The following is a 72,089-nucleotide window of genomic DNA, read 5'->3' as shown; positions in this document are numbered from 1 at the left end:
CATTCAGTAAAATGGCTGATCAAGTACATCAAGATCCACCGGTTGCTGATCAAGGGCAACCGGAACAACCACAACAGGAATAACCACCACAGGAACAACCACCACAAGAACAACCTCCTCAAGAATAACATGACGATGTTATCTTATTGACGTATGATAAAAAACATAACATATGTGCCTACGTTGACCAAGATGTTGCTGATGTTGCTACATTTGGAGATATGTTGACTTTTCTACGACGATCAGTGATACTTTACGCCATCACTGCTCGACCTAAGGTGTATCTGAGTATTATCAGGCAGTTTTGGGATACTGCTGAGTATGTTGAGGAGGAAAAGCATATTCGAGCCACGATTAATGAAACTCCTATTACAATTGATGTTGAAGTAATTCGGCATGTGCTTCGATTTGCTGATACTGAGGACAACCCGAGTGAATTTGATAGGCAACTGGTCACGGTTTTGTTTACTCGTGTGCGTTATGGTGGAGACGTTAATAAATCTATGTTGAACAAGAATGGATTATGCCCACCATACAAGTATCTTCTCCATGTTCTTATTCACTGTATGAGGGGTCGTCGTGGTGGCTTTGATGAATGTCGACTCAGTTTGCAATCAGCCTTTGTGGCTTTAATCCTCAACAAGCCATTCAACTACTCTGAGCTTGTATTCGATCATTTGGCAGAACAAGTTCAGCAGACGGACCAGAAGAAGAAATTTTTAATGTATCCTCGGTTTTTACAGTTTATTATTCAAGATTTATACCTAATTTAGCTATTGATCAATGCTTAGTGAATGATAAGCTTCATATGGAACACATGACGGCCGATACAGTACGTAGAATGGCGATTTATCGAAAGGCAAGGCCAGCGGATAAACGAATGATTGGTCATATCGTTAATCCTAATTATGTATGTCCTTCCGAGGATCGCTGGATTCACGATGATTCAGATTCCGAGTGTGAGGAAGGAGAAGGTGGGAACCATGGTGATGATGGGAATGATGGTGATGGAGGTAATGAAGGTGGAAATGATAATACCGGTGATGCAGCTCTTAGAGAGCAACAGGCCGCAGTTGATGCTGCATTAGCTGCCACCATTGCTGCTCAACTAGAAAGAAAGAGAAAAGGGAAAGGTGTGGCAACTAGTGAGCCATCTAAGAAGAGACGTGTATCTGCTGGGGCTGGTGTAATCATTGGTGTGCTATCACCTCGTCAACCAACACCTCCACGCCCAGTAGTGGCAATTACAACTAGCACTCCGGCGATGACCTTGACGACGACGATGATACCACATGAACAGTTGGGTATGATACCTCAGTCAGCATTAACTGAAATACCTTTGCCAACTGATACTGTGGCTACAACTCCTCCAACAACATCTATGAGGCCTCCTCCTCCTAGTGATCTCTCATTTATGATAATTACAAGGCTTCAAGGTCCAATCCAACCTGTTCATCCATCCTTGTATGCTTTGCCACCAAATCGTCAGACAGAAATGCTTTTAAATCTTCTGCATTTGTATGAGAACCAGATGTCTGCTGATCGGTTAAATCAAGAACGTCTAATGGAGAATCAGAAGAAACTAGTCAGCTATGTTTCTTTCTGTCAAAAGGAAACAAAGGCCCTACGTGAGATTGTTGAGTCTCAGGGGGTGAAGATTAAAGAGCAAGAGGATCTGATCCTGCAATTGACTTGCAAAGATGATGCTTTGAAGAAGATCAAGAATAATGAGGAAGATCCTGATGATGATGAGTCTGGTGCTGGTGGTGAGCCTAAATAAGCTTAAGACCCTGCGTCTGGTGTGGGTACGAGCTCTGTTGACGATTCTGAAAAACAGATTGTTGTTTATCATGATTATTCGGCTGCTAAACCAATTGAGATGATTGAAGCTGACACGGTAATATTTATGGATGGAACGGGGGTGATTAGAAGTATGGTGAACAAGGATGAGATAGAGGTGGGTGAGTTTGTTGACAGGTCTCTGACACGAGAGCAGATTTCTATATTGCTTTGGTTGAATGACGAACAGCTGACCGTGTTAAAAACTGAGCCTGATGTCGAAGTGGTGAATGAGGAAGGTATAGAGGATGATCTGTCTAGTCAAATGAATACAGATTTTATTTATGAAGATGAGGATGTTGAGATGGAAGATGTCACTGCTGAGGAGTATCCTGACTTGTATCAACACACGAACGTTGATCAAGGTGCTCCGGTTTTTAATGAACAGACTTTTAAAGAAGCTGAGGATGATTTGGAGAAGATGACTAAAGGAAAGAAGGTTATGGATACTCGGTTTGACTCAATTGTGGACCCAACTGATGAGGATATTGCTAAATGGTTCAGATTTAAAGTTGCGGGTAAGATTATCAAGGCGTATCGATTTTTTGATCAAGAACGGAAAGACACAGCAGCTGCATGGGTCAAAGAGAATCAAGTAACTACCTTCAAGACTGTACCCAAGGTCCATGGTGATATTGTCTCAAGGCTATACGATTCCGAGGTTAAGGTATGTATAGTTAAATGGGAGAAGGGAGTTCAGTACTACGAGAGGATAATGGATGTTCTTACACAACCGCGTTGGGATGTTCGTACCCCCGCGAGGCGTCCATTTATCAATCGTGGTGGCATCCGGAGAGCTGAGTGGTTTCATCAACACTTGCTGTTCGAAATTAATCATGGGTTCAAGTTCTTCAAGCCCCAGGTCCCGAGACGTAAACGCATTGATGAGATTGATCCAAAGACTGGGTGGAAGAAGCTTGTTCTTAAAGTAAAGCCGCCGAAGACGATGAAACGAGTGCCGGTGAAGACGATGCCCCAACAAATGCATCTCTCATTCAACCGATGGTACTATGACAACCGTACGGGCGAGGCCGTCATTGTTCTTGGTCGAGGACTAGAGACTGAACTTATCAAGATAATTGACCCGATGTGGTTGGTTAATTTATCTGAAATAGACAATGATGTGCTACACAGGAAGCAGATTCTGATCAAGCGCCATGAAAATTACGACCTGGCTATGCAATTCCAACGCGTTGTGCGTGTTTGTCATGAAAATGGAATTCATAGTTGCAAAGACTGGCGGTCCAAGCGCTTCAAGTAACTTAAAGACAAAGAGCTCAAGACGAGGGGGTGTCTGTTAGTGCACGGTTTTGCTTCTTGAGTCTTTGTATTTATCGTTAACGTATTTGTCGTTTGTTTAATGTAATAAATTATTATTATTTCATGTAGTCCGTTAAAGTATGAGACTAGTTCGCTAAGGATGTTTAGCGAACTAGTACTTAAGTTAAGTTTCCCCTGATTCGTTAGGGGATGTTAACGAATCAGGGGGTGTTTCGCCTATTTAATGTATGTAACGAAGTAGGATCTGGTTCGCTAGGGGATGTTAGCGAACCAGACCTATCTTTAATAAATTGTGAACCCTGTTCACACATAATTTAAGTTTTGAGAGTTTAATTAACGATACTCTGTCCAAATCCTCTCTCGATCTTCAACCTTAATATTATTACATATACTGATAATATATAAACATACACAACACCTAATCATACGTAATTATGAGTTAGATCTATTGTTAAAGTATTAATCGATTACGTTCAGATCTGAGATCTGTTATTGTTATTGTTACTGAGATTGATACACGTACGGGATCCAACATGAACCGATCAACTCTAGTAAAGGCTGTTTGGTTCATTCAGTTCTGAATGAGTCAGATCTTAATGAGCATATGTCCCATTCAGCAACAATAGGAAGTCTGAATGATTCAGACCTAATTTTAACCATTCAGATCTTTTTCTGTTTGGAACCAAACAGTCTGAAGTCTGAATGAATCATATGTTTGCATCTGAATGGTTCAATTCAGATGTAAACAAATAGCCAAGTAACTCCGGATATCGAACCCACGAGACTCTTTAAATTACGTATATTAACTAATTAATTAGACTCGACTAACTAACATGACTATTTATTTATTATTATTAAAGGGGGCGTTTTAAACTATATTATGTTAAACTAATTAATAAAAGATAACTAATGAAACACAAGACAAACAAGTTTGAATGATTCAGATGATGATGAAAAAACACCTAGGCTAGAATCCCCAAAGTTTCAGTTATCAAATAAATGGAAAATAATAGTTATGGAACTGGGATCGTAAAATAGACAATTAAAAGAAAACCCGAACATGACCCCCGACCCTTCAAAAAGACACCTATGAGTTTCTAACAAGTTTTAAGACACACCAGTTATATGTATTAAACTTCCTTACGATTATCTAATTAATTTATGAAAGAGTACCTTTATTGTGAAATCCTACGTTACAGTGTGGAGATCAAAGGTAATTTAATAAACTCAGTTGACTCTCAAGACAAGGTTAATTAATCAAATCTAGACGGACTCCTTACGATGAACTAAATCTAGCAATCTTAATCAACAAGACCTAACAATAACCTATCACCTTACAGCTTTCTAGGGAAGCAGCACACTTTTAATTGTTTGACTAGTAATATTATTCCTATGGTTTTATTGCAAATCAACCATAAACTAGTCAAGAACACACTAAAAATGATCTAACAAAATCCTATTATATGACAAACAATCACCAAGGATAATGTGGAATAATAAAACTAGAACAACCAAAACCAAGTACGCATATGCATCAATCAAGTAAAATCAAATAGTTTACTGAATCATAAAACCATAACGAAAAGACACAGTCCAACTACAATCAAAACATCAACGATGGTTAGTCATATTCCTAGGCAGTCTATAAAGTTTAGCCCAGCATCTTAAAATCAAACAAAATAATAATATAAGAAATCATGGTGAAAATATGAGAAACAAAATATTAAAGGCGATAAAACCCGTAGTCTTCGATCTTGAACGTAAAGCTTTTCACAGGGTGATTCCTTGCATTCAAAACCGCCAAATAACTCCAAAATATGCTCCAAAAAACTCCAAATTTAGCTCTGGTTCGTAGGTTATTTTTCAGGATAAGGTTAAGGGTGTATTTATACTGAAACAGGGCCCAAAACTAACAAAATTCGGAAACTTTCTGGAAAAAAAGGGTCTAGGCGCCGCGCGGCCAAGAATGGCCCCCATGGTCGCGCGGCGCGGCTTGCAAAAGTAGGGGGTGGTCTGGCTGGTTCTCCTCCGGTTCATTTCCTGACTCATTTCGGCTTCTTATTTAGGCTCGTTTTGGTCGTTTTTCTCCCTTTTCGTTCACGATCAACTCCTGGAATCTACAAAATATAATAATATTAGTAGTATACAAATCTTGACTAAAATGAACAAAAAGTAAATAAATATTAAATAAAATATACAAGGGATACATATATATTTAGCATTATATCAAGGAGTGTACCCATTTTCCATTCGCAAAGAAAGTATGGTCAGGTTGACGACTTAAAGACGTGGTTCGTATAGCGCTTGGTGAAATATGCTTTGGCCTAATAGGTACCATACCCATTATGAACCCCAGGTAAGCAACCAGGTCTCACGGCTGATAGGGAGTTTAATGAGTTCGGTTCATTTCCAAACTGAATATTATATAAGAAAAACAAGTTAAATGAGTTGTTTGTTTTTGTTCAGACATGAACTCGGTTTTGAGTCGGGTTTATGTCTAACATGTTTGAATTGATAAGATGAAGTGTCATATTGGAAAAGGTTAGTTTGGTTAATTGGTTTTGCCAAAGTTAGTTTTTGACATAAAACTTTTATAACCGAACATTGGACATGCCGACAAGCAGTAGTGAAACATAACCATGGTTGTCAGAATAAGTGACAACATGGTGATGATCACACGATAATTTGTATATAAAATAAAACAATAATTACCCGAGGATGGAATATTGAAGGAAAAGAATAACATGGACGATTTGACTTTCTTGGTCAAACTTGGACTTAACACAAATTGGGATGCTAGAACACAATTGGGAGTGAGATAGACTTTGAGTGGTAAATGAGTTGGGCAAGGGAAATGACAGATGGAGGTGTGGTTTATATAGCCATAAAATCATTAATAACTATGCAAAAAGAATTAATTTCAAGAATTAGTCAAAAGCCTAGTTTTAAACAATAATAATGAAGAATTAAATTGTTTTGATTCAAATGATGAAAATTAAAGATATTATAATACTTGAATATGGTATAGGCACATGAGGATGAAATATTTTTAAAAATAATAAGTTTAGATAAATAAATAATTAAAAATGACTATATCAACTTATATATATTAGTAGTACACGTTTCATGTGATAAACTATATATTATTTATCTAAGCTTACAAATTGACATGATGTGAATGTTGTTTCATTAATCCGAGCATCAAAATATTAGTGAACTCACAAACATATAAGACTTAAAGTTACTATGAAAATATTAATAAACATACATGAGAAGTAAATAAATTAATGACGAAACCCTAGTCAAATATTGTATGAGTATCTAGATAATAAATATAATAATAATAATCATAATAATAATAATAACAAAAACAGTAATAAACTATAAAAAATGAATCAAATGACATGAAATCAATACCTTTATTAATAAATGCGGAACCGAATTATATCATAGTTAAAAAATGGGTTGGGTTTCGGATTTGAAAATTGACGACTGTCATACTGTTAGAGTTTTGTTACAGCTACAAAGTTAAAAGGCATTGTAATTTTTTTTTAAAAAGATTGTTAAAAAGTTTACGGTAATTTGTGATAAACATGAATTTGGAAGTAATGGCTTTTGACTCATAAAAGTCAACGTTGACATTAATTTATGTAACAGATTCATGATTTTGGGCATATGGTTCCTATGAATCAACCTAAGCAGCTCTATGCATGTTAAATACGTTGATGAGGGAATCACTTTCTGAAAGTGTAGCTGAGCCCAAACCAATTATTTCCCCCATGTGATGTAGTAACCAAATCAATCGTGCGTCTAGGTTCTAACCGCTTGTAAAGTTTATGTGGTATTAACCAGTTCAAACAATAAAAGAATCGATTGCTAGCATTGTTGGGTTTTTTTTATGTTCAAATGAGCAATACTTCATTTATGTAAATTGTACTATTATTGTTATTCATGTAATTATGTTGGGTTGCTTCATTTGTTTACAAAATTGGCAAAATGCTTGTATGCGTAGGATATAGGGTGTTCCATTTGAGGTTAAAAAAATACCCACATTGGATCATTTATACATAAACAAATAAATATTGTCTTCTCAGATTTTTAGTTTTATTTAGTCTTTACGGTGTTTAAAGAGTGACAAAGTTTATGTTCGGTTTTCATAACACTAGGAATGTTGAGAGGGAAATAATTGTTGAGGTATCAGCTTAAAACTACTTAAGCCTTGGGTAAAATTAAAGGCAAAAAGACTTGGCTAACACTTAACATTTGGAAGCCTAAACTTAAATACTTGATGAATTATTAATTAAACGATTATAGTTAATCGCTCTTAATGAGATGAACATTTTCATCTCCACATGAGCGCATACTACAACAATAATCAATTTAAAACCAACTGCTAATCACAAGTACTCCCCAATATTCTCCAAATCTAACCAAGCCGATCCCACATTAAAATATTATGTAGTGTGGTTTATGTACCAATACTACCACCACAATGCATTAAAATAGGACCACATAAAATACTTAGTATTTACATCAGCTTTAACTAACAGTCATTTCTGAATGACTATAAACATTGACATGAGACTTATTTTCAGCATGATATGCCGACTGTCAAATTTGATACGAGAGTATAACCAGTCTTAGGTAGAGATTATATAAAGAAAGACTGGTAATATAATATATAACGTAGAATTCATCTATCATATTTTGATCCCGGAAGTGGTCAAAAAAAATCTGAAGTCCAAATGAGCGAATACACTTGCTAAGAATAGCAAATGAATTACTAGATGCATTCACATACACAAACATAGTGACAAAGTCACATATACCTTCATCAAATTAACTGCTCAAACAGAAGTAATCAAAAAAAGATTACCATACATAGAAAACATGGAAGACAAATCAGTTCCAAGATGATACCGACCAAGAACTCATGAGTAGAATAATGCATTAGATGTAACCCTAGAAATGGTTATATAAACATCCATTGATAAGACCTCAGAAGAGGTTAATGTCTTAGAAAAAACTAATTCATTTCTAGAATATAAAGACAAGACCCAGAAGAGGTAACTGTCTCATAAGTGACTAATACGATTTCAGAAGGAACACCGGTATTAAATTAAAACGATATCTCTAAAAATTATGTACAAAATAGTACAACATAGAACCAAAACAAAACACGTGTTGATAAAATATTTACATATGCTATGGCAACAAATGTAATCGATAAATAGATTACTCCAATAAAAGTGTGCAAAAGTACATACACATATATGACTAGCCAAAATGTCTAGATGCCAAAAAGGGCTTAATTCGCTCGATAAGCAAAACATTTTCAGAACTGTGTCTAAACAACCATAAACGTCAAACCAGTTGGTTATAAATGAGTGTGTTTAATATTAAAAAAAACTAAAAGAGTAATATTATGCGAATAAGGCACAACTTTTAAAACAAGGGCTTTTCTCAAATCATACTAGTTAAATATGAGGAAACTTATATTCGATCCCCTGTAGTGGATACGTAACCCATTGATATTTAATAAGTTTCTCTTTCTCAAAAACACTTTCAGATAAAACATATGAATGTCGTTACCATGAAATCGTACAGGACACTAGGAATGGCATTCACATAGTGTGTGTACATGTTTTATCGTCTCGGTCTTTGTTTATTTTATTTGGTCTTTGTATTAAAGTATAAGGGTATTTTAGTAAATGTATTTGATACATTCTTCGTGTAAATGACACATTCATTAGAGTAGTCAATAACGAATGTGTCCATTCGTATATATTTTGGCTCATTCGTTAAATCTGTAAAAAAATGAGAAAACGAATGTGTTATTCGTTAGTCTAAAGTATTAATGCTTAACTTATGATGACGAATGAAGCTCATTCGTTATGACTTGTATAGTGAATGACTTCATTGTCTATATATACCTGTAATGTATTCAGTAAATCATGCAGTTATCATTATTATTCATTTGACCCTCATTATGCTGCCAAATTGTTCTCTCATCATTTAGTTAATATATTTCAAGTGTGAACTAATCGTAAATCATATCAGTGACTAGATCTTAATCGTATATTGATCATAATCAATCAGATAGCAATGGTTCCTCGAGTGGTATCAGAGACACTATCATATTGATTATCGATTAGGTATAGTATATACATCAATTGAAGCTGTAATTAATTGTTAAAGGTATTGAACTGATTTCGTAACTGTGTGCACTGATATTTCTTCTATTATCTACCGAAGACATGATAATTGATCTTAATATGTGTTTCAGATTGTTCGTAATCAACTCCTGATCATTTGTAAGAGTTTAATTGTATTAGTTTGATTCAGTTCAAGTGAATTGAGGATTTGTGTAATTTGGCGGGAACAAAGTACGTTTTGGGCTATTTTTTGGTTAAATTGAACATGTTTGGATTAGAGTTTGAGGTTTGAAATGGTTTGATGAGGTTCAGATTGATTGGAAGAGTTGTTTGAGTGGTTGATTGTGGATTTGGGTTGTGATTTTGAAGAGTTTTACAAGTGTGTATGTTGTCTGGATTTTGGTTTAATTCTGGAAATCATATGAAGATTTAAATGCACATTCATTTCCTGATGAAGGAACATTCATTAGAAGTAACAAATTCTTCATGTAAATAGTGATAACCGCTTTGCTAGCTGTCATACTGTTATAATAACCAATTCGTCAACACGGTGTCACATTCGTACAGTTTTAAACCACATTCGTGATATACTTCATTCGTTTGCTTATTCATTTGATCATTCATTATCATTCATTCACTACAAAAGTATCATTCGTCAACTTATCCATACAGAACTCATTCGTTGCCAAAACACAGTTTCATTTGTTAAAGTATTTTCCTCGGTCGTTATTCGAAACTTTGATCTTCTGACAGATTTCACCCTAAACTTTGCATATTGACAGTTTTAACTCTATAATTCCAAAAATGGCTAAATTCTATGCCTTAGCTTCTCAAAACATGATCATGCAATAGATGTTACATTTGGATACTGAAATTGGGTCTCACTCAAAATGTCCTAGACTGGTGAAGTTGAGTGATCTTGCTAAGTGGGAAACGAGGTTTAGAGCACACTTGGGATCCGTACACCCTAATTGTACTCGTAGTCTCAACAATTTTATACTCCTCAATTGCTTGGTGATCCCACTAAGAGCTATGAAGAGAAACCTTCGAAACTTACTTAGTGGAAGAGAAGAAAGCTTTGGAAATCGAGACAATGGCTTATTTAACCTTGATGATGGCTTTACCCGAGAATATATTCCATCAAGTTGCTAGTATCAAAATCTGTGTTGCTTTGTTTCAATACTTAACAATGAGAAGTATGGGTAATACTTTGGAGAGTAAGAAATTGATGTTAAAGTTTCAGTTCAGAAACTTTTGTTTACTAAAAGGTGAAATTGTTGAGGAGATGTTGACTAGGCTTTGCCACTTGATTGCTGAAATGGCAAATCTGTCTATGGAACATAGTCAATTTGACCAAATTGACACTGTTAAGAACCCGTTACCAAGTTCATATTCTACTTTCTTGTTGGTTTTGAAAGAGACAAATTTTTCAAGAGTGATTATCTTACTGCATTGGAATTCGTGCAAAAGATTAAAGAAAGGGAGTATGACTTGAGGTGTCAGAATTCATCTAAAGATAATCAAGATCCTACATTGTATGGTGGTTCACTTCCCATGAGTAGTAGTCCAGTTCCTATCACTTCTTTGTATTCATAAAATAATCAAGAAGTTCCACAAGCTGGTGATTCCATGCCTAATGTATGTTTTATGGCTTATGGTTCGAGTAATTCATCTGCTGGGTCAAGTATTCCATTTACTGGTTCAAGTAATTCTATTGCTTTCTCAACCACCACAAGTTAACATAAAAGAAGCAGAACAATACTTTGCTTTCTTGAGTGCATTTATGGTGTCTTATGAACAATTGGTGGGTGAAAAAATTGCTACGAGTGAGTTGACCGATGAAGACTATGACCAATTTGACCCTGATGATTTGGAGCTAATGGATTTAAAGTTGGATATGGCTATGATCGTACGAAAAGTGAATATGTTTATGCTAGAAACTAGGGAAGGATTTGCCTACTTTGAACAAAAGGGTTGGGTTCAATTAATTAAAAGTTTGTTGTTATAAATGTCAAGGCTATGGTCTTTTTGCTAAAAAATGTGACAAGCCAAAGAAAGAGTATTCAGGTCCCAGCAGAAGTTCTGGTAAGAAGTATACTGAGTCAAAATAGAAGACTTCTGGGGTGAACCACCAAAAGTCGGTGGCTCACAAGCTTTGGTTACTGCTGATGGTATTGACTGGAATCAAAGGCTCTTAGGCAACTCACCTAATGGTAATCAAGCGAACTTGGCTATGTTTGAGACGGTTGAACATTTTGAAGATGCAAGTGGGGATGGATTGATTAAAGAAAGTGAAGATTCGGAAGCTAAATATGATTTTGATATTTCTTTCCAAGAGCCACAATATTCTTTCGCTTGTATTTCTAAAAGGTTAATTCTAATATTGCTAATGTTGAATCTGTTAATGTAAAACCCTAAGTTGTGAATGAATTTGTGAGTTCATCATGTTTTCAATGTGATGGATACAAGTCTAAGATTTAATTTATTCGTCATCACAATGAGACGCTGATGAAAGACTTAGCTATAGCTCGTGATAACTATAGACAAGCCTTTAATCTTGAAAAAAGATCTAAAGTAAATATTGAGGGGTTGTTGAATAGTAATCATAATCTGAAAGCTAAAATTTTAGGAAAATTGTTAAGTATCGATCGACAGTTTCAGGAAATCTTGAAATCAAGAACTAAGATTACTGAACTAGAATATGAGGTGCTTGAGTTGAAAAATAAACTTGAAAAGTTTAGAAATTCTTCATTCTTATTAAATAAGAAAATTGAAGTTCTGGTAAACTGAAAGGATCTAAAAATGGTTTAGGATTTGTTGAGGTTCCTTTGCCATTTCATAATGATTATTCCAACAATCTATTTATGGGAGAAAGGACACAGGTTGATATCAATAGTTCTTTGAATGTTGATCCTCATGTAATTGTTGAACTAATAATCATTAAAGAGGAACCCAAACAAATCAAATAAGAAAAACCAGTCTCTCAAGTATCAACTGATGAAACTCATATTCAAAGCAATAAATTTTTCATGAATATGTTGAGGATGTGGTCATTGAAGATGTGTTTGAACCCTAGGTGGTACACAAAGAACAGAACATTCCTCGTTCTAATAACAAGCTTTGTGAACCACGTGAATTTGAAAAAATTGTGTATGGGACAAGCATTTAAAAATTGAAGAGTTTTTAAATTAAAAGGTGTTAATAAGGTTTTCGACGAAAAAGACATTCCTTCGCACTTAATCAAACCTAAGTTGATTGAGAGTGTCTTTCATAATGAGACATCAAGCTTAAACGATATTGAAAAAGCATTTGAAATATTCAAGTTATTGAACAAATTAGATTCTAAACCTAAAGTAAAACCTCAAGTAAAATTTGTGGAACTTGTTATGTTTATTAATTCAACTGGAGCTGATACTTTACAAAGTTTCTCAAATTGTTCCAATCTTGATTTTTATAAGGTATCGGTTGCATCTTTTCAATTTGATGTTTCACATACTAGTGTTAATTCACCACACACCTTTGTAGACATGAGAACTTGTTTCTCATGTGGTGAACGTGGTCATGTTGCACGTCAATGTGGATCTAGAGTAAATAAGTCTGAAAAACCTTTAACCAGGGAACAATCACCTAAGGTTCCTTTGGTTAAACAAATCTTGAAAAGACAAGCGCCACAAGTTAAGATTGATGTTACTCATATCATGTTTCATGATGTGAATCCTCGTAAGGTAGTTCATGTTAATTTAAACAGGCTTGATGTAAAGAACAAACCGTTAGAACCCGTTCAACTGATTTGTAAAAATTAGGATTCAAATAAGATTAAAGATGCTTATCTTCGACGAAAGTCAAAGAAACCAATGACATATACTCAAGTACATCAATCACGAATGAAACCTAATATTACTGAGTCTGAAAAGGAAACAAAAGAGGTGTCCAAGACTAAGGTTCGGGCAGCCTTTTTGAACTAATCATTTACCTTGATTGTGCAGAGTTCATCCAAGACTATTTCTGGTGATAAATGGATAATGGATAGTGGATGTTCTCGAGGTATCACTGGCAACCTTGATATTCTTATGAATGTTAAAGCCATTCACGCAGGGTATGTAGCCTTTGCTGGTAATCAAGGTGGGATGATTACGAAGTAATCAAGGTGGGATATTTACGAAGGTAAGTGAAGTCTCAAATGGTAGTATTACATTTGAGAGGGTAAATTATTGTGATAAAGTAGATCACAATTTTCTGAGTGTGTCACATATACGTGATAAGAAATTTACCACTTTATTCACTAACAAGGAATGTGTAATCCTTAAGCCAGGTTATGTTATTCCTAAATATATGGTCGTTATGAGATCACCCCAATCGAATGATATTTATGTACTCAACATGAGTTCTAATGTATCTTCTTCTTCTTCTAACGAAACGTGTTTTGTCTCGAGAGCAACCAAGAAAGATTCATCTTGTGTCATAGACGTATGGGTCATATTCATGTTCATAAGATGAATCACTTAATGGCAAATGATTTGGTGGACAGTGTTTCACTAAAACATTTTAAATTGATCGATCACTATGTTTCTTGCAAGAAGGGTGAACAGAAGAAGAAGTCGCATCCGTTAAAGAAGATTAATTCCATTGATACTCCTTTGGAATGTTTTCATATGGATTTCTTTGGTCCAGTGAACCGTTCAAGTAGTGCTGGAGATTGGTATTGTTTAGTTGTTACCAACGACTATTCAAGATATTCATGGGTGTTATTTATGGGTTCCAAAAATCAGACACCGATTATTGTGCATAATTTGATCACAAGATCGAATCACTTTACAAACATAGTGGCATGGATCGAATTCGAAGTGATAATGGCACGGAATTCAAGAGAAAGGTGTTTTGGACTTTTTATGTATTCAAAAAGTAATCCATAGGGAATATATTGCTCTGTATGTGCCACAACAGAATGGTGTAGCTAAGAGAAAGAATCGAACACTTATTGAAGCAGCAAGAACAATGTTGGTAGATTCAAAGCTTCCCGTTCAATTCTGGAACAAAGCTGCGAACACCGCTTGCTAAATACTTAATCGTATTTTAAAGGTTAAAAAGCTCATAAAGACAAGTTATGATCTGCTCAATAACCGTAAACCTAACTTAAAATTCCTCGAGCCATTTGGGTGTCCTTGTACTATGCTTAAAAGAGAGGCGGGTAAATTTGAAGAAAAGGCGATTGAAGGCAATTTTCTTGGTTATGCGTCGCCTAAGAAACATGTTTTTAATATTTCTTCTGGGTGTGTAGAAGAATGGTATCACGTTGACTGTCAAAGATACATTACAACACCTGCCGGAAAGAGACCTGATTGGATGTTTGATTATGAGGAGTTATTTCAGTCGTTTGTTCCATTGGTTGAGGTACCAACTGAATATTTGGTTCATGCATATTTGGAAGAACAACTTTTTCTATACCAAGATCTTCTATTTATGTTGATGACGTGGTACAAGATCAACCTGAGACATCCGATGATGTTTCTAATTTTTCAGATGATGTCGATTTTGAAGATTAATCATCTGCTTCATTAATTGATAATCAATATGTCTCTTAGTTACATGTTGGAGAATCTTCTCAAACATTGACTGATCTTGCAACTGAAGAATGTCACCAATTAACAAGACAATGTTTTTGTTTTTGAGAATCCGACTTTTCGGATTAACTCATATCATCCCAGGACAACATCATTGGTGTGACACTTAGCACTTTCATGTTAACACCGTTAACACAAACTTCGTTATCTTACACGTAACGCATAACATTTACACGAGGTATTAACGAGTCACAAACATGAGTCTGATAGTAAGCGTTGGTGATTAATCTCGAATGAAATATGAATAAATGTTTTTGATATAATTGTAATATGCTAGATGATATAATGTGTTACACGATTTAGTACATTATGCTCGCTTAACTTGCTATTATTTATGATATAGTACCTCAAGCATATGTTTATAATATTATATGTGTGAAATTGCTTGCTAAATGATTATGTGTTTAGTTTATAACGTGTTTCATGAAATTGCATTCGATTGCGCATGATTTGCACGTTTTCGGATTTTATAAAATAGTTATAGCAAATATATCAATGAGACTTTATTTTTACTAACTTGGGTTAGTATTTTAGTCATAATGGTTTGTTATAATTCGGTTTGGTGTTAAAAGGTTCGTTTGAAGCCGAAACTCATTCAAAAAGGGTCATTGTTGTAAATATGATAACCCTAATTCCCCAACCCTGAATCTTAACCAGCCTCTCAGCTCCCATATGGCTGATCATCACACAATCATCATCCATTCAATCTTAATCTTGCAATTAGAGGTGTCTTTGAGTGATTCACATGATTCCTAATGTTAATTGGTAAGTTTTATGTATCAATTTTTATATTTTGATGAGTTATTGTGAAACCCTAGATGTTCAATCTCCATAAATTTGATGATTATAATGTTAATTGATTATTTAGAACCCTAGGGATGACATAAACATGTTAGGGTTTGAGTTTTGATGACAACAGTTTGCTGACAGATTCGTTCTTGTTTATTGATTGGTTTGTAACTTGATGTTAAACGATTATTATTGATCTATTCTTGATTCTAGGATATATTATTAGGAGTCTAGTTTCTAGAAAGGTAAATTTTATAATTTTTGGACAACTTTTGAATTGTTTTTATGATTTTACAAAAACGTGTGTCGAAGCTGATACGGGGAGTCAGATTCTGGTCTGTCTTTCCAACATCATAACTCTTCTTGGAAAGTTAAAATGGGTTGGTTCCAGTTCTGGAACTTATAATTATGAGTCTAGAAGACAACCCAATTGGACTTGTACAATTTGGATAAATGAGTTGAGAGAACCATGAAACAACTTTTTGTTGCGCAAGCTGCTAAACTGTCGGTACCTATCTGCAATGATTGAATTATTGTGCATTTTGTATGCATGAGAAAATATAATAAAAATTGTTTTTGAAACCTAATTCCTATATTCTAATGTGGTAAATTTTGTATAATTTATCCTTAAGTTTTACTTAGTTAGTAAAATCAGTTTGTACATGCCATAATCTGTCTCGTGCACTGAATGATCATAAGTTGAGTTGTATGATAAATATTTGGTTTATTTGCTGTGATATGATGTGTGGATACATGTTAAGACTTTTGGTACATTTGAAGTTACTTATTATCACCGACGAGTCATCGGGTCAAGTTTTTTTGAGTCCATACTTGGGTTTTAGAGTCATGTGTTGTTGAACACATTCTCATAACTTAAACACTTTTACTAGGTAACGGTCAGCGAGTCAAGTGTATCCTTTTGGTTTTGAGAAAAGTATGTTACACGCTATACCAGGTGAGTTCATGCTTTCTCCTATTTGTTTTCTGGACAGAATACACAAAACTATTTTCGTATACTTGTTTTCTAGAAAGAAAACACCAAACATTTTCCTTACTTGTTTTCTGGATTGAAAACACTAAACTATTTTTTTATACACATTTTCCGAATTGAAAGCACTAAACTATTTTAGTATACTTGTTTTCTAGATTGAAAACACAAAACATTTGCCTATACATGTTTTCTAGATTGAAAACACGGACGTACTTACATACTGGTTTTCTGGAGGAAAACGCAGCAACTTATTTTGGATTTATGTAATTTCTTATATATCACAAGTGTATACTAGATGCCCTCATATCACTTAAAGTCCTTACATACCTTGAACCGTTAGGATGGGACCGCGGGGAAATTTAAGTAGTACTACTGGGTTTTACAAACCCCACCTGCTAAAATTCGACTCGAGGTCGAACGGGTGTAAATTGTCCTAACATACTTGCGCCAGCGTTTTGTGATATACATGGTAAGAAGGCATACAGACAGTCAGCTTCAGTTCAAACGTCTAGTAGCTTGTAAATGGGTTAGCTACCCTGGTATATTGGAAAAGTGCTAAATCTACTTATACGTACACTACTTATGCTACGTATACTATCTATAATGTATATACTATTTTTTTACTACAACTTATGAACTCACCAACCTCGTGTTGACCCTTGAGTATTTATACTTGCCCAGGTTGCTAGATATGCTAAGGAGAGGGTTGCATTGCATATGTCAGGAGTCACAGTTGTCGCATGAACTTTTATTTCACATTCCTTACATTTGATGGGTTGTGCATGTTTGAGCACGTGGTTTATTATTTTAAACCATTTACTTTACGCTTCCGCAAAACTTTAAATTGTATGGTTTAGTTTTTGTTCTCTCATGTTTGAATGAGACCTAAATAATATTTCGAATATTTGAATTGGATGTTTGGTATAACAAATTATCTAGATCCTGGTATGTCACACGCCTCACGGTTAAAGTCCGTTAGTCGAAATTTGAGGGTATGACAATTGGTGATCTTATTGATGGTGTTTGTACGCGACGATAGGTTGCTAATTTATGTTAAGATAATGTACTGTGTGCATACACTGACATGCATGCTTCATGAATCATGAGCATCACCCGATACACTTGTTTTTTATCTCAAGTAGAGCCGACAAGTGTTCCAATGGCACTTCAAGATTCTTCGTGGGTAGAAGAAATGCAAGAAGAGTTACAGCAGTTTATACGATTGGGTGTTTGGGATCTCATTGATAAACCGGATCGGGTTAAAAAGCTTATCCCAACAAAATGGGTTTTTAATGTTAAAAGGATAATCATGGGGTCATCGTTCGAAATAAAGCACGATTGGTTGTGCAAGGATTCAATCAGCAAAAAGGCATGGATTACACGGAAGTATATGCTCCTATTGTGACACTGGAGGCTATACGTATTTTTCTAGCCTATGCAGCCTTTAAGAATTTCAAAGTTTATCAAATGGACGTTAAGAGTGTGATTCTTAACGGGGAACTTCATGAAGAGGTGTATGTGAAGCAGCCTCCTGGTTTTGAATATCCTGACAATCCAGAGCGTGTTTACCAATTAAACAACGCTTTATATGGTCTTCTCCAAGCCTCGAAAGCTCGGTATAGCACACTTGTTGACCATCTGATCGATAGTGGCTTCAAACAAGGGACCGTTGATTGTACTCCCTTTTATAAGACGGTCAAAGAAGATTTACTCCTTGTCTAGATTTATGTCGATGACATCATATTTGGCTCAACAAATGACAAGTTACGTAAGGACTTCGAGAAGTCGATGCAGACAAAGTTCGAGATGAGCTCGATGGGAGAAATGAGTTTCTTTTTAGGGTTGCAGGTTCATTAGTCTGATGACGGGATCTTTATCCATCAGATGAAATATGTGAACGATGTCTTGAGCCGACTCAAGATAACTGCAAGAAAGGTCCATTCTACTCCTCTTCCCGTGGGTCACAATTTGTCATCGGGTGAATTGTTTCATTAATGGATTAAATTTTGTCGCATCCTGATATAATGTTTGTTGTTAGTCTTTGTGCCAGGTATCAATCGAGTCCCCGAGTGACTCATATGGCGGCCGTGAAGCTTATTTTTCACTATCTGAGGGGTAATCCTGACATCGGACTGTGGTATCCCAAGGATGATAGTTTCGATCTTACTACTTTTTCGAAAGATTCCGACTGTGGAGAATGCAAGATCAACTTCAAGTAAATGACGGCGGGTTGTCAATTCTTAGGAAACCGACTTATTTGGTAGTTTAAGAAGTAGACAACGGTCTCTGCTTCAACCGTTGAAGCCAAATATGTGGCAGCCTCGAGTTTATGTTCACAGGTTTTGTGGATCCAACAACATCTGTGGGATTACGGTTTGAAGTTTCTTACTACTCCAATTTTTATTGATAACACTGCTACTATATGCATCACGAATTACCCCGTGCACCACTCTAAAACTAAACATACTGAAATTCGATATCATTTTATCCGTGACTGTTATGAAAAGAAATTAATTGATATTGAAAAAGTTCACACGGATCATCAAAAGACAAACCTTTTTACCAAAGCTTTTCATAAAACGATATTCAAATTTTTGCTTGGTTTAAATAGTTTAAAATCATTTGCTGATGTTCCAAAGCTCGAGTAATCATCTTTTTATGTTTTTTGTGCAGTTTTGTTTGTTGATATTTCATTCTTTAAATATTTTGGTGTTTGGGGGGAGAAAAATGAAAAAATACAAAAATATTGTGCTTTCTGTTTGTACAGATATCCAAAAACATAAAGATACTAAGAAAATTCAAAAACATTAAAAAATGTGCTCCACAAAATGAGTTTTGAAGCAAAAAAGGGAAAATGATAGTACATTGATCATTGATATTCTATGTTTTAGTATAAAAATCGGCATAAAAGATGGTGTGCTTAATTTTATAGGTGCATTGGTAGATCTTAAACAAACGAGTAAGGTAGAGTATGTGATATAAACATAATGTTGCCAAATTGAAAGAGGTTTTAGTCTCTTAAAAAGTCTTGGTGATAAAGACATAAATGTAATAGCTTGTCATACTCAAGCCTTAAATCTATTTGAAAATGTAAAAATTTCAAAAAGATTTTATTTTTGTATTATTTTCTATTACCGAGTTAAGTGGATAAAAGATTTAAAAAGAAAAATAGTTGGACCAAAAATATAGGAAACAAAATTAAAAAGAGGTAGAAGAATGTATGCTTGTTTCATTTGTTTATGTCTATAAACTCAAACAATACAGGGATATCTAAGTACTGTCTAGAATTGTGTTACTATCACTTAAAATTTATTTTCTCAATATAACAACACCGCCCATTTGCTAATTACTAAAATGATAGTATACAATTTAAGCAAGATTAGTTGTAATAAGTTTGTCCCAATCTAAACAAACCTGTACGTTTTTTATGAACCAAAATGTATTAACTCTATTTTATGAACTTGAAATAAATTGTAACTTAAGTAATGATATGTAAATTAAAGTTAAGAAATCCACCGTAAACAAAATAAATAAGTGCATTACACGATTAAAATAAATAGTTACTGATATCAAACCCATAAAACTTCTTGAACCCAACCAATAAGTTACTTAGTATTATAAACTTTTATAATATAACTATAGTATTTAAATATTCATGTGTTCTTTAAAGTTTTTTAAAACTGGAATTCATAGAGTTCATGATAAATTATTTTGTTAATAATAAATAATCAATAATTATATAAGTTACATGGAACCATAAATTTAACTTAATAAATAAACAAACACTAGCCTATGGTTCGTCATTGAACCTCTAATCAATCATAGATAATAACTAGTGACCACGCTAAATTAATCGATATTGCTAAGAGATCTTACAAATGTCAAAATTTAGATGTATCACTGCTAAAAAATTGAGCAGTTGCTACCAAAATTTACTACCAAAAGAAAACGGTAGAAAATACAACGACCGATTTAACAAATTTGCTACTGAAAATGCGAATTACTTGGCACGGTGGCTAAGCGGTCGGACTTTTTGTAACCATTAATTTTCGATGGCTAAGCGGTTGGATTTTTTGCAACCGTTGATTAGGCGGCAGGAGTTTTTTGCAACCGTTGGCTAAGTGGTCGGAGTTTTTGCAACCTTTAATTTTCGGTGGCTAAGCGGGTGGCGGTTGGATTTTTTTGCAATCGTTGGTTAGAGGGTTGGAATTTTTTGCAACCGTACCGGTCGGAGTTTTTTGCAACCAGTATACAGTTGAAGTTTTTACAACCGATAATTAAACGGTTCATAGTTTTTGCAACCGGTAATTAAACGGTTCGGAGTTTTTTAACCTTTATATATTAAAAAATTGATCTGAGACGTGTAGCACTATGTTATTATTGATTAAGCAAGCACGTGACTTAGGCCATCTCTGTTGAACTTCACTCCGTCACGACGATCAACAATCACCGCTGCCATATAACATCACTCCAACAATCTCTGATGCCGCTTCATCGGTTAATTCGTCCGGTTCGTTTTCTCATCGTTATTTACCATCGAATTTCGAATGATTGTTGGTATTAACAATTAGGTTATATCGGTTAAATTATCACTAGTGCCGGTTATTGTTAGATTGTTCGGTTAGGTTAGATTGCTAATTAGTTAATTGTAATGATTTTATGAAGATACGTTTGTATAATCACACAATGTGTGTTGTAGTTGATTGATTTGGAATGATTCAGTGATTGTTGGATCTTAACTGCATTTGAATTGATGTTTGTATGTTATTTACGCGCTCTAGGGTGTTAGAGATAACTCTAGTTATTCAGTGATTGTTGGATCTGAACTGGATATGATTCTAGGGTTTTAGAGCTTTATAAGAGTCACTTAGTGGTTTTTGGTGGTGATTTTGATGATTAATTGATCCTAGAAATAGAAGGGGTGGTAGCAAGATCGGTGGTTGCAAGATCTATGACCGCAACGGTGGTTGCAAAATTTGCGACTACTTTAATGGTTGCCCGCAAAGTGTAATAGCAATCGCAAGAGAGCAATTGCAACCTGCATTTTTCCAACCGCATTTTCGGTTGAAAAACGGTCGCAACAATGCAATTGCGATCGTTTTGCGACCGGAAAAATGGTCACAAATGCCTAGTTATCTTGTAGTGTATAAATCAATTCAAACACGAATTAATTACTTATAGATTATCATGACTCTTTCGAAAGAGCTAGTCTAACATTGTTGTGAACTATTTTATAAGGTACAAATCCTTACCCCTCCCCCCCCCCCTCCTTTATTATATGTTTAGATTGTGATAAACCTCGTTGCTAACACCTGGAACTCTTAACTTCTTTGGTTCTTTGTTCTTGTCATGTTTCTTACGATTATTTGTTTCACTATGGCAGGACCTTTGAAACTTATATGTTCCAGAAAGGTAATATGAATTCCCAACATCTTAGGAAACAGAACTTTGATAATGTATCCGGGTGTGGTGGATACGCTGCTATACACCCTATATGTAAACACTCAGTTATATTATCAGGGTAGCGTTAACCAAGATGTGCAGGTTTCATGCTACGCTTTTTTTCATATTTGCTATACACTAGTCAGTAAGATATTAACTTCCCGTTCATTCATATTCAAAATATATATCTTGTTATTGATATTTAATTTGGCCTTGATAGCATGAGATAGAATTATAACTATGTTGTACTCATTATTGCATGTTCCGATATTAAGATATGATTGTGTGTTTGATTTGATGCTTTGAGAGTGTGCTTAAGATATGTTATTGAAGTACCGTTTTAGTTGTATTCTGTTACCCGAGCATGTTCCTACTTGTGGGGGTGACCACAAGCATGACATCGTGGCATCGATGGCGTGGCACCGGCCATGACGGTGAGCCTAAATCATGGCATCTTCTAAGGGCAGGTGTGGCCCATAACTATTAGGAGGTGTATGGATCGATCATAGGTTATATGGATATGTATGGTATGTTAGTGGATGGTTGAGTGTATTCCAACACCGGCATCGCACTATTGGGTGTATAGTTTTGCAGTGCTATGTTGCCCCATTAGTATGTTATACGTTTCGGCTTTGGGTAGCATCCATATGATACGATTTATTTGATTGACTTGCTTTACTTTGCATCGTATCATTTTTATGTTATGTTATATCTTCATCTACTTATACTTGTTATAACTTGAGCCTTTTTATCTGTATTGGTATTCGGCTCATTCTATAGTGTTTCCCTCGCACAGATTCAAATGTAACTTTGGACAGGATGGAGAGAGTGAAACAAACTTAGGATGCTTATAAAGATCACTATCTAGTGGAATTATGTCTTCTGTCTCTGTATACCTCCGTATATTGTGACACGTCAACCCATATTCCGGTTGGGTGTTACGTCTATTCAATTATCTCGTCTATTACATTACCTCATACGAAACAGACTGTTTAATGATCAAAAATTAAATTATAATATTATTAATATTAACAACAATAATAGATAACAATTATTTATAACTTGTGTTAATAATGATGATAACTAGGTGATAAAACATGTCGCAGGCGACAACGTAACGAAAAGAATTCGGTCGGTACTAGTTAAGTTCGTTACGATAACAACACAAAATCCAAAAAATAAATTGGTAAATATTCAAAATAATATGGTACTCTTGTAGCTTATGTCACACAAAGACAAAAACATATTTAAAACGATGTGTACTTGGTTGGTAAAACCTGCACATTGTGGCTGCGAGTTGACGCGAATTTGATCAGTATCGGTTATGTTTAAGATGATATTGGAACTAAACTTCGTGAACGCCCAAATACCAAAATATAAGATATTAAAAAAATTAAAAAGAATAATATCTTGATTACTTAGCAAGTTAGCATTGGTATAATCCCCCTAATCACAACTTCGACAATGAGTTGACATGAATTCAATCCGTATCAATTAAGTTCGTGACGGTATCAGAACTAAACTCGACAGAAAATAAAATAAAAAAAATTACAAAGTATAAAAATCAAATATAAAAAATAACAAAAAATAAATAAAAATAACTTTGTGCACCGACCACATTTATTAAAATAATAAAAATAAAAATAAATAACAATAACAAATTGATAACAATGATGATGATGTGGAGATTCTCGTGCAAAATCCTTAAAAACCAAAAGACAAATTCCAATTCCACCCTCATCTCTTTCATTATACAAATCCCACAATTCACAGACACCCTTTGACTTTACATTCCAATTCCAATTTCAATTCCTTTTAATGTAACTCACACTCATACCCATACCCATGGCTGCACCCAACCGGCACCGGAAACTACTAGTTAACCTTATTAACCCATCCAACGCCACCGCCACATACCCTTTTTGCCTCATCGACTGCAACCCGGAACTCAACCCCTCCGGTATCTGCTTCGCCGACTGCACCCTCTACTGCCCTAACTTCTGCCGCCGGTACCAACCCACATCTCCGTCTCCGGCGCCGGTGATCTCACCACACGCCGTAACGCCGCCGGACCACCATAATATATTACTCTCTCTCCCTCTTAAGATCTCTTTATTATTCCTCATCGCCACGTTTGTGTACACTGTGTACAAATTCTACATCGTGTGGTGCCGATCTGGTGCTTCTCCGGTGCTGGAAACTCAAGATTTTACGAATTCCGATGAGCAAGATGATGATGTTGTTGATCACCCGATTTGGTATATCAGGACAGTGGGTCTTCCGGCTTCGGTGATTAACGGGTTGGCCGTGGTTAGTTTTAGTAAGACTGGTGGGTCTGTTGAGGGTAGTGATTGCTCAGTGTGTTTGACGGAATTTGAAGAGGATGATACGCTACGGGTGTTACCGAACTGTAAACATGCGTTTCATGTGCGGTGTATTGACACGTGGCTCCGGTCACACACTAATTGCCCCTTGTGCCGTGCCGTGATTGTTGATGAGAGTAATAATAATAATAATAATAATAATAATAATAATAATAATAATGTTGGTGGTGATACGACGTCTTTGGAGGGAAATGATGGTGGAATTAATTTGGGGAGTTTGGATGGGGATAGAGGGGAAGCTAGTGGGAGTTCTAGATCGGATGAAGATGATGTTAATAGTAAATAATAATAATTTGGTGAAGATGTTGAAGGATAGTGATCGGAATTTAAGTGTACATACAAATTGGGTGTTCATGAGAAAACCCCAGTTTATGAAAGATTTAGTTGAGATTTACATATTGAAATATTGCAAGAACATTTCATAAGTTATTTTGAAGCTGAAGAAACATGAAATGAATATGACCTGATCCAAGACGATGTTCCTCGGTGTTCGAGATAAACGAATCACGACTTCATCTTCTTCTCCGGTAGTTCGAGACCTGCCATAGAAATATGGGGGGTGTGGAGGTGACTGCTAAGAAATCTCGAGGATCTCTTGTTTACAGACACAAAAATGGTTATGGTGGTGGCTCTTATTGAGAACAACAACAACCCTTAATAAGGAGGTGGAGACCTCCTTATATAGGGAGCCTCATGGCCACCATCATGGTACCCTAATGGGCTTAGCCCAATTAGGGTTACCTTCACAAAACCCCCTCAGCCCAATAATATTGTATTAGTCCATATAATAAAATAAGCCAAACATAATAAATTAAGGTCGTAAGCCGGGTTTAGAACATTTCATAAGTTATTTTGAAGTAATTATCAATGTATCATTTTTATCCTCTCTTGATAGTTCATATTTCAAGGTTTTCTTTTTCTTTTTCTTTTTCTTTTGCTTTTTTCATTCTCATGCTACTAATTTTGTAATGGCAATGAAATATTTTAGCTAAGTTATAGGAAAAAAGTACTCTTGAATTGGTTGAAGTTCTAGGCTGGTTGCATTCATGGTCTGTAGGGAACAAAGACGATGTTGGTGAAGATGATGATGACGAGGATGGTAGTTGGCGGGTAATCATTAGACGAGGGTGTTGCATGTTGAGAATGTGTTGAATCATACGCATGGTATTCGCGTGATTTAAATTCACAAGGTCATTACATGTGAGACTCTAATTGTCGAGTTTTTCACCACTCTTCCACATGTTAGATCATGCTATAATACACAATTCACACATATTTAGCGTAAATCCTAACACATGTGTCACACTTCCACATGATATTTCTCATGATAACCAAAATATATATATATATATATATATATATATATATATTAAATTTTACAAGTAATACCATTTTTGTAAATCAACATGTATACAGAATTAGGATTGGTTATAGTCCATTCCTTGTCCAAAGAAATTTGGGCTCCTATAGTAACAACCAATTCTTTTAAGTGTGCTTTCAAGAGCATGAATTGCATATATCTGGTTCTAAGATCAATATCTTCGAATTTAGGTCCAATATAACATCTAATATTACATACCACCTATTAACATCCATATAAACATGTTTGGACTATGTAGAACAAATTTTACCTTCACTAGATCATTTAACAAGGTTGGGCTAACCAGAACACGGCTCCCTCATATTGGACTTACTGAGCCCCACAATCGTGTCCTTTTCCCACTCAACAACGTTGGGCTCAACCGTGGACAACCCCACCAAATAGTTGGGGTCAGTATTTAACTCGTGGATCAGGCATTTGTAGACAGCCGAATACCTAGGTGAGGCAGTACAAACAATGAATCTCAACCCTAAGGATGGTCGGTGGTATATGGACTCCGGTGCAACAGATCATCTCACCGGTGAGTATGATAAAATTACTAATCTCATGTTTTCTTGTCCTATTGGCTCGATATTTGTAGGTAATGTTGCACGCATGCTAGTCCTTGGATCGGGACATACCACTTGACCTTTACTTTAAAAATGTCCTTTATACACCAAACATTATCAGAAATCTTATCTTCATTTGAAAATTTTCTATTGATGGTTATCTTTCTATTGATTTTGATCCTCTTGGTTTTTTGTGGAGGAATACCCAAGTAGGAAGATAATCTCCCATTCCAATAGGTTCAACCGCCTCTAACCTCTTACATGCCCGGTTACAACATTTTCTAATCCTGTTGCACTTGCATTCACCTTTCAAAACTCTTGGCATGATCGTTTGGATCACCCTGGTCTTTTTGTTTTTAATTTTCTTGTTTCAAACAATATTATCTCGTACAACACAATAGTTTGCAACTCTTGTCAATTCTCTTAAGCGCAAACATTTGTCATTCTTTTTATGAATATGAGTTTGAGTTGACCTATTTTATATTCATTCTTGAATATGAGTTTTACCTATTAATATAATAACAATTTAAGCAATTAACTACTCTGTTTTTATATGAAACTTTTTTGTACTTTATGTTATTTTTATTGAACTTTTGTATACATTTTTTTATTCACAATGAACAATTTTGGTTTATATATTTAGCTCGAGATTAGAATAATCAAGTGAGAATAACGGAAAATGGACAGTTAGGAATGATAAGAGAAAATCGTTGGAAGTGAGAGTAGATAAAAAGATTCAAAACAATAAGTTAACATGTATATGAAAAATTAAAAATTAAAATATGTCTTTTTTTGAACGACTAACAAACTATATATTAAAACCGAACAACTAGCAAGAAGCTAGTAACAAGTACAAAAATCATGAGAAAAAAGTACTACCCCATGAATCCATCATATTACACCCTTACAAAGAGTTCAAATTAAACGCGTTCCACCTCTCCCACGTTAACTCGACCATTTTTCCCTATTCTTTACCCACAAAAAAGTCAAAGCTTTAATCTCCCCAATTACGCCATTAATAAAAATCTCTTTTCTCTCGAACACCGCTGAATTCCTTATTTTCCATATACACCAAATCATTGTTAAGCACACCGTATGAAAAGCCTTAGCCATCCGTTTTGGTTGCAATAAATATTTATACAATTCCAAAATGTCACGAGTTGAGAAAGCAAAGATTGTTGGCACCTTACACCAATTTTCAATAATACTCCAGATTATTTGAGTAAAGTGGCATGATACGAACAAGTGCTCCGCTGACTCCACCTCGTCTTCACAGATCGGGCATAGAACCGATCCCACCGATATACTTCTTTCAACCAAAGAAAATAATACCAATATCCATTCCATTTCCGCTCTCACGCCAAAATCCCCACCTTTTTCGGCACGAAGTTATTCCACTCAAATAAATAGTTGCCCTCGAACTCCAAATATGGGATAATATGTAACTATAAATTATAGATCAAAATACTAACTTAAAAACTCTTAAATGGGATAATATGTGAAACCTTTTTTTTAACAGCTTATGTTTGGGTTGACCTATGAACATGGGTAGTATTTGTTGATCCAAAACTTGGTTTTCTATATCATGTTATGATGTTCAGGCGGTGTCATTTGTCAAATTCAATCCTAGTGACACGTGAGGTTGTGATATGTATGAATGAGCTCACTGCCATGTTTGACAAATTCATTTCGATGCTTGAAAAACTATGGGACGTGATCAAAATTGTTATTTATTATTCTTTTCTTTATTTCATATCCTATGTTTCCTTCTTTATTTTTGCTTCATACTTTCTTATTCTCTTCTTGCCTCCTCTTTCTTTTCCTTATTTTTTCACCTCTCCTTTTTGCATGTATTGATTCTTATTAGGCTTTTCTTTTCCTTCTTATTTTTCCTTTTCTTGTACCTTCTTTGCATATTTCTTGTTTCTCATGCATACATGGTTTGCTCCATGCTAGTCTATGACAATATTATGGGTGTTAATCGAATCGAATAATACGATTAATTAATATTTTTGCCGGTATTCGCATTGGATTCTTATTCGATTAAAATTTGAATTATTCGATTCCAGTTTGTATTGGTATTAAATGTCATATTCGAAACTCCATTCGATTCGTATTGGAAACTCGAATTTGAATAAATTGAGTTTATTCAAGTTCACCTATTAAAAACTTAAAAAACCATAATTATAATTGTAAAACACACAAAAAAAAAAGTTTAAGGAATACGGACAAAATTAAGAACTAATAGTATGGACTAAGAAATATTCTAAGGTTTGAGTAATATATGAAATATCGTTTAAAAAATAGGCCGGGTACTAGCCTTTGATTGGGCAAAGTTAAGAAATTATAGTATAGGCTATTGGGTTAATTATTCTGTAATGATCATTTATTTTTTATGGATTTTACTCAAATTAAAAAAATTATATGTGTATATATATTTATATATAATTTAATTCAAATTTTGAATCGAATCGAATAAAAATCATAAATTCGTATTCGATTACTATATTCAAATATGAATAGAATTCAATTTTTTAAAAACTGAATTTGAATATTAATAATCAAAATTCAAATTCAAATCAAATCCTAAACACCCCTACAATATAGAATCACATACCATATTAACGACCTTCGTCTGCTTAAACTAATAAGATGTCTTAGCTTGCGTTAGGGTTTTCACTTTTGATCTTTGCATTTGGTCTCGTCTTTGGCATTATTACTTTGTTAAGCATATGCTTTCACCTTTGCCTACACATCATTTGGGACTTCACTTTTTAAAATATAATAATACATGTTTAATGTTTTGGTGGCCAACGGTTATATAAAGTATTTGTATTCATGATGATATTGTCGTACTTATCGATGATCAAGATAAAGAAGAGATGCACGAAAAAAAGCCACCGATATTATTTTTCAAATATTTTATTTTATTATTTTTTTTAAGAGAAAATATTGATCCTTTTATATATAACACAAACCGAACTACATCTGGATAATGGGTAAGCGAGCAACAAGCTGCGCCGCTATCCCCTTTTGAATCGCAAAGCCTATTCTATTAAATATAAATCATTGGTTCCTCGGGCTCTGCGAGTCACTGTGGACCACCTTCTGCACCCGCTCCAAGAAGCGAACCGCCTCGGGAGCTAAGGATCCAAAAGTGTCGAAGGCAAATGGAATGAACACGTGCTGATTCTCCAAACACGATGTCTCATGCTTAGCAACCTTCCTAGACTCCGCTCTCAAAACCGCCTGTCCCGGTACGAAGCCACTGTCTCTCAACCCCACCAACGGGAACACCCCAGTGAGGTCAACACACGCATGCTTACCCCCTGCCCAGCCAAACACAAGAACATCCGCAGGACGCAGGGTAGATCTTCCCTCACGCGGATCAGTCAAAAAGTTAACAGGTGCCTCTTTCTTGGCTGAGATCCTGGCACGTCTAAGCACATCCCATAACACATCTCTAACCCAGTCATGACGATACTTGAATCCCGGCAATTCCTTACAGTGGAGGGCATGCTCACCGAATCTATCCAAACAAGCTTTTTTACAAATGGGGCATAATTCATCTGGAGGGAAAAGGGGAATCATAAGCCGGTATTTAAGGATGGCTCTGTATTCAACTGCCGACATCCGTTGCCCAAGACCTTCAATGGGCACAACAGTCAAAAAATCCTGGGCATGAGCCCACTTGAGACAAGCTAAAACTGCCTTTTGTCTCGGGGTCATATCGAATCGCTCCTCCAAATCATGTACGTGTTTACCATAAAGAGCACTCGCCAAGGTTTGTTGAGGTTTCTTGGGGGCGGTCTCCTTATCAGTAAAACCGCCTATATCAAGGTTCGGGAGAGTTGTTCCAATATTACAAAGTGCAAAAGAGTAGTCAGGATCTACCCCCGTAACACCAGCGTTTCGCAGGACGTGGTCCTGCAATTTCAACGACTGAGACCTGGAAGCCACAAATGCATATGCGGAGACATCCTCAGCCGAGAAAATTCCTAAGCCTCCGCAACGCATAGGGAAGAAAGCCAACCTCCACTGGAGGTCCCCAAAATGCGGTCCTCCACACACAACAATATCTTCAATTGCCCCCCGCGGGCCCGCATCAAAGATGGACACAGCCTCTTTGACATGTTCAAATTGACAGGTCCGGAGCCCAAACACTAACTTAGCAACCCCCATGCACGAGCGTAACAAAAGGAGCTCACTTTGGGGGTCCCTCAGGTCCGGCAGGCGTTTCATAAGTTCAACCGCTCTCAAAGCTCTTTTAGTTGCCAAAGACCGAATAAACCCTGCATCCCGAGTAACCGCTCCCCCCAAGAGTTTAACCGCCCTCAAAGCTCTTTTAGACGACACGTCTGCTTTTCCAACCTATTAAAAAGATATAACCCATCTCTCCACAATAGATAGTAGGGGTGTTTTTCAGGTAATTTATTCGGGTTTGATCTCAAAATAAATTGATCCAAGAACCGACCCAAATAATTTTGATTTGTTCGGGTTGAACGGGTTGGGTAAATTGGGGTCGGGTTAAACAAATTAAAAATATATATATTCACCTTTAACAATATCATAAATTATAAAACCATACTTCATGTCATTATAAAACCATAATATACAGTCATATTCAATAATAATATAAATTATTTAGCAAAACATGAAATTTATCATACAAGCATGCATTAGACGAGATAAAGGATTATTGTAGCCTATAGATCAATACTTGTGTAGATTGAAAGAACATGTTCAATACATATTGTTTTAAATACTATACTATTTAAGTTTTTGAATTGAAGATACATTCTCAACATGCTTTATGGTTATTAATACATTGGGATGTGATAGATCTAATATTAATTGGAGTCTTGAGAACAACCGAACAAGAATACATAAGGTCACTCTGTTACTTCACTGCTAAACTATCCTATAAAAATTAGGGATACATGCATCGATGTACTATATTTCGGGTTATTCGGGTCAACTCGAATTTGGGTATTTGAACCCAAATACCGACCCGAATATTTTATTTCGGGTTCGAATTAAGAGTTTAATCAGTTCGGGTGAATTCGGGTCGGGTTATTTGGGTCTGGTGTCGCTTTGGATCGGGCTAGTTATACGGATACGATTAAAAAACACACCCCTAATAGATAGGACTGTCCACCTTCCTATAAGTTGATGAAAAATGATATTCTTTACCTTTTCGGTTTAATATATATGTAGCCACAAAAAATGGTAAACTGTAGCAAATCGTTAAGTTTGGTTAAATAATCATCAAATTATTGAAGTGTTTAAGACCACTATTTTAGTTTGATAGTGTGGCATTGTGGCCGGTTAGCATCATCAATCCACTCAAGAATATTATAACTCAATTATGATTACGTTTGCCAATAGGTTACTTTTATTCTATGATTACTATCATTTAAAAGAAAAGCAGCCAATCCATGTAAACTTTTTAATATAATTAAAAGTTGTTATATTTTTATGATTATTTTCAATATAACTAAAGTTATAACTTAATAGTGTCTTAACGTTCTACTAAAATTTTCAGAAAGTTCAAATCTAGTTTCTACAAAACTCATGTTCTGCATGTAGATTCTACAAATTTTGAGAGTGGAGGTTCAATGAAACCATTGACTCGAAAAATGTTTATCAAACGGCAAAAGTAAATCTGATAATCGAATTCGTTTTTCTTCTTAATTGAAAATGGATTCCGTAAATTCTTTTTACTTGAAAACATATTTAATTCGGACGAATCAAACCAAACTAAACAAAAATCAATATCCAAATATTGTTGGGTTCCAGTGGTGATCAGTCAACGGTTTAACTTTTAAACCCGGTTTTAATTATAAAGGTTTCACAATTATTAATCATATTAATAATTGGTTACGCAGCGGAATATTAAAACCAATAATCAACACTTTTAGCAACCGTACAGGATCCGGTTACAAACAATACGAGTACGATACGAACAATCAAATTAAATAATAACATACAAGACATTATTTAATTTTACCTCGGTTAATCAATAACCGGTTGAGACACCGAGGGCTAACATACGACGCTAGGTGACCAAACGAGATTAAGACCGACGGTGGTGGTGCACGAGTGGACCGGCAACGAGGGTGGCACGAGCACCGGACGGCGGTGGTATCCGGCTGAGCTGCGGCTGGTCTGCGGTTGCGGCTGGCTGCGGCTTCAGCTGGCAGCGGTTGCGGCTTGTGGCTGGCTGTGGCTGCTGCCCAGCTGTTGTCCGGCGGCGGTTCTTGACCTGCGATGGATGGAACCAAGAGAGAGAGGGAGGCAAGATGGTGGCTAGGGTTTTATTATTACTTGAAAATAATCCCTAATGATAATATAACTAGTTAATCATGTCGGGCCACTAAGCCCATATCAAGCCCAATCTTATTAGAAGTCCATATCTCGTTTATTCGTCGTTATCGGTTAATTAGCGTAAGCGGTTTATATCCGTTACCCAAGGTGTAACTCTCACGGGTCATGACCCTGTCGGCCGCGTTGACTTAAGTGAACCTGTCCATATTTCCAACAGTCTCCCACTTGGACGGATTCGGTTAAGTTTCTCAACGCTGACAACCAGCGGTGCTCTAGCTACACATGGCTGCCCCCAACAGGTTATGACATTTTAAATTCATTAACCAAAGGATCTTGGAATACACTATTGCATAATGAAAATATAGTAATCGTTGTCATCTATCCTTTCCGTATAAGACACCAATTGAACAATGAGACATGGATCAGATCAATCTCATATGGCGTTCAACCATTATCGTTTTCGTTCTCGAGTCAAAGTGGTCCAATCAAACACACAGTAAGTTTGGGTGAGGCCTCACACTTCACCAGTTTGAATCAACGAAGGCGCCAAGATGTCTAACTGTTACATATCATGTAAGAGTACAGAATCCCATCTTGATTACATACAACTCCCACTGAACTTCAGAATACTCCCAACCAATGCCTTTATGACTGGCAGTTACGCGACATCGGTTGACACTGATCAAAGAATACCTTTAGTAAACGAAAGTTCTAATATGCATATCAGGTCTAAGGATACTAAATGAGCATACCAATATCAAATGCATCTTATGACTAAGATCCATGAAGATGATTTGATGTGAGTTACATTCAACGTCATTCATAATGAGGTCTGTGAGTTTGGAAGTCAACTCCTTGAGTCCAAAGTCAGAATAGTCTTAATTCAGAATCGCTCCCACGAGTCTGACCGACTACGGATAATTTAGAATACAATATTCATGGATTATACGTATTAAAATGAACACAATTATAAGATTCAGCATTTGCATTTAACCATTAAATCAAAAGTGAACTCAAAAGTATAACTGCTTAAATGTTCATACATCCAAATACTAAATCAAAACAAATTACTAGCTAATCTAAGACCGATAGCATCCCTGTGTTGGTCATGCTTGTCCTAAGTCATCCGCTAGTGAACGGGTCTGCTAGGTTTTGATCTGTGTCTACTTTGCTTATTATGATGTCACCTCGTTCCAGTATCTCCCATATGAGGTGGAACTTCCTTAGAATGTTCTTGGCTCTGTGATGAGATTTGGGCTCTTTGGTCTGAGCAATAGCACCTGTGTTATCACAGAACACCTTGATTGGTTTGCGAATACTCGGAACCACATCGAGATCGGTGATGAACTTCTTCATCCAAGCAGCCTCTTTAGCAGCATCCGATGCAGCTATATATCCGGATTCAGTGGTAAATCCGCCACTACACTCTGCTTGGAGCTCTTCCAATAAATAGCTCCTCCATTGAGAGTGAAAACGAAACCTGACTGTGAGCGAGAATCATCTCGGTCAGTCTGGAAGCTAGTATCAGTGTAACACCTTACAGTGAGCTCCTCTTCCAATCCCCCAAACACCAAGAACATATCTTTGGTCCTATTCATATACCTTAGAATATTCTTTACAGCAGTCCAATGGGCCATGCCAGGACTCTGTTGAAAACAACTGGTCATGCTCAAGGCATACGAGACGTCTGGTCTAGTACATAACATAACATACATGATAGACCAACCGCAGAAGCATATGGAATTTCTTGCATATGCTCAGACTCAATGTCCGTTGCCGGAGATTATGATTCGCTCAACACGGTTCCTTTAGTCATTGGAACAGCTCCTTTCTTGGAGTTTTCCATTGAGAAACGTGCCATTACTTTGTCTATGTAAGTACTTTGACTTAGCCTTAGAATCCGCTTTGATCTATCTCTATAGATCTTTATTCACAGAATATATGCGGCTTCTCCAAGATCTTTCATTGAAAAACAAGATTCCAACCAGTGCTTAACTTCCTTAAGCATAGGAATGTTGTTTCCAATTATCAGTGTATCATCCACATACAAGATGAGGAATGATACAGTGCTCCCACTAGCCTTTCTGTAAACACAAGGCTCATCTTCATTTTTGACAAAACCAAACTCTTTAATTTTCATTGAAAAACAAGATTCCAGCTTCGAGATGCTTGCTTAAGCCCATAAATGGACTTGTTCAATTTGAAAACCCTATTAGGATATTTAGGATCGATAAAACCTTCAGGCTGAACCATATAAACATCTTCAGAAAGATGTCCATTAAGAAAAGCGGTTTTGACATCCATTTTCCATATCTCGTAGTCATAGTACGTGACTATGGCAAGTAATATCCTTATTGACTTAGTCATAGCAACGGGCGACAATGTTTCATCATAGTCAACCCCTTGAGTTTGAGTAAAAACCTTTCGCGACTGGCCGTGCTTTATAGGTTTGCACATTTCCATGCATGTCGGTCTTTCTCTTGAAAATCCATTTGCTCCCTGCTACCCGACCATCGGGGGGTAGCTCAACCAAGTTCCAAACTTGGTTATCATGCATAGATTGCATCTCGGCGTTCATGGCATCTCGCCATTTCTCAGATTCCGGATCCAAGACTGCAGATTTGTAGTTAGTAGGTTCGTCATTAGATTCGGCTACTAATAAGACTTCGGGACCATCTAAATGCCATAGGTATCTAGAATTTGGTACGGGAGTTCTACTACTTCTGCGAACGCTCGTGTTCACGTCTGATGTATCAGCAACAACAACTTGTTAATCAGATGCTCCAACTTCCTCAGCGGTTGTTTGTGGTTCTTGAATTTCTTCAAGATCGACAATGTTATCTCCAGTTCCTCGATCGAGAAATTCTTTCTCGAGGAAGTGGCCTTTCCTCTTGATAGAAATCGAATTTGTATCAGGATGAAAGAAATAATAACCGCTTTGATTATAGTATCCGACGAAAACAACTTTTACGCCGCGTGGATAGAGCTTATTATCAGATTCACTTGTGATATAAGCATCGCATCCCCATACTCTAAGGAAAGACAAGTTGGGCTTTCACCCATGCCATATCTCATATGGGGTTTTGTCTACATTCTTAGTTGGAGCCAGATTGACAATGCGGGTAGCAGTCATAAGGGCATAACCCCAAAAGGAGTGAGGCAAGTTGGTTCTACACATCATCGATCGAACCATGTTTAGCAAAGTTCGATTCCTCCTCTCGCTCACGCCATTATGTTGGGGTGTGCCAGGTGGAGTGAGCTGTGAAACAATTCCACGCTCTTTTAGATGAGTGATGAACTCTGAGCTGAGATATTCTCCACCCCGATCTGATCAAAGCTTCTTAATGGTTTTACCAAGTTGGTTTTCCACTTCGTTCTGAAACTCTTTGAACTTTTGAAAAGTTTCATGCTTGTGTTTCATAAAATACACATAAACATGTCGACTATAATCGTCGATAAAAGAAACGAGGAATCTTTCATGGTTTCTAGACATAGTTCTGAAAGGTCCACACACATCAGTATGTATGAGTCCTAACAGATCTTTTGCTCATTGATTCTTATGAGTGAAGGAGTCCTTGGCGAGTTTACCAGCTAATCAAGATTCACAATCGTCAAAAGAGTCCGGTCCTGTGGATTCAAGAATCCCTTCGGATTGGAGTCTTTTAACTCGTGCCTTGCTTATGTGACCAAGTCGGCAATTCCATAAAAACGTACCATTGATGCCAGATCTGATACGTTTAGAAAGATTAAATACATTATTGTTAATTTGAACATAAATCTCATATATACCATTTCGAGGTTTAGCCTCAAAATAAAATATATCATTCAAGTAGGCAGAAATAGCAATACCATTAAAAGTGTACTTAAATCCTTGTTCAAAAAGCAAAGAAACCGAAATAATGTTCCTGGTCAAACCAGGTGCAAACAAACAGTTATTCAAAGTAACTACAAGGCCATGCAGACAAGCAAAATGATATGTGTCAGTTGCAAGAACTGGGACTCTCTTCCCATCACCAACGATGAGTTCCATGCTGCCTTGTTTCAGTTTCTTCCAGTTCTCAGACTCCTGCAAGACATTAACAATGTGGCAACCACATCCGGTATCAAATACCCATGTGTTGCTAGAAACAGTAAAAAGTTCAATAATGTATATGGAAATACCTTTAGAGGAGCATTCACCATTGGCCTTCCTCTTTGCTAGATCAGCTAGATGCTCGGGGTAGTTACGCATACAGTGCCCCATCTTGTTGCACTTGTAGCACTGGCGCTCCTCAGGAGGCGGCGGTGGTGACTTTGCAACTTTCTTGTTAGTGTTGGTGGCAAACTTGACAGCAACAGTAACCTTCTTCTTGCCTTTTCCTTTATAACCCTGATTCTTGGGTTTAGGCTTCTTCGCACCAGCAGATCGGATCATCAGAACTTGATTGGTCCTTGAAGGAATGTTCATCTCAGCCTTTTTGAGAATGTTGTGCAGCTCCGACACTGTCTTCACCCAGGCATTCATGTTGAAATTCATTACGAACTGGTCGTAAGAGCTGGGGAGAGAGTTGAGAATGAAATCCGCTGCCATCTCATCAGGCAGGGGATAATCAAGTTTCTTAAGCTGATCGATGTGCCCCTTCATCTTTAGGACATGCGCACTGACGGGAGACCCCTCTGCCATCTTGCAGCTAATGAGGTGCTTCATGGTGTCGAACCGTTCCTGACAGACTTGTTTCTGGAACATACCCTTGAGTTGCTCAAGCATCTCATAGGCACCAAAGTCTTCTAAGCCTTCAGCAAGCTCAGAAGTCATGGTGGCTAGCATAATACAGGAGACACCAGCCGAGTCATCCCTATGCTTCTCAAGAACTTTTCGAGCAGCGGCTGTATTGTTTTCAGGCTCGGTTGGAACAGATCCATCAAGAACATACAAGCGCTTTGCCATGGTGAGAACAAGTCTCAAGTTGCGGTGCCATTCGATGAAGTTGGTATCGTTCAGTTTATCCTTCTCAAGGATAGACTTAAGGGCGTAGGGTGAGTTTTCGTTTGACGACATCTAATTAAATAAGAAAAAGTAAATTTAATTAGTATTTTTGATGTTATAATCCTATTATTAATGACCTAATTAACATTAATAAAATAGGGATTTGAGAATCTGGCTTCCAGTTAGTAATGCCAGCTGTAGCACACAACATTAGTAAGTGGTTAGGCAGACTGACAACGATTGCCAATTAGGAATAGAGCACAACTCTCGGTTATGAGGCCTATTATGACAACAATTGCCTAAGTTGATACGTTTAGCCTCATCTATGCCCACCTTAATCTTCATACAGCAGTAGCACGTAACAAAAGAGTAAAGTAATAGTCGCCCTAGTACAGACACGTGTGAAAAGGGTTGGATGCGTCAACGAAACCCTTGCACCTTGAAGGGATAGGCTAGAGAACAAGTGCAGTTCTGTAGCTCCAAACACTTGAAATTTCACAGTATGCCTCAAGTGTGGCTTATAGTAGGATGACATTAACTATTGATTTTACAATTGGGATTAATTTTAAAATTTACCGAATAGAGTAAAAGTCCAGTTTTACTGTATTCATCGGGACAACTTGATGAACCCTTTCATCTCTCAGGACACTCAGTTTTAAATAACCTATTAAAACTAAGTTTGTCGCGATATGACTAACCAATTTTAAGTTAATAGTTAAACTATTAAGTTATAAGGTTTTGGAAAATCAAATTTAGTTTAATTTTGCAAAAGCTTAATTGGTTAATTAAAATTTATTTTAATATATTTGGTATTAGGTTGGTGGTATTATAACCTATTCTAATCAAGCAAGCAACCAAAATAGCAAACGAGAATATATAAATCTTAAATGGCCAAAAAGGTGATTGGTCTTGCTAAAGCCTATTAGCAAGACCAATCGGGTCAAGTGGTCACAACACAAAAACAACCACATGGATGGACTCCTGGTGCATCCCGTCATCTTTGCTAACTCCCACTGACTTTAAGAACTCCATGAGCTCGTCCTCGGTTTTCCTTCGGGTCTTCTTCATTACAATATTCACTAATACAAGTAATGAAAAACTAAACCCAATCTATTACAATTTTGAACCATCAAAGTGGCCAAAAACCATAAAATAAAACCGAAAAATAAGTACAACTTTGAACCATCCATATGGCCAAAATCAAACAACCAATCATACAAGGTCGGGCCAGATTTACATATTCAATATGAATAAAATTGAGCAATAATTTGGTCAAACAAAATAAATAAAAATTGACCAAACCAAGATTGCTCAAAAAAAACATATAAAGATCAAAAACTTCAACTAGCTTGAATTTTATGATGTAGATCCGGTGAAAAGAGCGGATTCGACTCGTATGTTATAACCAAGGCTCTGATACCACTGTTGGGTTCCAGTGGTGATCAGTCAACGGTTTAACTTTTAAACCCGGTTTTAATTATAAATGTTTCATAATTATTAATCATATTAATAATTGGTTACGCAGCTGAATATTAAAACCAATAATCAACACTTTTAGGAACCACACAGGATCCGGTTACAAACAATACGAGTACGATATGAACAATCAAATTAAATAATAACATACAAGACATTATTTTTTTACCTCGGTTAATCAATAACCGGTTGAGACACCGAGGGCTAACAGACGACGCTAGGTGACCAAACGAGATTAAGACCGACGTTGGCGGTGCACGAGTGGATCGGCAACGAGGGTGGCACGAATACCGGACGGCGGTGGTATCCGGCTGAGCTGCGGTCGCGGCTGGCTGCGGCTTGTGGCTGGCTGCGGCTTGCTGTGGCTGCTGTCCGGCTGTTGTCCGGCGGCGGTGCTTGGCTGGCGGTGGATGGAACCGAGAGAGGGAGGGAGGCAAGATGGTGGCTAGGGTTTTATTATTACTTGAATAATAATCCCTAATGACATATTAACTAGTTAATCATGTCGGGCCACCAAGCCCATATCAAGCGCAATCTTATTAGAAGTCCATATCTCGTTTATTAGTCATTACCGGTTAACTAGCATAAGCGGTTTATATCCGTTACCCAAGGTGTAACTCTCACGGGTCATAACCCGGTCGGTCGCGTTGACTTAAGTGAACCGGTCCACAGATATATTATTGGCTTTTTATTGTATTGTATTTTAAGTGAATTTGAGATGGTATATATGGGTGTGGTCAAAATTATGATTCTCGGACTAGTGTAGGCACTTTGGTTTTTGCTTTTTCATTGTCACATGTAGTGGTTGACGTAAATGGGAGTGAAATATGTGATTGAAAAGAAAAGGACCATCAAAAATATCAAATTAAGTTCACAAAATAAAAGTTAATTTTTTGGTGTTCGAATAATTTACATCTATATTTCATCTGCCACATATACATTGAAGTGTGAAATCCGTCATGATATAGCCAACCTAAAAACATATCATGTAGAACTTTAGGCAAAAAAAAAAAACCAAGCAACCATAAATACTTAGGCGTGGCTCGTTCCTAGGTTGTTCGCGTGACCGGTGGATTCCTATTCCTGTGTACATGTGGCGGACGGAAATTACATATGTATATTTACATATATATATACGAATTAAAAAGTTTAGGTTTATTTTATGAACTTTAACATGTTATATGGTGACTTTATTATGTAATTGGAATGAAAATAGAATAAATTCAAATTGAAATATTTAGGAAAGGTGTCATGTAATTATTGGCGAGGAGCATGATGAATATGTCACATTGTGTCAAAAGGTTCCAAGTGTAACCTTTAATACATCACACACTTTATTTGCTATATATATTGCCTCTTCTTCCTTTCTTATATCACCTGTAATTTTGTGTTCTTCCTTCCAAATTGAACTGCAATTTCTTGGAGGATTCATCTGATTCCTGCACTTGAAGAGGTAAAAACAATCTTTTATTTTTTAGTCTGATTTTGACTCGATTTGTTTTAATTTTGAGATATTGTCGACAAGTTATTTCAAATGAAACAGTCTTATGCCATTTTGACTCAGCTTCAGTACTGGAAGTAGCTTAAAGCTACAGTTTGAATCATAAAATGCTGTTACATATCAACCCTCAAAACTTTGAAAGTCTGTTCAATTCTACACTAAAAGTAAGGGCATGAACTCCCGACAGGGTAACCGGAAATTTTACAATGGGTCGTGCTTATGTCAACACGACGGGTTCACTAACATATTTCTTTTACATTTTTTTATTTTTATAAAAAAGTTTAGTAGTTTAAAAATGAATTGACATACTTCAAGCATAATTGCTTAAAGAAAATAAAAAAAAAAAATATGTAAATTTAGAATTTTAAAGTAATAACATTTAGAAAAATTAAAATAAGGGGGTTAACCCGCGAACCCACTAGGGCAACTCGAACAACCCAACTTGTGTTAGGTAATGTTTGCGTTTTCGACCCAAAACTGTAGAACATATTTACACTTATCCCAAACCCGCAAATTTCATATTAGGTTAGTGTTATGCTTTAAATTCACATTCCTACAATGACCAACATATGAAATTTTGATAATTTTGACATCACTGACCCTAATTTAAACAAATAATTTCCAAGATTTAAGAAGATGGAGACTGGGATTACAAGCAACCAACAAGAAGAAAACAAAGACAAGATGAGCAAATCCATGAAGAAAACCCTGCTTGTTTTGAACTGCCTGATGCTAGGCATAGGCAACTGTGGCGGCCCGTTGGTTCAACGCCTGTACTTTGTAAAAGGCGGGAAACGCGTTTGGATATCGAGCTGGCTGCAAACCGCAGGCTGGCCGTTCTTAATCATCCCGCTAGTCTGTTCATTTTTGTACAAAAAAAGAAATGTGAAGAAACACTAAATGGCCCGGGGCAGATTATGGATAATCTGGGGGTTAAGTAATGTTTCCCACGAGGATGAGGTCCAGCAGAGAAGGTTGTTCTTCAGGGGACCTGCAAAACAGACACCGTAAGCTCGTCACTGAGAAGGGGGGGTTCCTCCTTGTGACCACCCTCCGGCGTGAGAATCAGACTAGATTGCTCTGAATATAAGTGTATATTAAGAGATTACTAGATAAGAAGGAGATATCAGATGATGTCCTTACCATTCAAGGAGTTGGAGTATTTATAGCCGAAGGTAGGTTTCCTAGAAGGTACAGCCGGCTGAATAGTATTCCTGTTCTACCAACAGTGGACTACGCACAGGCCATGCTGGTTGGTGGATAGACTACGGCCGACAGTAACAAGGTCGGCTGTACACTGTTCCTTTACTGCCGGCTATGCACTGTTCCACCAACTGTAGGCTGCGCACGTCCCATAGTAAGGGTTGGTGAGTAGGCAGCGGCTAATAATGACAAACAGTACTAGAGGGTGCTCCTCCTCGTACTGTTGTCGGTGAGCTGTCACCCTGTGATTGGTTCATGGGCTGTTCTGGCCAGATCGTCTGTTCTGCCCATACCTTAGTAGGTATAGTACAAAAGATCTTCCAGAAGCATACGGACTGGCTCATTTAGGCGGGAGTATTCCCGCCTTGCTCATTCCTTCATGTGACTACTGAAGTAGCTAGTGCCTTGTGCGTGTAGCCTTGCTGTTAGTGCGGGTAGCCTTCCCTGATGGCTTGTATCCGCAACTGCGGGAACAGGCGGGGTACTTCGCCATTGGGAGGCTTTCCCTGCGGGTACAGCTGGCGTACTGCGCGTAAGGTTTTCTCTGAGCATGGTGGGTCCTGCGGGAGCAGTTGGTCGCTGCGCAGACGTCCCTGTTCAAGGTGAGTATTGCGCTGCTGGGACATACCTCTTCAAGTCCCCCCAGTCCAATGTTCTTCTCATGAATTAGTAATAAGTGAGGTGAACTTTTGGACTTAGCAAGGGGTTTTGAAAAGGGTTTTTAGTTTTTAGGTTTTCCGTGGGGATTCTTCCCGCGGTTTTCCTGATGTCACGCAGAAATTCCCGACTTTTCTGCTTGATCTTTGGGTATGAAGCGGGTAGGTTTGTAACCTCCTCGCAAGTCAGGAGCGTTGAGTCCCACTTGTGTGGATTCTCCATGGGGTTTTGGTAGTTTTCAACATATTGATCAATTATGCTAAAACCACCAATTCCATCTTGGAGTTTCAAACAATATAGTTCTCGACGTTCCCGTCATGCGGGGATGTTATTCCCGTTTCCGCAAGCATGGCCCAGAAGATCCTTCTTGGTTTGAATTCCCTGCAGAGTGCTAAGTATGTGAAGGGTTTTGCCTTGACACTGTACCCGCACTCGTCTTACGGTTACTTTACTTCCAAGGTATTCCTGGCGTCAATTCCCTGCTGGTGCTAAGTATGTGAAGGGTTTTGCCTTGACACTGTACCCGCACCCGTCTTATGGTTACTTGGTTGCCAAGGTAAGGGGTATTTTCCCGCTTACTTTTGAATCTTTTTGAATTTTTTTTGAAATTCGAAGAGTTGGTGAAAGGATAAGAACAGTCCAAACCTCTGAAACGTCGTGCGACGGTTTCTTCTGACTGTGTCAGGACGTGCAGGAAGTTATGGTGACGTGACAGTACATGGTCATTCCAGACGCCTTTTCAGGCGCGTGGGCGCGATTTTTCGGGCGCGTGGCCGCGAAATTAATGGTACGCGTCCTTTCAACAGCTGTTGCCAGCTTGCTTTTTGCCACGTGTCATAGTTTCATTGCACCATCGATTTCTCTCTCCTCCGCATTAATTTCATCGCATTAATTGCGATTAGTATATAAAGGGGGAGAGGGTTCTTTGTAATCCACACTTTCACTTTTCTCTTCATCTTCAAAGCGATTTCCGGCGAATACTCAACTTTCCAGTCGAGCATTCTTTCGAAATCGTTTTCTTCTTTCATCTGCAAGATGTCTTCTCACGATCTCGAAGCTACAACCCAGGAGGCTGGGGTGTTCACCGATGACAAGAGTACTGCTGGCGAGTGCCAGTGTGCTCTGCCTGTCGATCTGTACCAGTACATCGTCAGGAAGTTCATGCTCGAGTCTCTCGAGCCTGAGTTTCCTGAACCCCATCAGACGGTGTATGATGCCCCCAGAGGCAAGATCGGGGTATATGCTGCATTCTTTGTTTACGGGAATCTTAGGTTCCCGTTGACAAAGTTTGTGTACCGTGTCCTAGAGAGGCACGGTGTGCCCTTACCGAGGTGCATCCGATGGCGATCGCGAAGATTCGCCATTTCGAGTGGGTGTGCCGGATTCTGGGCATTGAGCCCTTTGTCGACCGCCTGATGACCTTCTACTATTGGAGGTGCATCCAGGGGTGGTATACCCTGATAACCCGGATAAAGGGTTTGAAGATTTGCGCAACCGAGCGCAGTCTTCGCTCGTGGAAGCGGGAGTTCTTCTTCATCTCCTCCCGTGCCATCCCCCTTGCCATGAAATTCAAAAATGGGCAAGCACTTCCCAGCCTTCACGCCTCCAACTACCAGGAGGCGGAATGGTTCTCGAGGATATCCCGAGTCCAATCTCCGGTTTACCGGTTTGCGGAGTCCGGGATGGTGATGCTCGGGATGAGCCGGGTGTGGAAGGATGCGGATGCGCGAAAGATCCCGATCATCCTCGAATACGGTTTGAACTCTGTTTCTTATGGTATGCTCTGTTTCTTTTTGTTGATTTAGAATCTCTTCTAACTTCTTTCCTGTTTATTTCAGAGGGGAACGACTTGCAGTCGCTCCTGTATCCGCGGGAGGCTGACGGTCCCGCTCGGATGGGTACTCGCGCTCTAGACGAGAACGAGTTGCCCATCCTAGAACAAACGGCAGATCGGTTCGTGGAGGTCTACCCGCTAGGCCACGAGATCCTGAGCGCCAGGCGGCCAGGTAAGGCGCTATTCAACCCTCGACCCCTCAATGTTGAAACCTCTGCTGGAATTCCTCTAATCTTATGTTCCGATGAGGAATCCGCAGATGGTCCTCCGTTGGTGCGGAAGAAGAAGGCTGCCGGCGGGAAGGGGAAGGAGAAGGTGGCCTCCACTGCCGATCCGGTGCCTCGGTCTGACTCCGAGGCCGAGAGCGAAGAGGTGGCGGGGAACCCCGGTGGTGAGAAGACCACCGCTCCGGAGGTTGTGACGACTGTCACCTCCGGAGAGCCCCGGATGACGACGGTGAGCGGCGCAAAGAGGCCGGCTCCATCGGGTTCATCCCCGCCTGTCCGCACTTTCAGGCTCAAGAAAACCCGTAAGTACAAACTTTATTTTTAACTTCATAGTTTTCCATCTTTAATACTTTTCTTTGTGCAGGCGTGGATTTTGACGCATTCCAGGGTGGAGCGGGGAGGAGTACCCCCCCCCCCCCCGCCAATGACGGTAGGCCTGGTCAGCCTACCTGAGGCGACGACCCAGGCGGCTGCGCCTGCTTCCGCTGGTTCAGTTGCTCCTTCCATTGAGCCAACTGTTCCAGCTGTGATGACATCACCGCCGGCTGTCAGTGCCATTTTTAACGCATCTTTCACTGAGCCGGCGGTTACTTTTGCTGCGGACTCCGCAGCGGCGACCGCGGCGGACTTCACCATGCCTCCTCCGTCATCGGCATCGACGGCCGATCCTTCAGGTATGCATGGGGCTTCTCGCCAACCTCTGCCTCCTTCCCATCTACCTGACCTCTTGGACGGATTTCCCTTGGGTTCAGGTGACGGGTTTGGCGGCTATCGGCCTGTTATTGACCCTACAGGTGCGTAGGGTTCTCTTGGCCTATTATTATATATATATATATATTTTTATATATCATCTTTTCCTAACTGTTTTTTGTTTTTTGCAGTGTCGGATTCCAATGAAGTGTATGTTCCACGATGGAACATTCGCCGAGGACAACCCTTCGCACACCTGTGGAGTGCGTGGATTGGGCTCGTCACGCAGCTCCCAGTGGTGCGTTGGGGGAAGCCATGGCTAGCTACCAGGAGGGTAGGCTAACCAATGAGCTTCGGGTTCTCCTGGCCCGGATGCAGCCGCGCGTCGAGCTGCTTTGTCGTGAAAACGACAAGTTAAAAGCAGCTCGCATTCAAGAAGTAGCTCAGGCGCGGGCTGTCCGGGAGGAGAATAGGAGGCTCTCCGCCGCGGCTGCGGAGAAGGAGAAGGCGTTCAAGGCCCTTGAAGTTGAGGTTCAGGCCCTTCTCGAGGCCCGTTCCAAGGCTGCCCAAGCTGTTAACGAACAGCTTCGGCTGGCTAAGGAAACTGCTAGGAACGCAACTGAAAGGGCCACCAAGGCTGAAGCTGTTGCTGAGCCTCTACGCCTCGAGAATGAGGAACTTAAAGCTAAATTAGAGGCGCTCCAACAGGCTCATGATGCCTTGGCGATGGAGGACGCGAAGAAGCTCCAAGAGATCCTGGACCAGAGGTGCGTGCTTGACCACACTGAGCGGAAGCTAAAGGCGTCGAAGAGGCTGCTGCAAAGGAAGTGTTGCTTGCCAACCTCAATAAAAGTGAAGCCGAACGCGCCTGTACCCAAGCTCAAGCCGCCCTCCAAGAAGCTCTGGTTGCCAAGGAATGGCTTCTTCGAGAAGCGTTGTCTCAGGTAAGCTTTTCATGTCTTTACGCTTTTCTTTGTAAATAGAAAAGGTTTTGATACTTGTATTTTTTCTTTTTTGTAGGTTGTGCATTGGGTCTTCTCAGAGACGTATTATGACGATGCTATGAGCGCAGCCCTCAACGCTTCTCATGAGGATGGGGAAAAGGCCGGCTTCCTGCTTGGTCTAGGGTTCGTTGAGAAAGGCATCCCGCCTTCCAACTTCCCTTTGTATGATGTGGATACTGAAGCTGTTTATGACCAAGCAGTGAACCAGTATGCCGCCTTCCCTCATCCGGTGGTGGAGAAGGTGAACGAAGTCGCTGCTGCTGATGATGGGCTAGCTATCCTCAAAGCTTTCCTTGAACCGCCACGCTCTGCTGATGGTGCGGGTCCAAGTGGAAGTGGTCCTGAAGCATGATCCTGAAGATCCCTTTCTACCATTAGCGTAGATTTTTGCTTTTGTATAGCTTCTTTTGTATGCGGGTATGCACCCAACAATCTTTGTAATATTTGAACTTTGTGGAATAAAGATTGTGTTAATCCCCTGCCTTGTTTATTTTACGCATGTTTTGATTTAACTTAGCAATTTCTTTAGTACTTAGATAAGTTAACTTTTTAACGTGGCCAATTATAAGTTTGTTTCGCTTCCTCTTTCATGATTGTGCGGGTATGACCGTCACTTACACTTAGTAGGATGGCTTAACTTTACTTATATCTGTCCTGCGTGGAAGTTTTCCTCATCTTTTCCTTGGAAATTTTCTAAGTGTTCAGAATAAGTTAACCTTTGGACGTGGTAGATAATAGGTTGAAGTTTTGCTTCCTTGTTCGTGATTGTGCGGGTAAGACCGTCACTTGCACTTACAAGGATAGCTAAACTTTACTTACATCTGACCTGCGTGTAGGTTTTCCTTAAAACTTGAGATTTTTAGCGTTGTGTTTATGCGAGTTTTGCCGCCTTCCACACGTAACCACTTACTTCTTCCCCCATTTATGCAGTGAATACCGGCACATCAGTGTGGGAAGTTCATAAGTATAAAGGTAAGGCTATCAACACATTGTGAAAGGAGAATCATTTCCATTAGAAGTGGCTCTAGGCCTTTACAAGTTTGGAATTGATCTACATATAACATTTGCGTAATTGAGCTCCATTCCATGTTCTTGGGATGGGAGTGCCATCGAGCCTTTCGAGCCGGTATGCGCCCTTTCCCAGAACTTCTTTGATAATGTATGGCCCTTCCCAGACCGGGGCCAGCTTTCCTGGGCGTTCTTGGTTCGAAGCCTCGTTGTTACGCAGTATGTAGTCTCCTACATTGAAGTTGCAGAGTTTTACCCGCGTGTTGTAGTACTTTTGCATTTGTCACTTGTAGTTCTCTTCACGCACTGCGGCTAAGTCTCTGCGTTCCTCGGTTAGCATAAGGTCCAACCGTCTTTCCGCATCATTGTCTTCTGGCTGAATCAAGACCCTTGGTGAGGGTAAACCAATTTCGACCGGGACCATGGCTTCAGTGCCATAAGTGAGACTGAACGGGGTTTCTCCCGTACTGGCCTTCTTCAGCGTTCTGTTTGCCCAAAGGACGTGCGGTAGCTCGTCCACCCAGCCGGATCTATGTTCCAAGAGTCTTTTCTTTATGCCTTCGACGATGCTCTTATTTTCTCTTTCCACCTCACCATTGCCTTGCGGGTGTGCCACTGAGGTAAAGGTGTGGGTGATTTGAAGTTCTTTCAGCCACTGTTGTAGCTTCTTGTCAGCAAAGTTAGTGCCGTTATCGCTCACCAAATTCTGTGGAAGTCCAAAACGACAAATAATGAATTCCCAAATAAATTTTTTGATATGCTTCGCGGTTGTTTGGGCTAAGGGTTTTGCTTCTATCCACTTGGTGAAGTAGTCGATGGCTACCACTAGGAACTGAACATTTCCTGCTGCTGTAGGAAATGGGCCTGTCACATCGATGGCCCACTTCTGAAAAGGCCATGAAGAGGTGACTGGAACAAGTTCATTCTTCGGGCGGTGCGTGTTGGGTGCGTAGAGCTGGCAAGACCTGCATTTTCTGATGTATGCCAGCGCATCCGTGTGCATCCCCGGCCAAAAGTATCCCGCGTTGTTTAGCTTAGCTACAACAGCGCGGGGACCTGCGTGTACTCCACAGATGCCTTCGTGTACTTCCCTTAGGAGGTAGTCAGCATCTTGGTTGTCCACGCATCTTAAGAGTGGGCCAAGAAAGTTACGTCTGTAAAGGATGTCATCGATGAGTTGATAATTCAGTGCTTTACAGCGTAGTTTTCTTGCCTGTGTTTTTGACTCTGGTAGTGTACCTGCCGCAAGGTATTTTATTATTGGTGTCATCCACGTTTCTGTACCGGTTTGGATGACACAAATTTCCTTGTGCGGGACCGAAGGTGTCTCGAGGAGTTCGATGCGAATGTCCTTTCCTAAGTGGGTGAAGGCTAATGATGCAAGCTTGCTTAACACATCCGCAGATTTGTTTTCACTTCGCTTGACGTGTATGACTTTGCAGTCGTTGAAATCGCGCATAAGGGATTTTGCTTGTGCGAGGTACAGGGCCATTGTGTCGTTCACGGCCGTGTACGTCCCGTTTATTTGATTGGCTACTAACATGGAATCCACGTGGGCTTCCAAGTTTTTCACTCCCATCTTACGCGCAATTCTCAGCCCAGCCAAGAATGCCTCATACTCGGCTTCGTTATTCGTACTTGGAAAATCCAGTCGAATAGCGTAAGTGTATTCTTGGCCTGCTGGGTTGGTTAGTTTCAGCCCTGCGCCCGAACCCTCGTTACTGGCTGCTCCATCAGTGTAGAGTCGCCAGACATCATTGATGTCTTGTGCTGGAGAGGGTTGAGCCTCTTCCTGGCACTCTTTTTCCCGCGATGCAGGTACTTCCGCAATAAAGTCGGCCAGAACCTGGCCTTTTATGGCTGGTCTTGGCTTATACTTTATCGCGTACTCCCCCAACTCAATTGCCCATTTGGCTAGGCGTCCCGATAACTCGGGTTTGCCTAGAACGTTTGCAAGTTTGAAGTTGGAGAGAATGGTGATTGGGTGACCCTGGAAATATCGTCTTAACCTGCGTGAAGCGTGTATAAGTGCTAAGACTAATTTTTCGAGGGTAGAGTACCGGGTTTCTACGTCTGTTAGGATACGGCTGACATAATAGATTGGCATCTGGATGCCTTTTCGCTCTACTAGCAGGACTGCCCCGGTTGCTCTATCTGTTGCGGAAAGGTATAGGATTAACTCCTCTCCCGCTTTTGGTGCTGTGAGCGTTGGGAGTTCGATCAAGCGTGACCGAATCTCCTGAAAAGCTGCTTCCGCTTCTGGTGTCCAGCGGAAGTGCGTTTTCTTTAAACAGTTTCTCAACGTTGACACGAAAGGAAACGACTTATCCGCATGGTTTGCCAAAAAGCGATTAAGTGCGACTAGTCGTCCATTCAGTGTCTGAGCCTGTTTGATGGTAGTAGGTGATTCCATTTTGATAATGGCTTCGACCTTTTCAGGGTTCGCTCTGAAGCCATCTTTAGTGACGATGACCCCCAAGAACTTCCCTTCTTCCATTCCAAAGGCACACTTGCTCGGGTTGAGCTTCATGTTTATCTTCCTGAGCGTGTTGAAAGTTTCTTCGATGTCTTTCAACATCGCTTCTGCGTCAGGGCTTTTGATGACCAAGTCATCCATGTAGACTTCCAAGTTCCTCCCAATTTGGGCATGAAACTGGTTGTCCATCAGGCGTTGGTATGTGGACCCGGCATTCTTAAGTCCGAATGGCATCATTTGGTAACAAAATGTGCCATCGGGCGTCCGAAAAGCGGTTTTGTCATGATCATCAACGGCCATGTGGATTTGATGGTACCCCTTATACGCGTCCAGGAAGCATTTAAGGCGAAACGGTGCTAACGAATCCACCTTAAGATCAATTTCGGGTAACGGATAACAATCTTTGGGGCATGCTTTGTTCAAGTCCTTGAAATCTATGCACATGCGCCATTGTTTGTTATTCTTCGGTACCATAACGGGATTTGTAACCCATGTTTGATATCTACTAACGCGTACGATGCCTGCGTCAAGGAGTTCCTTGACTTGGGTTCTACACGCGTTAGTTTGTTCTGGCCCCATTACTCTGCGCTTTTGTACGATTGGCGTAACAGCCGGATCGCATTTGAGCTTATGCTCTGCCTTACTTCGAGGTACACCAGTCATGTCAGCTGGTGTCCACGCGAAGATGTCAGCGTTTTTCTGTAATAAGCGCTTGAGTAAGGTGCGTGTGGGATCAACAACTGTTGGGCCAATGGAAACGGCCTGGTCAGGGTATTTGCCGTTGAAGGCCCATCTTTTGGCTCGGTGATGGTTGGTTTAGCCATCTTTGGTTTGGGTTTAGATGAGACAGATGCGATGCATACCTGGGGAATGCCGGTGATCATCGCTACACCCTCAGCTGTTGGCCATCCCATCATGCCGTGGACTGAGGATACCACGGCGTTGAATCTTGCCATCCCGTCTCTTCCGAAGAGAATGTCGTATGTGTGGTGTGGCTTCCTCATTACGACAAAATCCACGTCTTCTGTGCGTGAGTGATTCCCGTCCGTAAGAGTGACGGGGAAAGATAGGATACCCAGGGGGGTGTTTGTGCTGCCATCGAACCCTTCCATCGAGGCGCAGATCGTTTCCAGGCGTTCCTTGTCTTCGTCATCTAGCTTGTCGAAGAACTGCCTGTACATCACCGTTGACGAGGCGCCGTTGTCAGCAAGAGTGCGAGAAGTGATGTAGTGCCCCAGCTGGCTTTTGATGACGATAGGGCCTTCTTTGCTGGGTCCTCCTGGCACTCGCGGGAAGCGCACCTCAGCTTCCTTCCACGCGCATGGTTCTGTCGTTCGCCTTTTTCTTCCTCTGATCTTACCATGAACCATGTTGATGCTGATGTCAACGGGCTTTCTTCCGTTGCCTCGGTACCGGTTGTCGTTCCTTCCTCCCTTCTTGATTGATGCCACCAGATGTGCAAGTCTTCCATCCTTGACGAATGCTTCAACAATATCCTTCAAGGATGTACACTCTTCCGTGCTATGACCTTTTGTCCCGTGGAAGTCACAGGATTTGCTCTGATCCGCATTGGGTCGCTGCCGGATCATTGGAGCTTTTGGCCATGGTAGCTTTTCAGTGGCAAATATCTCCGTGACGCTTTTGGTGAGTGGCGTCCACCGGTGTTTTTGGCTTGAAGGGTGTGTGTTATTTCTTCCGCCAACAAGGGGGTGAGAGCTGGATGAGGTGTCAAAGTTTACCCTTGATTGCCAAATACCTAGCTTCCTCTTTTTGTTCTGCCGGGCGATCCGAACATTGTTTTCTCTAGTCCTTTGCGTGTAGAGGTGTGTACTCTGGGGAAGATCCCTTCCCAGTTGCTTCTCCGTCTCGGCAAAGCGCTTGGCCGCCGTCATGATGGCATCCCATGTGGATGACATGCCGTCCTTACCCGTCAATGTGCGGATAAGCTCTGGGTATTCGGCGCCCTGGATGAAAGCGGCGCGAACAAGATCTTCACTTATGTTGCCCAGACTTAGCTTTTTGGAGTTGAAGCGAGTGATGAAGTCTAGTAAAGATTCATCCTCCTCTCTAACGCAGTTGAGGATCGTCCACTGTTCTTCAGTATATTTCCTTTGTTGGCTGAAGTGTTGGCTGAACTTGTTCTGAAAGTCCGCCCAATCATATATGTGGTGGACCGGTAAACGATCGAACCATGCCCTGGCCGCTCCAACCAGAGTCATCTGGAACATATAACACCACGTGGGTTCCGTCCAGTTACTGACGGTTGCCCCCGCGATGAATCTGTTCAAGTGGTCGTCTGGGTCGGATAGACCATCATAAGTGCCAATGTTGGACATTTGTTTGGCACTTCTCGGGGCGATTGCTTCCGCAATGTCCCTTGCAAACTTCGACTTTCCTGCATTTGCAGCAGTTGGTCTGAAGGTTTTGGAGAAGTCCCGCGGGTTTCTCTCCGCATTCGCTGGTTTAAAGGCTTCCCCAAAATTCCTTGTCGGTTGGAAGTCCGTTTCCTTACGCTTCCCTTTTGCCTTATGGCGAGGGTTTGCGTCGGTATCGGATTCTTCCCGCTCATCGTCTGAGTACTCGCACTCACTGTTCATATTGAGATGTTGGCGAGTACTGCCGAATTCGTCAGCCTGTTGAACTGAACGCAAGCGTTCATCCAACTCAGCTTGGAACTCTTTCTGGCGTGCTTCGGTCCACGCCTTAACTTGATCTAGTGTTTGGCGAGAGACCCTCGTTCGTTTTTCCATCTGGGCATCAGTGAACCCCAGTGGAATATTTACTGCACTTGCCCCGGCTTGGGTAACCGGGGTAGTGTTCGTAAGATTTGTATAACCGCCGGTGTTCCCCCCAGTTGCTGGGGTTGTGGTTACCGGGGTTTCTTGGTCGATTACTGGCCTTGGGACCGGAGTAACGTTAACCATTTCTTCAGAAATTTTGAAAAAACTAAGAATTAGTTCTAGCTTTTATGCACGGATGGCGCCAATGAAGAAACACTAAATGGCCCGGGGCAGATTATGGATAATCTGGGGGTTAAGTAATGTTTCCCACGAGGATGAGGTCCAGCAGAGAAGGTTGTTCTTCAGGGGACCTGCAAAACAGACACCGTAAGCTCGTCACTGAGAAGGGGGGGGTTCCTCCTTGTGACCACCCTCCGGCGTGAGAATCAGACTAGATTGCTCTGAATATAAGTGTATATTAAGAGATTGCTAGATAAGAATGAGATATCAGATGATGTCCTTACCATTCCAAGGAGTTGGAGTATTTATAGCCGAAGGTAGGTTTCCTAGAAGGTACAGCCGGCTGAATAGTATTCCTGTTCTACCAACAGTGGACTACGCACAGGCCATGCTGGTTGGTGGATAGACTACGGCCGACAGTAACAAGGTCGGCTGTACACTGTTCCTTTACTGCCGGCTATGCACTGTTCCACCAACTGTAGGCTGCGCACGTCCCATAGTAAGGGTTGGTGAGTAGGCAGCGGCTAATAATGACAAACAGTACTAGAGGGTGCTCCTCCTCGTACTGTTGTCGGTGAGCTGTCACCCTGTGATTGGTTCATGGGCTGTTCTGGCCAGATCGTCTGTTCTGCCCATACCTTAGTAGGTATAGTACAAAAGATCTTCCAGAAGCATACGGACTGGCTCATTTAGGCGGGAGTATTCCCGCCTTGCTCATTCCTTCATGTGACTACTGAAGTAGCTAGTGCCTTGTGCGTGTAGCCTTGCTGTTAGTGCGGGTAGCCTTCCCTGATGGCTTGTATCCGCAACTGCGGGAACAGGCGGGGTACTTCGCCATTGGGAGGCTTTCCCTGCGGGTACAGCTGGCGTACTGCGCGTAAGGTTTTCTCTGAGCATGGTGGGTCCTGCGGGAGCAGTTGGTCGCTGCGCAGACGTCCCTGTTCAAGGTGAGTCTTGCGGGTCCAACTGGGTTCTGCTGGGACCTACCTCTTCATATGAAATTTTGATAATTTTGACATCACTGACCCTAATTTAAACAAATAATTTCCAAGATTTAAGAAGATGGAGACTGGGATTACAAGCAACCAACAAGAAGAAAACAAAGACAAGATGAGCAAATCCATGAAGAAAACCCTGCTTGTTTTGAACTGCCTGATGCTAGGCATAGGCAACTGTGGCGGCCCGTTGGTTCAACGCCTGTACTTGGTAAAAGGCGGGAAACGCGTTTGGATATCGAGCTGGCTGCAAACCGCAGGCTGGCCGTTCTTAATCATCCCGCTAGTCTGTTCATTTTTGTACAAAAAAAGAAATGGAAGCCAAGAAGCCAAACTGGTCTCTCTGAAGCCATCTGTCTTCTTTCCTTGTGTCATTCTTGGAGTTCTGACCGGTTTAGATGATTATCTAGCTGCTTATGGCGTTTCTCGGTTACCTGTTTCAACATCGGCTTTGATAATAGCCACGCAGTTAGCGTTTACTGCTGGATTCGCGTTTTTGTTGGTGAAACAATGGTTTTCGGCTTTTACAATTAATGCCGTGTTTTTGTTGTCTATTGGTGCTGTGGTTCTTGCGCTTCATTCTAGCACTGATCGGCCCCGATCATGAATCGAGTGTCAAGTATTATGAAGGGTTTTTCATGACGTTAGGAGCTTCGGCTTTGTATGGGTTTATTCTACCGTCGATAGAGTTGACTTTCAAGAAGGCCAAACAGCCCATTACTTACTCTTTGTTAATGGAGATGCAGATTGTCATATCGTTCTTTGCAACCGCGTTTTGTACTGTTGGAATGCTGATCAACCACGACTTCCAGGTAAACCGATTGACCCCTTAACAGATTGAATAAGTTTTTGAGTCTCTTTAAGGTAGCGGCTTCATGTTCGAATTCAACTTTCACTAGATATTCTGGCTTTAACCCTATTGAAGGCCAACTAGAGTCCTAGACAATCTGTTAACTTTTGTATTTGACATAATGCCACTAGTTAGCAAAGTATTAATGGGTTCATAGAGTTTCCTGTAATGAGTTCTCACGTGTAAGTAGTAAATTTTGTTTGATTTAAAAAAGGTTTCACTTTGAAAAATTATTGTATTTTTCGGTAACTTTTATGTTTCACTTTTAAGTTTTCCGACTTTTAAAAAACTCTTACATTTAATTATAACATTATATATTGGGCCGAAAATCAATCTTGGTGTAAGAGAATTTTCAAACTCGAGCTCGACTTGTTAAAAATGTTTCAAACTAGAGCTCGACTCATTAACTATTTGATATTTTTCCTATACGTACATATCTAACTATTTTTATATGCGCGTAATAATATATGCAGTTGTTTTAATTAATAATCAGAATATATAGCAGTTTTATGTTTATACAAATCATAAGCTCTACTAGGCTCAAGAGCCTTGCGGAGACTGGGCTAGTTTACAAAACGAACTTTTTTTAGGTTTGGGCTCGTTTAAGCTTTGGATTGATTAGAGCTTTTAAGAAGCCGATCTTGAGTATTGGCTTGTTTACACCATACTTTTACCACACATCTTATTACTCTGATGACTAAATACATTATATGATCCTTTTCAAACACTATTGCCATCTTGTTTAGGCGATTCCTCAAGAAGCAAGGAACTTTGAGCTCGGGGAAGTGACGTACTACGTGATCCTATCGGTGAATTCCCTTTTCTGGCAATTCTTCTTCTTGGGAGCAATCGGGGTCATATTTTGCGCATCGTCATTGTTGTCTGGAATAATAATCGCTACACTGCTCCCTGTGACCGAATCGTTAGCGATTCTGTCGTTCCATGAGAGGTTTCAAGTTGAAAAAGGACTTTCCCTTGCCTTATCACTTTGGGGATTCATTTCCTACTTCTATGGAGAGCTTAAACATGTCAAGAAGATGAAGCGTGGTCTTGAAGTAAGTTCACAACCGTGAAACTAGTCAACTGCATGTACTTGTGTTACTCAATGTGTATATTCTATAGCTTTTCGAGCATTTATAACGTTTTTACGCTTTGCTTGTAACTCATCTTTTTATTTTGACGATATACGAGCCTGTTATATATTTTGTGAAAATAATATAGCGAATTTAATTAAACAATATAAAATACTGAATTTTATATTTGTTTTAATTGGTAGAAACAAAACTACCATAAGTTTAAGTTCAAATAGAAAGTAGACTGTAAATGTCTATTGCTGTATATTTTTTGCCATGTCATTTGCGTTTAACTTGCTATTAAGTTTCAGAAATTAAGAACAATCTTTTCTATATATCCTATATATTATATGAAGAGAAAAAAGCGTATTTATTTGCATAAATTTAGAAGTTTAAGTAATTACAATTATTAAAACACAATGTACAACCTTTTAAAGCCTTCAAAATCATTCAAATCTTGATATCTCATGTACTTTAGTTTTCTTTTCCCCCAATCTCACAATGGATGATAAAATAACTTTGGATGGAAGAACTCACAATAAAGGACCTTTTGTTTAAGAGTTCATCAATTCCATCGTGCTTTTTCCCTACATTGATGAAATTGATGAAGAAACAAAAGTGTTGAGAGTTGAGACACCATGTGCTCTATAAAGTTAAAGTAAGCCCTTGCTAAAATTAATAAACTGTGTAACTTAATTATTTAGTCTTTTGGTTACATGAGTTTTACTTTTTGCTTTTTGGCAAGAATATATATATGTTTGGCCATTGTTATAAAAAAACTAGTTGTAAAGTCTAGCCAAATTGAGTCAAGTCAGTTCCATTTTTAGTTGAGCCAAGTCCATGTTTAACATTCTGGCTTGATTTTAATCTTGAGTTGACTTGAGCCAGCTCAGTATGAAGTTCGAGTCAAGCTTAAGCAAGCCTTGGCTCGACACAACTCGGCTAGTTAACAAACCTTTAAGTGTTGTGTTTTCCGGTACATCATGTGGCACCTCCCTAAAATAGTTTATATTTTTAGTATAAATTAGATTTGGATCTTTTTAAAAATAATTAATAAATAATGTAAATAATTATAGAAGTTTAACGGCTATTATTAATTTTATAACTTAATTTGTTTGTAGCTTTCAATAACATAACTTGACTTGAAATCTTAATGTGACACACATACATATAGGGGTGAGATCTAAAGAAAACTCATTTTAAAGAGAGAAATAATGAATTAATAAAGAATTATTTTTAACTTTAAAAAAAATGTTTTGCGATTTTTTTTCGTTCCTCATTATAATAAGATGACACTGTTCCTATTAAAAATTGTCGATGTAATGCATATGTATACAATAGTGTTTTAGTACATATAATACAACAAAAATGCATTATATAATACACACTATTGAATATAAGCAAATACAACACTAATAATTGTATGCAAAACACATTATCGCATATACGTAATACAACATTAATACACATATGCACTATATTGATTTTTTTTTAAATTTTGTATATAATATAACACTATTGCAAATATACAGTACAAACAATTGCATATATGCTATTTAACATTATTTCACATATCAAAATAAACACTATTGCACATATACGTTATAAAAAAGTCAATGTATTGCATATATACATTACAACGAGTATTTTTTTTAATTTTATATTTATATTTTTTTTTGTGGTGAATAATATCAACATATACAAAAGATAAAAGAGAAAAAACTTAAAAATATTTTTTTAATTAAATTAAAAATATTTTTTTATTATTTCTCTAGCTCTCTATCTCTCTAAAGATGAGTTATCTTTTAATCATTTCCCTTCCTTTTATATATATAACTTAATCCTTCTCATAGTTTTATAACACGTTAAATAAGTACTTTATTAATTACGTTATTAAAATGAAATACAAAGTAATTATCCGTACCATTTTAGAAAAAAATAGACGATCTGTTATAAAAATTCATTAAAACAAAATATATAGTTACACCAATACCGATCAACTTCATATCACAACGTGTGATTAATTCCCACTAATAAAACTGGTATACAATATATCATGAGATGATTAATAAACTGACATAAAACAAGCATCCCGATATAAATTGTCAAAGCCGGTACTTATGTATCAAAACGGTAAAGAACCTCTTTGACATTGTGTTAGATTATGATGGAAAAGACCATCGAGACATTACTATTATTGGGAACGCTACTAGTGAATGGGCCTTATGGGCCTTTAGAATCTGGGCCAACTTAAGTTGGTAATAATGGTGAGTGACAAAACTGACAAGTGACATAAGCGGTCCCCATTAGAATGCAATGGATGAAGCTAATCACAAAACATGCATAGCCCATAGGTGGAAATTTTTTGTCATGTGAATGTTGTGAACCCTGTATGAAACATCAACAAACCAATATTAAATTAAATAACATGAAACGTAACTCGTACCCTAATGATATAACCTTTTAATTTTTTGTTTATGAGTTCATTAAAGATTTTAATAAAATTTAATAATCTTTTAGATATTTCACGACACGAGTCTTTTATAACGTTAAATGAGCACACTAAGGAAATATGATCCATAAATTATGGTCACAGCTTTTTAAATGTTAAAATACTTATATAACTATAATCTTCAATCAAGTCCTCTATTCATGGTACTTTTAAAACTATGTTATACATTTTGAATATTTTAAACTAAGATGACCTTCTCATTTTTATAAGAAAGTGTTGTCTCTCAAGGTACAAACAATTTGAACAGGTGCTAAAACGTTGCTTGAAAGTGTTACAAGTCTTTCAAGGTACAAACAATTTGAACAGGTGCTAAAACGTTGCTTGAAAGTGTTACAAGTCTTTCAAGGTACAAACAATTTGAACAGGTTCTAACATGTTGTTGACTAGATATGTTGTGAACATATATAATAGAACAACCCACAAGTCCAATAGAAGTGCACCAACAAATGGAATCGGGCAATTGAAAAGAAGCAACCGTGAGAGAAAAGTGCTACCAAAGTTGAAGGATTGAAGAACGGACTGCCACATTAGCTGAGTATTTAACTACTTATTACATGCTTTATATATTAGGGAGGGTAGTGCAATAGTGATTTAAGCAAATTAGTACAAGAAACAATAGTAAAGTAAAATTTACGTGCATGTGGTAAATGGTCGAAAATAGGTTGCAATCAAGCAAAGCCCTCTTAGTTTCCTATTTTTGATTGTTTGAATGGGTTAAAGACTATACTTGCGTTAAACGGGTCAACGTGTTAACCCCTTGGTTCAACCAAGCATACCCCCTTTAGGTAAGCAGGTTTTATAGGTGATAATGTCATCTGAGCCTCTTTGGTTACTATATTTATGGCTTGAACGGTTAAAGACTGTAATTGGGTAAAGCAGGTAACGTGTAAACCCGTCAGGTTCAACCAAACAGAACCCCTTTAGGTAAGGGGGTTTTATAAGCGGTGATGTTCTCTAACCTCTTTGGATCCTATTTCTAATGGGTTGAATAGATTAAAGACACTGACTTACGCGAAACACCCCCCCAACGCGAGGTATTGATACTGGTTATTTTCCAAATCACACGCTGAACTAGACTAAATCCTTGGAACTATTTACTACATTTTACTTCTTGGTATTTTCTTTTAAAAGGAATTGTAATATTTTAAATAATAATTGAGTATCATTTCTCCCAAAATGGACAAAGTTGACAATTAATATGGGCCCATGAATACATTTATGAAAAGCAATTGTGCATTGGATCTAAGATGTAGGTGGGGTATATTTTCCATTTAATTCTATAAAAAATATTATTTGATAAACTGACTAAACAACCAACCATAAATATATTTGATAACTACTATTCTATAGACAGGGATGGTCAATCAAAAATACAAATTGTGCTTATTTACTGAAAAATTTATTGAAACATTAGTACGTTCATTTATATCAATTTACCATGGCCTAACTTATACTATCCGTAGTAGAGAGCTTTAGTTAATAAAAAAAATCATTATGTTGTCACATAAACGAAAGAGCATTAACTATAGTTTTAATAAAAAACATTTAATGATTTAACTAAAAGGCAATTATTTATTTAATTTATATATAAAAATGTGAGTAAGATGTCATGTGACATCCACCCAACTATACATTCCCTCTCTTTAACCCGCCAATGAAATTCCCCAAACCCCCCCCCCCCCCCCCCCACCCCTCAAAAAAGCAATTGTAGCCCATCTATTTCTCGTAAAAGCGTGTAACACGTCAGTGAGTCTAACTGCTACTACACATATGACATGTATGCTATTTTAAACTTCTACTTAAATGAACAAAAACCAAACTACTATATCAAGCTACATAAATTAATAATTATCTAGATAAATACAAGTTTAATAGTTCAAACTATAAATTATTAATTGAAAACAATTCATACTAGAAATTTTACCAATAATTCTTCGGTGCCTAAAACAATCCACACACAATTATCATACATTTAGACTTTTTTTTTTCACTCAAACTCACTCACACTGATAATGAGCATGCATGAAAACATATATTCTCAAGAGTGAAAATTAAGTGTATATATGATAATCTCATAATCATTTGAATTGAGTTACCACATACCAGTGAAAACTAATTAAAGTTAGGAATTTCCATGGATAATTTGCAAAATGTTCATTTACTATGGCTAATAGGTTTTTAGATTGTTAAAATTCTATTTTCCTAACTTCTTATATATTATATAATTAGTTTGAGGCCGGTGTATTACACGGGTAATTGTTGCAAATTTTAAACTTTGACTATTAAGTAAAATATAGTCAACAAATTAATCATATATTGTTAATACATGTAACACCCCGTAACCGCAGCGGAAATGTAACACTACAATAATTTAAACGTATTACATTGTTCCGAGTTTCATTACCGACTAGGCGTTATCACATAAGTTTTATCAATAGTATGTTAACATGTTTAATACAAAATATAGACCCTTAAGCTTCCACAAAATAGCACACATCATCAAGCACGTATCACTCATTCCAATTTGGGTGTACCTAGAAAGCATGTAAAGAAAACGGGTCAACTACGAATAGTTGGTGAGTTTCACTAATTTAAATAAACCATGACAAATCATTTTAATAATCATATATTAACGATGTAATTATGCTGAGCCTACAAGTGAAACCTCTGTTAACCCAGAAACACATTTAATAACCGCTGGGGACACTGTTAACCCAGAAATACATTTAATAACCCCTGGGGACACTGTTAACCCAGAAATACATTTAATAACCTCTGGGGACACTGTTAACCCAGAAACACGTTTAATAACCTCTGGGGACACTGTTAACCCAAAAATACATTTAATAACCTCTGGGGACACTGTTAACCCAGAACACTGTTTCGGGCCTTACAATATTAGCAACTCAGACAATTACCATCTTAATACATTACCGTACGATTCCCGTACAACAAACATTACATAAATACATTCATTTCCATGCGATCGGCATGTACTTAAACACTTTGATAAAAACATGCTTTCCGCCCCGGGAAAATATTTAAAACAATTCAATAAAAAGGGGCTCGTGAAACTCACATTTTTGTGAGCAAAGATGTAATGTTGTGCACAGCTACCGGTCTGGATCTGTAATACGATCCCTAAGTCGTTACTACACAATTTCTATTAATATAACTTAAATTCGTGTTAACCGGTACGTCTGGGGACACTGTTAACCCAGTACCGTACACGATCCGGGGACAATGTTAACCCCGAAACACTTCTCAGGACTTAGATTGTGATATCCCTTAGAGTTCTTTAGTCAAAATTACCATTAGTTTGTTTTCTCGTTTTGCGTGCCTAGCACGGTTAACCGTCTTTATGTTTTCAAAAAATGAGTTTGGTCACATACGACCCGAAAATAGTTGTTACTGATATTTTAATTAAAGTGGTGAAATTAGAGCTCGGTTTAGACACCCCGTTTAGCCGCGGGGCCCGTTTCCGTCTTTAGTATACCGGAAACTGCTAAATCGGGTAAAATTACCCAAATCATCCGAATTGCTTTCGGATGATTTATTTTTACTTGATTAACTTAGTTTCATGAAAATAGTCCATTTTTAGGGTTTTTATACACCAGTCAGCTCGCTTAGGCGAACTTTGCCGGTTTACGCGTTTTAAGCTTTAAAAGTTTGTTTTTATGTTCTGTTTAGCACAAATAATTATCCGTTTAGTCTCGGATCTTGAAATTTTGCACAAATCAGTTTTTGATAGTAAGGAATTTTATAAAAATATTCCCAGAATTAATTTTTATATTTAACATTTATTTATCTATTTTAAAACGTCATTTAAACACCAAATATGTCGAAAATACCAAACGACCTTAGAAAAATCCCAAATTTTTCTGGGATGACTCCTGCCATCCACATAGTTCCCAGTAATTTTTACAGAACCAAAAACTCATTTTTCATGCCATTTTCACCAAAACCGAGCTAGAAAACCCTAGATCTCGTTTTACCGAAAAGCCTACTTAGACTTCTCCAATGGACCTGAAATTTTGTGTGTGACTTTTATATGATATAAATAGCTTATCTAAATTTTTCCAGAATTTTTCATGATGTTTAGCTATTTTTCACCATTTTTAGCCAAAACCGAGCATTAAATTCACCAAATATTCATCCTTTATCCAAAAATTACCAAAATTTCACAGATCTCATATTTTCATGTGTAGATCATCTCTGTGAAATTTCATGACCCAACTCTAAGTCTACCACAATCTGTTCAAATCACACAAATCATACGAAAAACCGAACTACCTTGTGTTTCTAGCTTTAGATCGCAAAGATCTTGCTTTCTAGCCTTTTCTAGCAACTAGATATAACACCTACAAGCACAATAACACCACACCAAGCAAGTTATACCCACAACCAAGCCATTTCTTTCATGGTTTCGGTTAAGACATCAAAACAAAGATTTTAACCGTAAAAATTCGTTTTTGACTCTTTTAACTCCTTTCTTGGACCAAGATCCCTTGTAAAACTTGTATACATCACTTGATCATGCAAGAATCGGTTTCATCTCGGGTTTTCACCCATTTTTCACTTGAAACCTCATTTTCTCTAGATTTTGGAATTAAAAACCAAGATTAAACCATAATAACATGTTTATACCTTATGGATCTTCTTAAAAATCAAGGGTTTTTGGTTGAATGTGTGAAGGATGGAGAGAAATGTGGAGTTGGGAGTTTAGAAAAAAGAAAATGAAATGTGTGTGTGCACCAAATGGACCGATCGGTCCATGTATGGTGTGGGGTGGGGCCCACATCTCAAACCTTGGCCACACATTTGGATTGTGTAATCCGGATAATGTTGTGGATAATCTGGTTCAGTTCGTTTTTCGGTTAAACACTTAATTCGGCTTAAAACGAGGCTAAAACGGTCGTTTTTCGGCTTAAAAATAAAATTTATATAAAACCGATTTAAAAACTTTAAAAACTTAAACCATGACATTTATTGACTCAACACATCATATTGTCGGTCATTGTGCATCTTTTTCGGCTTGATCGATCTTCTCTTGCTTGGTTTGATGTTAAAGGTTTCGTTTATCGTACCGACGTACCAATAAATCGAAATCCTTTTTCTGTGCTATAATTCACTTATCCCGTAGCCTTACTATTTCGTAAACCTTACTAAACATCATATATTTCGTCTATAATGTAATCCCCGATTCGATCGGGTTTCAATAATCGTTCATCGGTTAATCGTAATTCCAATACGACTAGCTGTACATTCGAGTATAATTCATACTTGTGAATCTTATATACTCGTATAAACACATTATAATTTATATATTCAGTATTAAATAACACATAAATGGTATATTCCGGCTAGGGTATACCTGAATTTGCCGGAATCGTTACATTCTCCCCCCGTTATAAAAATTTCGTCCTCGAAATTTTACGCGTCAACTACTTCCTTTTGAGGAAATAGGTGGGGGTATTTCTTCCGAAATTCGTCCTTTCGTTCCCATGTATATTCTGGGCCTCGTTGCGAGTTCCACCTAACTTTGACCAACGAGATCTTATTGTGTCTAAGTTGCTTGATTTTCCCGTCCACTATTTCTATGGGTTCCTCTACGAAATTAAGCTTATCGTTTAATTGGACACCCTCTAGTGGTAACACCGATGTCTCATCCGACAGACACCTTTTCAAGTTCGACACGTGAAACACGTTGTGAACTGCACTTAATTCACCAGGCAGTTCTAATCGGTATGCTACTGGACCGATTTTTGCAGTAATGTCGAATGGTCCAATGTATCTAGGGGCTAACTTCCCCGCCTTTCCAAATCTGACTACTCCTTTCCAAGGTGATACTTTCAAATACACTTTATCACCTTTCTCAAATGATAACGGTTTTCTACGGGTATCGGCATAACTCATCTGCCGATCCCGTGCGGCCTTCAGATTGTTCTTAATTTCAAGGATTTTGCTGGTCGTTTCCTGGACCAGATCTGATCTAATAACCTGTGTGTCGCCCACTTCAGTCCAGCAGAGTGGTGATCGGCACTTCCGTCCATACAATGCTTCGTAAGGTGCTGCCTTTATACTGCTATGGTAACTGTTATTATAGGAAAATTCAACGAGTGGGAGATGTTGATCCCAATTTCCCTTAAAATCCAGTACGCATGCACGAAGCAAATCCTCCAGTGTTTGGGTGGTCCTCTCAGACTGACCGTCGGTCTGAGGGTGGTAAGCTGTGCTTAGATCAATACGCGTTCCCAGCGCTTCTTGTACAGCGTGCCAAAGATTGGAGGTGAAATGGCTATCTCGATCGGAGATGATTGAGATGGGTATCCCATGACGAGACACAATTTCATTTATATAAATCTGCGCAAGTCTTTCGGTGTTATAATTATTTCTAATCGGAATAAAATGTGCCAACTTGGTTAGTCGATCCACGATTACCCAAATTGCATCGTGTCCACGGGACGTCTTAGGGAGATGTGTCACAAAATCCATCGTGATTTGCTCCCATTTCCATTCGGGAATTTCTGGTTGTTGTAACATCCCCGAGGGTTTTTGGTGCTCCGCCTTAACCCTCGCACACGTCGTACACTTGCCGACGTATGTGGCTATATCCTTTTTTATACCCGGCCACCAGTAGAACTCCTTCACATCCTTGTACATCTTATCCGATCCCGGATGTATGGAATATTTCGATTTATGCGCTTCGTCCATGATTAATTCTCGGAGGTCATGGAGGGCCGGGATCCAAATCCGATTTTTGAAATAGAGAATTTCGTCCACGCGCTGTTCGAAATTCTTCTCGTTACCGTAAAGTCCCTCTTTTTCCAATTGTTCCTCTTTCAACGCTTCGCGTTGAGCGACTCGAACCAGGTCCGAAAGGTTCGACTGGACTATCATTTCCAGTGCTCGCACTCGCAATGGCTTAACCCGATCCTTCCTACTCAGGGCATCGGCTACGACGTTAGCCTTGCCGGGGTGATAACGGATGTCACAGTCATAGTCGCTTAACAACTCGACCCATCTTCGTTGCCTCATATTCAGTTCTTTCTGATCGAATATGTGTTGCAAACTTTTATGATCGGTGAAGATGGTGCACTTTGTACCGTAGAGATAATGTCTCCAGATTTTAAGTGCGAAGATAACTGCTCCCAGTTCTAAGTCATGAGTAGTGTAATTTTTCTCGTGTATTTTTAACTGTCGAGAAGCATAGGCTATAACCTTATTATTTTGCATCAACACGCATCCTAACCCTCTCCGGGATGCGTCACAATACACGACAAAACCATCGTCTCCGTCGGGGAGACTTAAGATCGGCGCTTGGCACAATCTTTGTTTTAGCGTTTGAAACGCCGTTTCCTGCTCTTCACCCCATTAATACTTTCGATCTTTTTGGGTCAGAAGGGTTAAAGGTTGGGCGATGCTGGAAAAGTTCTCTATAAATCGACGATAATATCCAGCTAAGCCTAAGAATTAGCGGATTTCCTTTGGCGATTTAGGCGCTTGCCAATTCTTAACTGCTTCAACCTTACTTGGATCAACGTGTATTCCTTGATGGTTTATAACGTGACCAAGGAATTGCACTTCTTGTAACCAGAAGTTACACTTGGAGAATTTTGCATACAACTTCTCCTGATTTAGAAGCTCTAAAATTAATCTTAAGTGTTGTTCGTGCTCTTCTTTACTCTTCGAGTATATCAAAATATCGTTAATACACACGATGACGAATTTATCGAGGTAGGGTTTACAGACTCGATTCATGAGATCCATAAACACTGCTGGCGCATTTGTTAGCCCGAAAGGCATAACTAAGAACTCGTAATGGCCGTAGCGAGTCCGGAATGCGGTTTTTGGGATATCCTCCTCCTGAATTCTAACCTAATGGTATCCCGATCTAAGATCAATTTTTGAGAAGTAGCTCGCACCTTGTAGTTGGTCGAACAGGTCATCGATTCGGGGGAGAGGATACCTATTTTTGATTGTCAACTTGTTCAATTCCCTGTAATCAATGCACATTCTAAGGCTCCCGTCCTTCTTTTTCACGAAAAGTACAGGTGCACCCCACGGGGAATAACTGGGACGTATAAATCCTTTATCCAACAATTCTTGCAACTGGTTGGATAATTCTTGCATCTCGGATGGTGCAAGTCGGTAGGGCGCCTTAGCAACAGGGCCAGCTTGTGGTAATAAGTCGATTCTGAATTCGACCTGTCGGGTTGGCGGTAATCCAGGAAGTTCTTCTGGGAAGACTTGTGGAAACTCGCGTACCACTGGAATATCATCCACCCGTTTCTCCTCAGAATCAGTGGCCGTCAAGCTTGCTAGATACGCCACGTATCCTTGGCGTATGTATTTTAACACCTTGAGGTGGGATATAAACGGTATCATATTGCCCGACTTCTCACCCTGCACTAATACCTCTTCGTCATCCGACACCCGGATCTTGACGATTTTCTTTTCACAGTTTATTTCTACCTTGTTACGTGCTAACCAATCCATTCCCACTATCACGTCGAAACTACCCAATTCTACCGGTAACAAGTCAATCAGAAAGGATTGTTCGTTCAGAATAAAAGGGCAATTCCGAATTATCTGATTAACTATCATGGTTTTACCGTTAGCGACTTCTACGGTGGAAGGTTCGATGGTTTCACTAATTGGAAGGTTTGCAATCGATAGGAATTTAACAGAAACAAAACTTCTATCGGCGCCTGTATCAAATAATACAGAAGCGTAATGATCAGAGACGAGGAATGTACCTGTCACTACGCTGGGGTCCTGGCGTGCTTCGTTCGCCCCCATCACAAATGCTCGGCCTCGCGCTGGGTTGGATGACGATGCCGGACCCGCGGTTTGCCGCCCATTTCCTCCCTGGTTCAGTTTCGGACAGTTTCTCTTGAAGTGCTCTGTGCTGCCGCATTCAAAGCAAGCACGGCTGGTGGTCATCACTTGATTTCCTTGTGGTTCGGTTGTCGGGCTGGTTGGGTCCTAAATGGCTGCGCACGGATAGGTTGCGGTTGTCGGTTCAGGTTGTTCAGGTTTGTCCTACATCTCGGTGCGGAGTGCCCTTCCCTGCCACACCGATGGCACACTACCACCCTGCACTCGCCTCCATGTTGGTAATCGCATTTCCCACACCTGGGAAACGTCCTTGTCTGCGGTTCTTGCCTTCCGCCCGAACTAGTCATGGCGTAGTTCTGGGCAGCGGGCCTAGCACGTTTACCTTGCTGCTTTTCCTGAATCCTATGGTCATGTGTACCCCGCTTTCCCCCAGCGGATTTTCCCGCCACCTTCAGTGACCCGCTCCTTACGAAGTCATACGTAACGATACCAGCTTGCGTCACCGCACCCTCATACGTCTGGTGTCCCCCAGAATTGACTATACTCCTTACAACTGGAGTTAGCCCCCAAATATAACGCTCAACCCTCTTCGACTCTGGGGTGACCAACCATGGTACCAATCGCGACAACTCATTAAACCGGTTTGTATAACCCAAATGGTCTGCCCCCTGCATCTCCAGGTTCCACAATTCATTTTCTAATTTCTGCAATTCGTTTTTCGGGCAGAAATGTTCCAGTACAAGAGCCTTAAGCTCTGTCCAGGTCATGCGGTTTGTCGCCGCCTGACCCCGGGTCTGCACTATCGTGTTCCACCATGTCAAGGCATGGTCCGTGAATGTGCAGGTGGCGTACTTTACAACACAGTCCTCGGGGCAGTTGCTGATGTTCACAACTGATTCTATTTTCTCGATCCACTTAACCAACCCATTTGGTCCTTCAGACCCGCTAAACTCTAAAGGTTTGCACAACATAAAGTCTTTGATCGAACATCCCCTGGATGCAGGAATCGGTTCAGTACGGTTTGTCTCTACAGTTGGTATAGGGCCATTACTGTCCGTAACGACCACTTTAGGCGGTGCGTCATTACTCGGAATCGTGTTATCATTCTGTGGAGGATTAACATTTTGTTCCCCGTCATTATTGGTGGTCGTTTGATTGCTCGGAGGGGTTGGATTGGTCGAATTATTAATACTGGCGGCGATGCGCGATACTATATCCGGTATCGCCGCCTCCAACTGTTGAGCAATCAAACGGCTCACATCTACTTCCGACATTTGAGCTGATCGTTTTGGTGCCATTCTACACATCGTCAGAAAATACATATAATTAATACAAGTTTCAATCATAAAACACAACAAATATTCCATTCATTATCAAACATTAGTACATATTACATCCATGTCAGTTCACATACTTTTCCTGTCATCATTACATAAGTTAAGTTTTCCTACATGGGGCCTATGTCGGCATCATCTCGACATAACCCACAATGGGTCAGTGCTTGAATGATACCCAAAAGTATCTATAACGATATACCCCAAAAGAGACCCCCTAAGGGCCAGTGGTTGTATTATAACTACCCAAGATTCACTCTATGTTAGCATCACCACTAACTGCTTACACAGAGTATCAAAAAGCGGTCCCTGTCTACTCCCATCCTAACACAACTAAACACGGTGGTATACCAACCCCACCAAAACAGCCACCAACACCACCATCACAGCCAGCATAACCCGGATCCGCGTCTCCATCCGGCCGATCATCCACTGGGAGTATGAGCACTCCCTCTTCAGCTGCGAAATCGCGTACTGGTGGTCCAGTATGCAATCCCCCAGGTACATCCGCCTCTGCACTCCCACTGTCAAGGCGGCGGAGTGCTCATTCACCTGTTCGGTGAGCACTCGGAGCCATGCCGCCGCATCCCTTTCCTGCCTAGGGAGGCCCCACACGGGTGGAGTCACAGGCTCGGGCTGGGAGCGGGAGGACTCGCCCCTGCGGGTAGCAGGTCTGGGTGGGGCGAGGTAGGTGGGACATGTGGGACACTGATCCGCGCCGTGAGGCGGGGTCCGAATCCGGGGGGAACAGGGATGGCCTGTGGTGCGGGCGGGGTAGGAGATCTGACAATCCTGACTGGGGAGGACTGGCCAGAGCTCCTACGACTAGCCTCGCTAGGCTCCGAGCTGGATGATACGTGTAGGCTCCCAGAGTTCCCGGAGCTGACTTCCTCCGGGTCCTCCTCCACCGACAAACTAGGAGTCCTCGACATTCTTTCCTGCACACAAGTTAACAAACATATAGTTCTTTCCATAGTGTAAATCATAAACAAATTAATATGCACTTACTTATACAACTTGACCACATAACTATATTATCATATATTTGCACATATGTTGCCAATTTTACCTATTAAAGTCCCCCGTGACTTCCCCTGAATTCCCTCGTGCGGACAAGTCTGTTATTATGTTCCGGACCATAATAACTCACTTGTCCATCCAAGTTCATCCAGACCTTGTCACAATAATTTATTAGTTGATATTCAGATCCTATAACACTTGAGCTACTGGTTATATTTTAGGTATTTTTTAAAGACATCCTAATTCTTTATAACCAATGGCTCTGATACCAAGTTCTGTAACACCCCGTAACCGCAGCGGAAACGTAAACGGTATGCAACAGACACATCTGATATCAACAGCATTGCTTATAAAGAAAACACCACTACAATAATTTAAACGTATTACATTGTTCCGAGTTTCGTTACCGACTAGGCGTTATCACATAAGTTTTATCAATAGTATGTTAACATGTTTAATACAAAATATAGACCCTTAAGCTTCCACAAAATAGCACACATCATCAAGCACGTATCACTCATTCCAATTTGGGTGTACCTAGAAAGCATGTAAAGAAAACGGGTCAACTACGAATAGTTGGTGAGTTTCACTAATTTAAATAAACCATGACAAATCATTTTAATAATCATATATTAACGATGTAATTATGCTGAGCCTACAAGTGAAACCTCTGTTAACCCAGAAACACATTTAATAACCGCTGGGGACACTGTTAACCCAGAAATACATTTAATAACCCCTGGGGACACTGTTAACCCAGAAACACATTTAATAACCTCTGGGGACACTGTTAACCCAGAAACACGTTTAATAACCTCTGGGGACACTGTTAACCCAGAAACACGTTTAATAACCTCTGGGGACACTGTTAACCCAAAAATACATTTAATAACCTCTGGGGACACTGTTAACCCAGAACACTGTTTCGGGCCTGTAACACCCCGTGACCGCAGCGGAAACGTAAACGGGATGCGACAGACACCCCTGATATCAACCACATTGTTTATAAAGAAAACCGAATGCATTAATATACTTCAAAATTACATTATCTCATTTTTCATTACCGTCTAGCTGATACGCACATCGTACAATACGATTCATAATTCTATCTGTTATAATGTATTCTAACGTCCAGCACGCAAACTTTACAAACATCAAGCACTTAGCACGTAATCAATCACTTTATCTTAGTTGTACCTGAAAAGCATGTGAGAAAACGGGTCAACTACGAATAGTTGGTGAGTTTCACAATTTTAGTAAACCATGATAGATCCATATCATAATATAATATTATCTGGGGACACTGTCAACCCATAAATACATTTAATAACCTCTGGGAACTCTGTTACCCCAGAAACATACTTCCAATAACCTCTGGGAACTCTGTTACCCCAGAAACACATTTAATAACCTCTGGGAACTCTGTTACCCCAGAAACATACTTCCAATAACCTCTGGGAACTCTGTTACCCCAGAAACACCTTTAATAACCTCTGGGAACTCTGTTACCCCAGAAACATACTTCCAATAACCTCTGGGAACTCTGTTACCCCAGAAACTGTTGCGGGACCTTACAATATTAACAACTCAAACAATTACCATTTCAATACATTACCGTACGATTCCCGTACATTAACATTATATAAATACATTCATTTCCATGCGTTCAGCACGTACTTAATCATTTTGATAGAAACATGCTTTCCGCCCCGGGAAAATATTTAAAACAGTTCAGTAAAAGGGGCTCGTGAAAACTCACCTTAGCACATGCAAGTAGGTAACAACAATCAATATCAGTTAACTCGTCCAATCTGTAATATGATCCCTACGATCATTATTATACGATTATTGTTTATATAATCTTTAATTTTATCAATCGGTACACCTGGGGACACTGTCAACCCAGCACTGTACCCGTTCTGGGGGCAAGGTTAACCCAGAAACACTTCTCCGGACTCAGATTGTGATGTCGTTTAGAGTTCCAAGGTCACAACTACTATTAGTCGTTTTTCTCGTTTTGCGTGCCTAGCACTGTTATCCGTTTTTATGTTTCAAAAATGAGTTTGGTCACACATGACCCGAGAATAGTGGTTGACGGATAATTTAATTAAAGATGTGAAATTATAGCTCGGTTTAGACGTCCCGATTGGCCGCGGGACCCGTTTCCGTCTTTGGCGTACCGGAAACTATTAAAATAGATTAAAATTACTCAAATCATCCGAATTATTTTCGGATGATTTATTTTTACTTGTTTAGCTCATTTATATGAACATAGTTCATTTTTAGGGTTTTTGTACACCAGTCAGCTCGCTTAAGCGAACTTCACCGGTTAACGCGTTTTACTTTAAAAGTTTGATAATTAGCACAAATAATTATCCGTTTACTCTCGGATCTTGAAATTTTTCACAAATCACTTTTTAACAGTGGGGAATTTTATAAAAATATTTCCAGAATTAATTCTTATATTTAAAATTTACTTATCTATTTTTAAACACCATTTAAACACTAAATATGTCGTAAATACCAAACGATCTTAGAAAAATCCCAAATTTCTCCTGGATGTCCCCTGCCATCCACATAGTCCTCTGTAATTTTTCCAAAACCAAAATCTTCTTTTAAATGCCATTTTTACTAAAACCGAGCTAGAAATCCCTAGAACTCGTTTAACCGAAAAGCCTACTTAGACTTCTTCAACGTACCTCAA

The 72,089-nt window shown here is 39.0% G+C and overlaps 1 protein-coding gene and 1 pseudogene across 2 annotated transcripts; both read left to right on the top strand.

Moving 5' to 3' along the window:
• The first annotated feature begins 23,963 nt into the window (after window positions 1-23,963).
• LOC143604505 (RING-H2 finger protein ATL54-like) lies at window positions 23,964-24,874 on the top strand. Its single transcript, XM_077080962.1, has one exon. The coding sequence runs from the start codon at window positions 23,964-23,966 to the stop codon at window positions 24,786-24,788; it is 825 nt and encodes a 274-aa protein (XP_076937077.1). The 3' UTR covers window positions 24,789-24,874.
• A 28,888-nt stretch (window positions 24,875-53,762) lies between these two features.
• On the top strand, window positions 53,763-55,764 carry LOC143604504 (purine permease 3-like; annotated as a pseudogene). Its single transcript, XR_013148309.1, has 2 exons — window positions 53,763-54,567; window positions 55,352-55,764. The product of XR_013148309.1 is annotated as a purine permease 3-like (transcript).
• Window positions 55,765-72,089: the final 16,325 nt, after the last annotated feature.

Source organism: Bidens hawaiensis, unplaced genomic scaffold (assembly GCF_021521415.1).
Source record: "Bidens hawaiensis isolate Kalapana, Puna unplaced genomic scaffold, B.hawaiensis_p1.1 tig00065397_1, whole genome shotgun sequence".
NCBI lineage: Eukaryota > Viridiplantae > Streptophyta > Magnoliopsida > Asterales > Asteraceae > Bidens > Bidens hawaiensis.
The sequence above is the reverse complement of the archived record's forward strand: the minus strand, read 5'-3'. Positions and strand labels throughout refer to the sequence as shown.

Coding starts and splice junctions, on each gene's coding strand:
- LOC143604505 (XM_077080962.1), top strand. CDS start 23,964: ATGGCTGCACCCAACCGGCACCGGAAACTACTAGTTAACCTTATTAAC.